Genomic DNA, 72,089 nt, shown 5'->3' with positions numbered 1-72,089 from the left:
TCTGTCATCAACATCTCCTGCCCAATTTGCATTGGTGTATGCACATAAATCAAAATTTTCATCTTTAGGATACCATAAACCAAGATTTGTTGTGCCTTGTAGGTACCAGAAAATCCTTTTTACTGTTGATTCATGATTTTCTTTAGGATTACTCTGAAATCTTGAAACAATATATACTAAATTCATTATATCAGGTATTGTTTATGTCAAATACAGTGAACCTCAAATCAAAGATTTGTATCTTGTCGGATTAATAGGAGTTGAATCATCTTTTAATGACAATTTATCAGTTGTAGTCATAGGAGTACTTACCCGTTTAGAGTTTTCCATACCAAATTTCTTCAGTAGTTCCTTCAAGTATTTTGTTTGACATATGAATATACCTTTATCAGTTTGTGAAATCTGCAATCCTAAGAAGAATTTTAATCATGTTAGCAAAGTCCTTACACAATCCATCTTTACCACCAAAAATGATATCATTAACAAAAACTTCAATGACCAAGATGTCATCATTAGTCACTTTGTAATATAAGTTGTTGTTGGTATTACCTTTAGTATAACCAAGCTTCAAAAGATATGTGTCCAATCTAACATACCAAGCTCTAGGAGCTTGCTTCAATCCATACAAAGCTTTCCTTAATCTGCAAACCATATCTTTATCATTTGTTAATGAAAATCCATCAGGTTCTTCAATGTAAACTTTCTCTTCAAGATCACCATTCAAAAATGCACATTTTGCATCCATCTGATAAACTTTGTAGTTCTTATTAGCTACAAATGCAAGAAATAATCTAACTGCCTTAATTCTAGCTACCGGTGCAAAGGTTTCATTATAATCAATTCCCTCTTTCTATGAATATCCTTTACAAACTAATCTTGCTTTGTTTCTGATTACCTTACCATCTTTATTAAGTTTATTTCTAAATACCCATTTAGTTCCAATTACATTTTTGTCTTTAGGCCGGGGAACTAATGTCCATGTATTGTTCCTTTCAATTTGTTCTAATTCATCTTCCATTGCTTTTATCCAATGTTCATCTTAACACGCTTCAATAACAGATGTTGGTTCAACTTGAGAAATTACGCATACCTTTTCATTTGCCAGTCTTCCTTTTGTCATAACACCTTGATACTTATTCCCAATTATCTGATTTTCTGAGTGATTCAGTCTTACATACCTGGGTTTATTTTGATGTTGTTGTTCTTTAGTCACTGTGGAATTCTTTGATGATGCTAGTGTGACTGAATCCACATTATGTACCAGTGCACTCTATATTGGTTCATTTATGATCATCTCAACTATCGGTTCAAAATCTAGAGACCTTGAATTTCCTCTAAATTGTTCATCTACCTTCACATTAGCCCTCTCAATGATCCTCTGCAATCTTTTATTAAAACATCTATATTCCTTGCTCTTAGATGAATAACCAATAAATATTCCTTCATCACTTCTAGGATCAAATTTACCAACATACTCATCTCTCCTAATATAAAATTTTCTTCCAAATATTCTAAAGTACTTTAGAATAGGAATATTACCAAATCATAGTTCATAAGGGGTCTTATCGGTTTCACCTTTGATGTGATCTCTGTTGAAAGTGTAGATTGTTGTATTTACTGCATCTCTCCAGTACATGTGAGGTAGATTAGCTTCCAATATCATGCTTCTAGCTGCTTCCAGAATAGTTTTGTTCTTCCTTTCCATAATTCCATTCTGCTGAGGTATCTGGGGTGTTGATAGTTGTCTTTTGATTCCATTCACTTCACAGAATGTATTAAATTCCTTAGATGTAAATTCACCTCCTTGATCAGATCTCAAACATTTGATTTTCTTACCAGTTTCATTCTCTACCATTGCCTTGAATAACTTGAATTTTTCAAAAGCTTATGATTTCTCCCTGAGAAAAGTAACCCAACACATTATAGAATAATCATCAATAATTAGCATAAAATATCTATCTCCTTGTATACTTCTTGTTCTTTTCGGACAACCAAAATCAATATGAATTAAATCAAGAACATTATTGGATTTCTCATAAATACTCTTAAAAGTTTTTCTAACTTGCTTTCCCATTTCGAATTCCTTACATATTGGATTATGAGGTTTCACAATCTTAGGTAAATCCCTTACTGCCTTAGTTGAACTAATCTTTACAATGCAATCAAAGTTTACATGACAGAGTCTCTTATGCCATAACCAACTTTCATCAATATGTGAAATCAAGCATGTCTTATCACTATTATTCAAATGAAAGATATTACCTTTAGTCTGATTACCAGTTGCAATCTCCAATCCAGTTATGTTTCTAATTTTTCATTTCCCATTCTTGAATTGTAACCGAAATGCCTTTTCAACTAATTGACCAACACTCAAAAGTGTATGCTTCAATCCTTCAACATAATAAACATTGTTAGTATTGTGCTTACCATCCAAAGATATAGTGCCTTTTCCTTTGATAAAACAATTTTTATCATCGCCAAATCTTACTAGACCTCCATTGTATTCCCAAAAAGATAAGAATTTACTTTTATCACTAGTCATATGATGTGAACATTCACTATCAATGATCCATTAATCTTTCTCTTCAATTTTATCTATCAGGGCCTGCTCTACCAATGGAACAGTAGGTGTCAGTTGATCTTCTATTATTGCAACAAAAACCCATTCATTGTCTGTCAGTTCTTCATTGGAATCATCTGTAACTCCTTCATCAACATAGTAACATGATTTATCTCTATTCTTCTTAAATTTGTATCTCTGATATTTAGGGTTACGCTTATATGTTCTTTTAGCTTCCTCTCTCAATCTTGCATGTCTATCAGGACATCTAGATGCTATGTGACCAACTTTATTGCAATTAAAATATTTAAACGGTGCTTTACCTTCATACTTACTTCCAATTGGACCTTTAGGCATCTTTCTAGCAAATAGTGCTTCAAGTTCTTTCAGTTCTTCATTTTTCCTTCTGATATCTTCAAGTTCTCTTGCATAAAATGTTTTCCAATTAGATGATGATGATGATGATGATGATGATGATGATGATGATGATGATGATGATGATGATGATGATGATGATGATGATGGTGATGCAGATGATGATGCTTTGAAAGCTAAATTAGTTTTTACTGTAGCAATAGGACCAAATTCCTCAAGCTCAAATGTTGAAAGTTTACCAACCAGTGTATCTTTAGAAATTTATGTATTAGGCATTGTTCTCAACTCATTAATAGCAGTTACTTTCATTTTATAAGCCAGTGGAAAAGATCTTAACACTTTAGAAACAATTTCATCTTCACTTAAGGAACCTCCACAACATTGTATTCCCAAAACAATTTCATTAACTCTTTCCATAAAAGGAGAAATTTTTTCATCTTCTTCCATTTTCAAATTTTCATACCTGACCCAGTAACATTCTAGTTTTGCAATCTTGACAGTGGTATCTCCTTCATTCAAAGTCTCCAATTTATCCCAAATATCCTTAGTAGTAGATCAGTCTGATAATCCCATGATTTGTTGATCTGATAATGTGCTCAAAAGTGCTTCTCTTGCTTTGCAATCATTCTCCTGATCCTTGGTCAAATTTGGTGGATTAGGTTGACTTGAAGTAGGACCAACACAGCCATTCTTAGTAACTTCCCATATATCTCTTCCAATGCAATTCAGATGTGTCTCCATTCTGATCTTCCATATACCATAGTTAGTTCCATCAAGTTTCAGACTATCCTTCCTGAAAATGTTAGTTTCCATTGGATCTCCTCAAGTTGTTAGGCTTCTGCAAAAAGAGGACTTAGCTCTAATACCAATTGTTAGGAACCGGAAGGACAACTGAGAGGGGGGTGAATCATTTGTCAATGAATTTTAACCCAATTATAAATTACTTGAACTTAATACTTAATACCAGTAAAGTAATCTTAATACCAGTTAAACAGATTAATAGTGAATGTCAATACCAGTGAAACTCAATGCATGAAACATACAGAGAAAAAATATCCACAACACATAACAAAGCTATTTTTGATGTGGAAACCCTATAAGGGGAAAAACCACTATGGGAAACCTTACCCACAATCAGATGATACTACTATAGATAGTATGTGTATACAAATGGGGTTTGCACATGCAGAAAGGCCAATCGCCTAGAGCACACTACTCAAATTGGAGTTGCAATGACTACAGTAGGATGGTTAAATCCTAGAATATTGTATTGCTTCAAAGTGCATCTGCAATGTTGGAGTCAGTACTGGTTTAAGCTCTGATAAACACCTTCAAACCTTCCTCTAACCTTCAAATGATGTCTTCTTGATTCACTCTATGATATGCTCATATGATCTTCAATATTCGCTCATACCAGATTACAATACCATACCATGACCATTACCACATATTCATCTCACAAATGAGATCCTACATTTATACAAAACCTACAACCAAATACTAAGGTCGGCTCACTAAGAATATTACATTCAAATCAATTACAAAATAAGTCTTGATGCAATACAAGATGTCAACTTCAATACAACAACCAATAATAAATCATCTCCATAACGTAATGTGCTGATCTGGAATAGACAACGTGTACTGGTCCATAACCTAGACCTATCTATCGGTAACAACAAATATGTCAACTTGATTAGACCAATAACCAAAACACTAAAACCAAGTATCCAAACCATGTCTTCGACATAACCAAGTGATCTCTAGATGATAACAAGTCATAATCAGTGCTAGTGAACCATATAACCTGCTGATGAGCATATATCGGTGACTGTGCATAGGTCACTGACCTTGCCGGTGAAGACAATGTGTCGGTTCAACATAACCATATATCTCCAGAAGGATAAGTGTTGACATCAATGAAAAAACTAATGTAACACATCCATAATACCAACACACATGCCTTGGGAAACACCACAAAAGACAATTATTTCATCTCTCACCTCAATTTGGGTAATTCTCAATCGATTTTTCTTATCTTCTACTTTGGTTTTTCCCTCTGCATAACCATTTTCTGGTCTGTGCTACATCCCAACATCACTCTGGAGGAAGATATTATGGGGGATATTCAGTTTGGGTTGAGCCAGACACTATTGATGACTACTTTCACAATGACCTGTGTGTTTGGATGTATGCTAAGGAAGGGGGCATCATCCCATTCATGGAAGCCATGATTGGGTTTAATGAAAACCTCTCCATTCTGTTTGTGAGCAGGTGGAATGATAGGAGAGTTGTTGTGGTGGATATTTCATTTGAAACCAGTGAGGACGTCATTGCTCAGGCCACAAATCTTTCAACTAAGGGAAGGAAGTGGAAGAAAACCAACAGGGTCGTGAATAAGACCAGTATGAAGTGCTTCTACAAAAGGATGAGGAACCTGTCAAGATGTGTGGGGGTTTCAACAGGGAATGCCTTCCCTACCCATGGGACCAGGTGTGCAAAATTATTATGAAATACTTTACTCATGAGGGAAGGTATGGTGTTTTCTATTATTACCATTTCCCAGTGCTCAATCACTTTCGCAACCATGATACTATTTATTTCCCGTTCTTTTTACTACACACCTTAGAGTCTACTGTTAAAGATGTCTGTCATTGCATGAGTCAAGACATCAATTACACCATCCTCCACCAGGGTTTGATGTTTCGGATCTATAACTTCCACAGGGCCCTGTGTCCTCCTAAATCCATCTTTGTTCAACCTGCTCCCTCCATCCAGGGCCCCCCTTGCTGGTTCTAAAAAAGGTCTCAAAAAGACCTCAAAAAATCCTATTACGCCTTGTAAATCCATTGACCATGCCCCTCTCATTTCCCCCAAAATTGGGGAGAAAAACAAAGGCAACCCTTCCACTGCTAAACCCACCTCCAAGAAACCCAAGAAAGATCCTAAAATCCTGTTAGTTGAGTCTAACATGGAGGATGGTGTGACCCCACGAAGATCCCACAGGTTTGTTGGAAAATCCCAGATGAAACAAATTATCGTTAGGAATAACTATGCTAATGAGGAGAAGGAAGATTCTGAGAAGGCTGAAAGTGATAAGGTTGAGGAGGAGATGGAGGTTACAGAAGGCTCAGATTCCTCTAAGTTGGGTACAAAGGCCCCTGACTCTGAGATTATCAAGGAAGATAATAAGACCGCCTCCCCTTATTCTAACACTTCCCCTCACATATATCTAAGGAGGATGGTAGAAATTCTGAGGGCACAAAGACTGTTGTTGAAGGTGGAGAGAATGAGGAGGTGATGTAGTGTACGGGTTGTAATGCTATCTCTGAGGACCTGAATGGTGTGACTAAGAAGCTGGACTATTTGGACTCACATGTCAACAAAATTGGCAAATTCACCATAAAGGTCATGCACTCCTCGGCTACTTCAATGTGTCTATTGCACCAAGAGAAATTGGATCTAGGCGAGCTGGAAGGTGACACCACGAAGGAACTATTTGAGTTCCTTGCTGAAGATTGGACTCGGCTTTTGCTCTCACAACACTTGGGAGATGGAAAACAAGATTAATGGTGGAAGCTCTTCTTTTTTGTTATAGTTTTAATTTTTTGATTGGTTGGATCCCTGTTAAGTTTAAGACTCTTGCTACTTTCCTTAGTTTTTATAGTATGAACAATATGTTGTTTATCTGTTGTTTAACACTAGTACATTCGGGTCAAAATTTCGATGGCAAATCATCGAAATTTCAACACAATTTCATCGCACTACCGATAAAAAAAGTCATCGAAAACTTTGTATTAGAAGTTTTGACTATCCTTGTGGTCATCACAATTCTGACATCACCTCCAACCTTTTTGATGGCTGCCATGGATGCTCATACCCTAAAAGAATACTGTCGCGATCTCAGTCTATCTTCGGAATTCCAACTCCAAAGGGTAAAATTCTGATAGAGGAGTGTCGTTGGATGCATAGCATCCTCATTAGAACTCTTCTGGAAGCTGGTCATGGCCTCCGAGAGAGTTCCAACGAGGATGCTGTGCATCCGACGGCACTCCTCTGTCAAAATTTTACCCTTTGGAGTCGAAATTCCAACGATAGACCGATTTTTTGAAAAAAAAAAAATTTATAGAAAAAGATTGACATTGGTATCTCTCTTCTATCTCTCTTCTCTATCCCTCTCTACTATCTCTCTTCTCTCTCCCCTCTCTAGGTCTCTTTCTCCATCCCTCTCTTCTTCTCTCCCTCTCTACTTCTCTTTCTCTACCCTCTCTAGGTCATTATCTCTTCCTCTCACCCTCTCTCTCTCTCTCACCTCTATAGGTCTCACCTTCCATTCCTTCATTATTACCCATGTTGTCAAGTTGCAAGATATTTCCCAAAGTACTTGGTTGCTAGGGTTCATTTGCTTAAGTGTTGGAGTCAGAGTTAGATGAGACCTGCATGATTAAGCTGTATTAAGTGATCAAGTCACCAAGATCTCAATTGTAAACATGACTAGGTTCTAGGGTTTTAGGGTAGCATAGGTCAAGATTAAGGAAAAAAAGGCCCATAAGACCCCATTTTCATCTAAAACTTGTCTCTTTTGGTCATAGAAGCATTTAAGGAAAAAAAAAATCACACAACCAATGATATGCCTATACCATACATATTTGAGTTAAAATAAAAATTAAAAATTGACAAGGTTTGGAGACCATTGAACAATTTGGGAGATTGCTAATACATACACTCAATTTATAAAGTCTCAATTTGATGTACTTAATCTTCAAGAGGCCTATACAAAAGCATTTTGTAATTGCGAACTAAGATAAATTTCCATTTTTGGCAGTTTTCATCATGGATTATGGTATTAAATTCCGACATTCTATTGTCAAGATAAATTCAGAGAACCATTTGTACTCGAAACAAGGGATAGTGAAAAAATACATTATGTAGGATCTCCTACCCTATCTCATTGAATTCATTCCTACACCAAGTGACTATGAACAAAAGTGTAGGTATTTAACAACAATGACATGGTCCATGGACTAGTGATCCTCCTCTTGATACTCCATCTACAAATGAGAACATCTCTTATACACGTTGCTACTTCAAAATTAAAAGTTGCTTCTTATAGAAGTTTCCATGATTCTTTGCAATAGGATTATATGTCTTCTAGATTCACCCCACTAGGACACATTCCTATCAAGCATCTTTACTTTTTTGAAAAGTAGACCACATTTCAGATCTAGATGACACCATAATGACTTTGATTTCCTCTTGCAAAATATTCCTCCATCATGTATTGCTTCATCGAAGTTCAAATTTGCTTCTTCAAGGGCTCTCAATGATTCTCTATATAGGATTCTTCATGTCTATGAGATCCACTTCATTGGGAGGCCTACTTAAACATTTCACATCTGTTTGTGGACTCTCACCTTTCAAATATTGATGAAACAATTGAGAATATTTGTCTTCTCATTGATGACAATGCCCATCGAGTTACATCGTCTCCCATTGTAAATTCACTTGTTCTATCCCCACCATATCATGCAACATGACACATTCTATTTCACATTAATTAAGGTCTCACACTTCAATGATTGTAGTCCCTAAATCTTCTATGGAACAATCACAACTTAACATCAACATCAAGACACATGAGTCACTTCAAAAACCATACATCTGAATTCCTTTCTACATTCCACTTGAATGGGAATTCAACAATTTGATAACTCAAGATTTCCATATTGTGAAAGGAAGGTGCACCATTTGTTGCAAATGAACCTACTACAACATTCATCATTCAACATTTTGCATTGCTTTTCTCTCTTCTTTGTGGAGGCACCAAATTTAGGGGATGGGGTGGGTCTATATTATCCTTCACATATGTCACTTGGGATGGAGTTTTGTCCTATGGAATTTTTAGTCTCTACTTCGAGAGGGTACACTCTCTTTATAATTTGGGGTTATTTCATATTTTACATAGATACCTAACCTTGTGACCTATTTCTTCTTACCTCAATTGCACTTAAGGGGGTGTACCAATGTACCATTTTATTCACCAAGTGGATATGTTTTATTGTAAGTATGATATTGCATTTGTTTGTTTAGTTTACTTAAGTAATTTCTTTTAACTTGAGATAATGACTTGCACATTCTCCTTCTTTCATAGGATTATGTTTTTTTCCTTATCCTCAAAAATTTGGAAACTTGGATAAAAAATTCCTTGTCTTTTGGTTTTCTATCTCATCCTCATCTTCATCCTCATGGATTAAAAATCTTGGATATCGAGTGAAGATATTGTCTTTTGGTTACAGGCTAGGTTCCAAGCATACTTGGTAACACAATTTTTGAGCTTGTGTTTGTTTATGATTTAACGATTGATGCATCTAGCTTTGCTACACATCTACTTTGAATACAATGAGAGGGTGATTTTGTCTAAGCTAAGAGACCCTGCTATCTAATATCACCCAAGAAAGATACTGATATTTTACCTTGGAAATATAAGCCTTTTGTAAGTATAATTCAATGAATTGTGATAATAACTTAAAACGAAGTGAATTAAAATTTGATTGAGTTCCCCATTGTATTTTACCAAATCACCTAGGAAGATGTTTGTTCCTAACAATTTCCAATTCTCTTTCCAAATGGTTGAAAAAGAAGAGAAAGGAACTAATTAATGTTGGGATAGAATTTAGAAGACCTATGTTTTGTGTCTGAAAGCTACTAGCCTAGAGAGCATGGAAACAATCTGAAGTCATGGGAGAGAGTTTCAGCTCTATCTCTAGAAATTATGTCCAGTACTCTTGTATTGAATTTTTAAATCCTTCTAAGTTTAAATGTTCACGAGGAAACTCTAAAATTTAATAAAATACATAAATGAAAACCAATTTTGTTTTTGTCAGAATACTTTTGAAAATCACATCACCTCAGTAATTGAACTGTAACAATAAGATTGCATACAAAGTGCAGGTTTGCTATGAAACATGTTAAAAGGGTTAAAATGTTTCAATTAATACAAACACTGGAACTATTAAACAACAATAGCTTGTTGGTAATCAAGATTTTGGACTATACCCACATTTTACACCTTTTCATACAGTTACAAAGAATATAGAAAACATGTACGTGGAACTACAGATTCCAACATATGTAAAAATACAACAATCTAAATAAGAATGGGAAGCATGTGGAGAATCGTTAAGACATGCATAAATAAAAGGAAAACAAAAATCTCTCAATGTGTATCACAAACAAATCAAGGAAAAAATCTTTTAGGCAGGGGACCAATATGATCATAAAAATTTCAAAACTTCCAAAGTATAGAGCATTTGAGATTTTACAGAGAATGTGCTAATTCAGCTTTATTCATGATGAGGCATATTCACAACTTTTGCAGTCGCACCATGGTGTTGTTCGTGTTGGCTCTGTTGGACCCTGCAATTAAGATTCAATATACATACATCAACCACATCAAGGTGGAAGCTCATTTGGCCCCTCCCCCCCCCCCCCCTAACATCACTCTAAATTCCTCATTAACATCTAACATTCATTCATTCATTCTTTCATCCATTATTAAAATATAACATTCCTTCATCATCACATAACGTTCATTAACACATAAAATTCATTAACTTTCATTAACACGCAACATTCATCAATAATCATCAACACATATCATTCATGAACATTCATTAGCACATAATTACATTCATTAACACATGAAAATCAATCATTATCAAATAAGGTAGATTACAATCATTTCTTTTTTCTTTTCTTTTTTTTGAAGCTATGTAAAGTCTAAGTGGAGCATCATCTTCTTCATCATTTCCCCCATCTTTGGATGTTCTGCCCTCTTCTCATGCTCTTGATGTATGCCTAGTCCTATACAAAGGACGAGGATGTTGAACCAAAGGGGGGTCCTCTACAATAACAAAGAATTGGGTTAAATTCAAAATATTTTTTATTATTGTTACAAGTATTTCATTAATTTAAAGAACACAACCGTTACACTCTTTACCTGATGGGACCACATCATCTTCCACATCATTTTGTCTAGCCTCAACCTCGACATGTTGAACACCCTCTAGATCCTCTAGAGTTGAAATACGAAACGTTACATTAATCAATACACCAATTGCAATTAAATTTGTTTAAAGGAATAATAGTGGTCCTCTTTACCTAATTGGGGAACATCACGTTCTTGATGTTGTCTACCCAGTTCATGCTCCACTTGGTCACCACCGACTACATGCTCTAAAATATTAACAATAAAGGTTACATTAATTACTACACTAATTTTCAATTTAAGATGTTTAATTGTATTAATAATTACATTAAAAAATTTGAATAGCAAATGAATACCTCCACTACTAGGATGCACATTCGGACCTTCATGTACAAGTTCTATTCCATGTTTATCATGTTGCATTCCAATGTCACGTGCAGTGTTATCATTGCTTGCTTATTTAAAAAAAATATAGTCACTTTATGTTGAAACTTAATATCAAATAGATTATTGGTTAAGTATTCAATTTGAAATAATTTTCATTTAGCTTATTTACCATTGTGATAGATGCATCATAATCTCATGTTTGCTGGTACTCAATTCTCGTAGCCATTCAACCACGGCTATATAGCCTTGCTGGTAGCCAATTCTCTTGTCATCTTCTATGGGCGCTCTATTGAATTCAGAGCCCTGTATTTTTGCTTAGTATTGTGAATTTTGCTTGTATTGTTTGATTAAAAAAAAAAATTTACAATTTATAAATATTTTGATGTGATACTTAATTTACTGATTCTTACAATTCATGTGGCAAGTTTCATATAACCACCAGAGTCGAGTTTGTGTTGCCCATGCTTTTCTTGTCTTGCCTTGGTTGCCTTTGTCGTGTCACTCAATCTATGAAAAGTTTGAAATATGTTAGATTATATAAATATAATGAATAATTAGTACATATTCACATTCTTAATAGTATCACATACCTTCTTCTGGCGTCTGGTGGTGTATTTCCTTTTTTCCTTTCAATTCTCTCCTTTGCATCCAAAATCAGGTCCTTCCACTCCCTCTCTGGAATCATGGGGGGATGCTCATACTTTACGTTCTTCTCTAAATGTGTCCTATATTGGTCCCTCACATACTTTAGATATGTGCCAGCTTTTTCCAGGAGCTTAGTCTTGTCAAATGTGTCATTTCCAAACAACCCTACCATACAGTTTGTGAGTTCATCTTTTAACTTTTTTTCTTGGTCATTCCGCCTTTAAAGCAAAAACAAACCTGTTAGATTTAGACAGAAACTGAAGCTACCTTTGATATAGTTCAAGAAATGGATAAAAGGAAAACTATTCTAGCAATGATATGAAATCAAAATAGTGGATAAGGGTTAGTTCACGTATGATGTTCCACCTTTTACGTGTGGTGGGCCCAAATATATGCAATGTAATGTCATTAAGATTTTTATAAAAAGTATCATTTCCTGCAAAAAGAAACATGGGATCATTAGTCCAAAATGAGTGATTAGTAAGTAAATTACAATTAGACTATATATAATAATAATTTTAAAGTACCTGGAACCTTTTGTATCTTCAAGGGAATCAATTCTTCATCGCTCACCACCAATGTGGCCTGCAACGTTCCTATACTAGCAATACGGGAAGATCTAGGGAATGATGGTATGTTATCACCAGTAGTCGCCTCTGGCACATCCTCATGTGCATCTCCTACCATAGTAAATGAATCCACTATGAAATGCCTCCAAGAAAGAACACTTCAAGGGTAATAAACACATAACGAAGGAGAGAGAAAAAGAGGGATCTACCACCAGTGGGTGGGTCAACATGAGCCGGTGCAATAGATGATGTCTGCATGCTATGTGTTGCCGACATTGCAGTTAGCAATACAGCTAGGGTCGACCTCAGACCCATGTCAGCACCTGAAGAGTAATACATTAAATATATAAAACATTAAAAAAGAAAGTTAATAAGTCCAAAGGAGTGGTTTTAATATATAGAACATGGTCATCACCTAAACTACCCGCAATATCCTGATCATCGCCACCAAGATGATAAGCCCTTATAAATTTTTGTAAAAACAACACATACATATTTTAGTTAATGACATAAAAGAGAAAAAAATATAAACCATTATTGAACTTTTGTTATGATTAAAGCTTTCATTACTGCTTACTTGCAAGTTTTCCATTGTTCACAACAATAGTTGCACCCTCTTTGTTATCTCATCAGTCTGAGGGCTTATGGTTGCCAAATCAACAATCTCTTGGCTAATTTTTCTAATATTCATTTGTACCAATTGTATAGGGTTTGCACTAAGTGCGATGTCATCAGCGCATAACACTATTGAGCACCCCACATCCCTATGGAGGTGTTGAGGTACTACAGGTTCCTTTCCCTTATCCCAAACATCTGTCTGTGACAAGAATATAATTAACACTATCAAGATTACTTCAAAACACTGAAGAAAAGATCATAATGTAACAGTTTGCTTCTATCTAATTTGTACAATTACAGTGAGGTTTACCTGCTCCGTAGAAGTGTCAGGACCTACACCCCTATCTGTGCTATGTGGTGGATCCATGTGGCCCTGTGACAAAAAAAATATATAAAAACGTTAGCGAAATGAAACCAATAGACTTAGCAAAAAAACTTAATAATACAATGGCTTATTGGATTCATTAATTGGAAGTTGGCTTAAATGGTATATATATAGTATGTACCACCCCCATGATAGTAACTTTGTTTGTATCTATACGATTCAAATTGTAATCGATTAGCAGCTCTTCTCCTGCACTTATTGATTTTATCGCACATACAAACACACAATTTCCCTCACGTGCCTCAAATATGCAATTGGGTTGCTTATTAGTTGACCTAGGTCGTGTACTATTTATAAAACCTGCAATATTAGATTATGTATGACTTTCCCCTTGTTTGTTTAATGGGATTAGCCTCCAAGACATAGCCGTCAATAATCACTAAGAATGTACAAGTGGATCATAGCTACCCATACAACAAACACTTACCCCTATCCTCAAATTTTCCCAACGTTTGGTTCCTTATATACACTCATCCAAGGTTATCTACGTCGATCTTGGTGAGGAATCACATCACAACAAAGAAGGCAACATTTAAAAATAGCAAGAGTTTCACTAAACTACCAAAGATCATAAATATTGAAAGAAAGAAAAAATAGTACCAATAATAAGTCAAATAAATGTGTTCAATTCCAATAGCAAATCAAACATAGCCACAATAACTACACAATAGAGAAAACTCACAATAGTGATTAAACTAATTCAAACAAGATAAAATAAAATTGTTGACCCATGCAACAAAGATGAGAGATCATCAATAATTGAAGGAAACTTCACAATCCTTAAAAGTGCACATTACATAACTATACAACTAGAAATTGTGGCTAAATAGAGTGAAGATTCATCACGACTCCAATAATAGTCCCTCATGTGTGCATTTGTGGCATGAACACAAAAACTCCCACATGGCATGGCCATGTACCTAATGGAGAAGACATGCCTAGGCTACATGCCCAAAAAACATGACTATAATATTAGTCCCTCATGCATGCATTTGTGGCCTGCACACTACAAATCCTAACATATCATGGCAATACACCTCATAGAGAAGACACACCTAGGGCCACATTGCACATAGAAACGTGCCTCACAAAGAAGACATGCATAGGGCACATGCCACATAGCAATGTGTCTTATGGAAAAATGTGCATGCATGTCACACACCAAAGCTATAGGTATACATCATGAGGCACATTCATATGTTATCAAACACAACCTATTGTATCTAACATGCGTTCCTCTCTACATGTGTGCAAATATTCCAACACTAATCGCCACTAAGAAGGAATAATATAAAATGCATCTTCAAATATTTGTGTGTGTGTGTGGAATTGTGTCTTTGAACCCAAATCGCTACCATCAGCAACATGTAACCATCACCTACACTATATCAAAACATAAGTATGGTGTGACATCATATCTATTTGCATAATGTCAAAACACATGCAAACATGAAAATCATCATAGCATGACAAAAATCAATCTCCACATGTTGGAACAAAGATATAAATAAGATAATAGGGTAAGAGGAAACCCGTACCAAGAACCACATACCAACTATCAGCAATGCCATCAAGTAAATGTAGGATAGGACACCACTATGAGCCATCCAATGGTCCATTCTATGAGGAGAACTAGGGGATACTATCTTTGAAAGGTGTGGTCAATAGAGATAATCCCTACTAATACCACAATATGTCACCATAGCTTCTTGAGTTTTCCATTCTTCTACTTAACACCACATTTATTGAGTTCCTCAACAGCGAGGTTGGTTCTCAATAGGATGCACAAACATGTAAACACACAAGAATGGTTTCATCATACTTGTACAACAATACAAATTCATTTTTCTAGTTAATTACTTAGTGTAAAAATAACTCCATTACATAACATAGGGCAATAATCACCATAAGTTTTCAAATAAACTGCCCAAACATCAATTGGAGTTACCCTTTCTAAGGTACAAACATAATTTATTTATAACTTCAAAATTAAAATAATCACAATACATCCAAATAAGTTCAATAGTGCATGGAAATAGACAACATGATCCATAATTAAACCCATAAATTATCCTAATTGGATATGCTAATAAAATGGTGTCTCAAATAATAGAGATTATGTTGGACCTATAATAGAGATCTGGACTTTGTTTCATCATACACAAGCATGGTTTCATCATACTTGTATCCAAATACACCATCCATAGATAGGTACTCAGTGCCACAATCTCATGGGTACCCTTTTAGCTGAATTTACCCTATATTTAGGTGAATCTACCCTTGTATCATTCCTTGATCTAGTATGTCATTCCACCAATCAATAATTTTTCCATATTCTTGGGAGAATACACTATCCCTTAGGTGAATATGCCATATCCTTAAATGAATCCTCCTTGTCATCATCCTAAGTCCTCTTTTTGTTAAGTCTTATCCCTTCATCTTTAGGAAAATCCACCTATCCTTATGTGAATCTACTTTCTCTTAGGTGAATCTATTTCACACAAATCATTTATCTTATCCATCTTTCTTACGCAAATGGTGAATTTTTCCTATCCTTAGATGACTACACTCCCATTTAGGTGAATCTATCTAGTTTTAGTCTCCTTCCATTATTTTGTCCAAATTTGTATCCTCTAGTTTACATGAATCTACTTGTTCTTAGGAAAATCAACCCTATCATTCTAAGGAAAATTCACCTTGTCATCATCCTTAATCATCTACCTTTCAAGTGTATAGTCCATCCATTCTTGGGAGAATCTAACAAATTATTGGGAAAATCCACTCCCTCTTAGGTGAATCCACCTTTTCCACCTTCTCATTAATCTATTATTTGTTCTAAGAAGGACACAAAAGTGGATTAAAAACAATAGAGGAGATAGTACTCAAACAAGTACTAAGGAATTGCATTAGTGACATGTCACAAATGTGAGTTATACATGTTCCAAATTGATTGATTCTCATGAAGGAACTAAGTTATCTACAATAAATAGCCACCCAAGAAACCCATTTTCTTTAGGCAAACTATCTTCTTAGTAGTAGCTTAATTCTTGAGACACTTGATTTAGATATGATCTTGTAAATGGTGTTAAACAGAGTAATTAGTCACCAACCAACCACACTCTTCATTTGTATATTTAAGAATTAGTTTGGTCAAACCTTGATTGTAACAAGCATAACCAAATCCTCCATGATAAAGTTAACAACAATATATTATTGCATAACCAAATCTTTGTGGTGGGTGTGTTCAACAAATATATTATTGTGTGAATTGCTTTTGTCCAAAATGTAGGAACTTGATCTACATATCCATGAAGGCATGATTAGGTCTCTATACAACACTATTTTGTTGATGCATATATGTAGTGGTTAGTTGTTTTCTTTTAGTTGTGGATAAACCATTTTGAGTGAATTTCTCATTTACTTGAGCATTTTGCATTTAGAGAACAACTGGATGACCATTCAATAAGGGGTTTAAACTCTTTGAACTTCACAAATGCTTGAGCTTTTCTTGTCAAGCAATGTACCCACATCTTAAAGACATCAAATTATGAAAGATGATAGTCCCAAATCTGTAAATGATTGTCACAACATAGTGAATAAGGGAAATCCATAGATACATTAATGAGTAACCCTAGATCAATACAAAGAGAGCACATGCATGCTAAGGGAGCTTTGAACAAGCTTTTTTCAGGATAATATAATGGTAGTAAAAGAAATCAATAAAGAGCATAAGTTCATCAAGAACAATTCTTAGCCACAAAGATCTAAGGTGATCATAGAGGAGCTGATAATAAGTGAGTTCAAGAAGACACACTCAAGCCTTCATCACATTCCATCCTGAACCCCAACTATAGTTATCCATCCTAAGGGCAAGGAGGAGGGCAAGGATGTTTTATTAGTTGATACCGGTTGGCAAGCTAAGTTGATACTGGGAGCATCGATCAATGGATCTCTGAAACCATTTAGTTCTTTAATTCCATCCCTGCCGAGAAACATCCCCTGCCCAATTCTATGGGGCATACATTAATGGCAAAGGTAGCTCGATTGTAGGGGGCACTTGATAGTTGCTAGAATCACCATAAAAAGAAAATCATTATTCCAATGCAAAGTTTGCCAGCATCCTCCCTATGTGTGCCAAAATAGGAGCTTTGGAACAAGGTATGGACATCCATCAAAGCATAACCAAAGGGGGTTTTTTGTCAGAAATTAGTTGCAAATGCTCCAATAACAAAAATCACAAAATGGGGTAGCATACACATGGCATGTGAACTGTATGACGGAATACCTCAAAGAGATGTCATTTCATGGAATTTTAAGATCGTAGGATATGCACAAAATGGATTAATTCGCAAAAAAAAACTAGTTGCCCTTGATTGCAAAAAAAAATTAGTTGCCCTTCATTGAAAAACAAAGAGTTCCTTTGATTGCAAAAAAAACCTTACCTTGCTTGTGCTGAGATCACTCTGGCTGGGGGGGCAAGGAGGCAAGACGGTCGCCGCTTGCTTTGGTTTGCTTTCAAAATGAAAATGCGTTGTTTTTTTTTTTTAATAAAATGCCCAAGGTCATTGGAATTCTGATGAACATGGGCATAGGTCGTCGGAATTCTGACGAACATGAGCATTTTTTTTTTAAAAACACCAAATTTTCACACAATGCTCCTTGTCCGTTAGAAACCTCCATCGGAATTTGACCCCAAATGTATTAGTGTAAGGTGCTAGTTGGACACAATTGTTATCAATCTTGGGTTATCCAATAGTTGTAGATGGTTTTTATTTTTGATGATTAAGGTAGGGATTGGCTGACTATCGTTTGGCAGTTGTGTGTGTGCTGGTTTAGCTCTCTTTTGAGGCTTGATGTATTTTCTAGGTCAACCCCCTTGTTTTGGCTGCTTTATTATCAAAAACTCTTATCTCTAAAATATTTTTTTAATAACCATTATCTAATCAAATTACTCTTCATGTATTAAGGTGTGTCTTATATTAAAATACATATATCATAAATTCAATAAATATATTTCATTATAATTATGTCGAAGGTGCCCCTTATTTGAAAGGGATGACCTAACTTTCAATGTCAATGATCTATAATGCAAGTCTAGAAAAAGATGCAAGATGATTAGAACAATTTGCAACATCTATTCATTGCTTTTATCATTGCCATTTTTAGTATATTTGTGATTTCCAACAAAAATTCTATGACCATTGTGATACATTTACTAAAGGAACAAGGTGTTACATAGAAGATTCGACATGAAATGATGGTTGTGGATTTTTGCACCTTGTATATGGCTTAATTGACTTCTTGCATGATATACATAAAAATCCCAAACTATGCAAAATTTACATATTTAATGTTACACAAGAAAACTTATAATTATGACACATGAAAAATATGCAAATTATCCAATTGTTCATGGCATAGAATACCTTGCAAGATATGAATTTTAAATTAGAATCTTTTGATTACACAACTAGAAGATATGTGGCTAGTCATAGAGTAATACACAAAATGTTGCCAATGTATTTTAGTTTCATTGTGACTTTGTTCACCTTTACCATTAGATTCACAATAGGAAACTAATCTCTCTATCTCCCACTTGAAATGCATTTATAATCATTTATGTCACTTTAATGTATACTTTCTTCTTAACTATCTTAGACAAGTATTTTAACCTATATTTTTGTGGAATAATAATGATGAATAAAGTGGATCCCCAATAATACCATAGGAAGTGCTCACCAATTGAGCCAAGCCCCCAACCCTATTTATAATTATTTATCTTATTTAGTATGTGAGTTAAAATTTTAGTTTTAATATTTTTAATATGGTTTATTTTGGTTTTAAATATTTTATTTGAAGTATCTCTCTCCCCCCTATTCTCTATCTCTCTCTTAATTTCTCTCCCCCCCTCCTTCCTCTCTCTGTCTCTCCACAATTTTCTCTTTGTCGCTCTCTCCTTATCCCTTGTACCTATCGCTCTATGTCTACTTCTTTCTCCCTTTCTCTTCCCATATATATCTCTATCTCAATCATTTTTTTCCCATATATTTCTATCTCTATCTCCCCCATCTCTAATTCCCCCTAATTATTTCTCGTTGTCTTCATCTATATTTGTTTGTATCTACTACTCCTTATTTGTCTGTCTATTTGTATATCTTTCTCTCCCCTTCTCTATTTATCCTTATATATCTATATCTCTATCATTCTATCTCACCATCTATATCTCCCTCTCCCTCTCCCTTTATATCTCTCTTTTTGTTTCTCTTTATCTCTCAATCTATATCTCCCATGTATCTATCTTTATCTTTCCCTCTACTCTTTGTACATATGTCTCTCTACATATCTTTATATATAACTTCCTATCTCTTTTTTTTTTAATTTCCATCTCTCTCTCACTTTATGTGTGTGTATCTCTTCCATCTCTATCTATTCATATCTTCTCTCTCTCTTTTATCACCCCCTCTCCTCTCCACATCTCTCTCCATCTCCATGATTTATATCTCTATCTTCCTCCTTATCTCTATCTCCTTACCTCTTTTCTCTTGCTCTTCCTCCTTCTATTTCTTCCTATTTCTATCCTTATCACTCCCTCTCTCTATATTGTAAACATAACATGGACATATTGATAATGGAGCCTAATTATCTTCTACATTTAGAGGTTTTATTTGACTTATTTTTGTATCCATGTAAGTGGATGCATAATTCATTTAATGTTATCACTTCTCCAATGAGACCTATGTTGCACAATCAACATCATTTTCTTTATAGCCTATTAATTGACCTCATGTATATTTTTCATATTGAATTAAGCATTTCAATTCATGTATTGCACAAAAATAGATCAAAAATTCTCCTAATCAAAATTATTCAGCATACCCATTGTACACCAAGGTGCGATTGCTAGTTTAAGTTCGAGTGTTGTGTTTTGGAAGCGAGAGAAATTCTGTCTTTCATCAACATAAAAATAATTAACTAATATTAATTAATTTAAGGTTCTACATAGTTGATAAATAGAAATGTTAAAGTATTAATATGTGTGGAAACTGATGCTCTGCAAAATGGGCAAGTGTTAGACTAAAAACCTGGGGTGAATAACACACAAAACACAAGAAGCAAGTGTTAAGGTTAGTATTATTCAACAAAAGACTAATCTAAGCAGGCATATCAAAAGAGACACCAAGAACAAGGTAAAACATTTAACTATGAATATAAATGAAAGAAGGCATCTCCAAATGCCTTCGGCCATACTCTTGGTTCCTTCTCCTTTGTTCCTCTACTCTCCAAGTTCCAAAATAGTGTAGCTCTTAGCAGCTTTTTGCACTATGGATGCTTATGGAGGTTTGAGATTGAAGTATTTGCTCTAAATGTGAATAAAAAGCTAATACTATGCTATTGATACTAAAATGATTTATTTTAACCAAAATGACAAAATATTAGTGATTTATGCTAAAATCTCTCTAAAAATGCCTATAGATTAAATGCATACAAGTTTTCAAGATCTGGATTATGAAGAAATGGGCTCTATTTATAGAAAAAATGGAGCAATGGATGGTTGAGATTGAGTAATCTCAACAAGGGTCAGGATTGAATAATATTCAATCCATGTGAGGGCTTTCAACCCAATCCCAGGATGACAAGTGTCAATATGAGATAGGTTGAGAGAAGAGGGAACAAGCATTAAATGCTTGACATGACCTGGGAGTCAACTTGGGGGTTAAGGTCAAGGTTGGGTTGAGTGAATAAATTCTTTATTCAAAAAATAAAGTTTTTATCCAATAGATAAACTCTTGCGCAAAGGTAAAAGGGATAACCATGGTCAAAGCAATAAATGCTTGAGGAGACACATGAGTGCAAGTTGAATTAACCATAAATGGTCATGTAATAGCCATTAGTGGTTATGGAAGACTTTGGAGGTTAAATTATTGAACACACAAAGCATTAAATGTTTTTCAAAGACTTTGAGGTCTTTGAGAAGTGACTTAAAGTTGCTTAGGAATGTGACAATAATTAGGGGATGGATTAGGTTAATTAGGAAAGACTTAGAAGAATCTAGAAGAGGGTTAGGATTGCAAGTGGATTTGGTGGGTGAGAGAAAATAGGATTTTAATTAAAATAAATTAATTTATTTCAATTTGTGTGTGCAAGTTGCATTTGTAGGAAAATGCAAGTGGTGGGGGGGGGGGGGTTTAATGATTTAATTAAATAAATAGGATTTTATTTATTTAATTGATTGTGAATTTGGTATAATGAATTAATTAAAATTAATTAAATAATTTATTTAATTAATAAGAGAATGTTTGAAAAAGAATTAATTAAATATTAATTTAATTAACCGGTGGCTAGTGGATTCTTAATCAAATAAATAGCAATTATTCATTTAATTAAGCTTGGACAGATTTGTGTGACTACATTTGCCCCTCTTTGAGATGGTGCGGTTTATTGCGTCGTTTCAAAGAAAGAAAAATAGTTGTGAAGAAATACCCCAAAAAATGTTAATTTAATGGGTGGTATGCCCCCTCAAGAGATGGGCTAATTTTTTTTGAAAAATCGGGCGATCTCTCGAAAAAGAATGAAAATTGGCAGGGTGGTAGAAGAGAAGAAATTAGCAATACTGGTGAAATTTAGAAGAAATCGGAAATAAGATGGAGAACTGGGGGGCTCAGGAAGTTCACAGGGACCACGGCGGTGAGCAGAAGAAAATTAGGGTTATGGCGAAGGGTTTATATGGGGAGAAAGGGGTGAAAACAGGGTCATTTGAATCTGCGACCGTAGTGAAACTATAGCTCTAACAGTGACATTTTGAAGGAGCTAACAACAGTGAGGATGCTGGTACCCATTGCAGAGCACTGATTTGGGCAAGTCCGTTGATTTCAGCGGCCAGACGACTATAGATCAGTGGTACACAAATTTGAAAATTTGAATTTCATGCATTTTTGATATGTTTTTTGTTAAGTCCAAGTTGAGTTGGGACAATAGCGCTGAAACTATGTTTTGCCACTTTTGTCCAATTAACTAGCACTTTCGTGCCGCAATGGCGCTATTGGACTGTTGTTTAAGCACTTTTGCCATAGTCTAGCGCTATTGTATGCATGTTTAGGTGCTATTGTTTTTGTAGTGCTATTGTGGGGTCAATTGAGTGCTATTGTCTTGAAGCAGCCCTATTGTAGAGTAGTTGTAATGCGTTTGTAGTTTTAGCGCTTTTGCATAGTTGATTAAGCGCCTTTGTGAGGGGTTGAGTGCTTTTGCTGAGAAGTAGCACTTTTGTTAGCATTTTAGCGCTATTGCTTGCAAGACAAAAGATTCCCTAGTTTGTGTGAACAAAAAATTCCCGATGCCAATGATGGATGGATGGCGATGCGAAGTAGGAGTTGTTTTGAACCATAGCAGTCCGATGAGACTTAGGTCATTAGGATAAATGCTTGTTGAAGTCTAGGCGTGCCATGGTTGCTTACCTGTTGAGACCCGAAAATACTTGATCAAAGTATCTGTTGATAGTCTAGGTTTAAGCTTAAGAAAGTTTGAAACAAAACAACTGATGATGATTGATTGCACGTGTACAAGAGGATCTATGCGTCTTACAGTTGCGTGAGAGACATCCGGCTATACAGGGGCTACGGGATTGGCTGACGGAGGCCGAGATTGATTGCATTGCAGTGACTAGGCTATATGATGTTATGTATATGCTCGTGATTCGGATGAATCATGGTTTGATGACAGCCTTGGCAGAGCGCTGGCATAGTGAGACATGTACGTTTCACTTAGCATAGGGGGAGATGACTGTCACACTGGAGGATGTGTGGTGTATTTTACATATTCCGATTCGGGGGGAGCTAGTCACATATGACAGATCATGGGGGACTGCAGTGGTGCAGAGATTCTTTGATGAGGACGTGTTCATTGAGGATGGCTCGATCACTTGGGAAGACATCGCTGCATTATATGAGCCGTTACCAGCAGTTCTGTCAGACATTGTGGGAGGACTATTGTGCCCAGATAGGTGATCACATGGTCTAGCCGTTGGTTGGGGCCAGGTGATCAAGATGATGATGATAGAGGGGACCCGATTTGCTTGGGGACTGTGCGTGCTAGCGCATCTTTATTAGGAGCTGCATGAGGTGGTATACCCCGGGAGGGGCTCACTAGCAGTGGGAGTGACGCGGCTACATATTTGGGCATGGGAGCACTTACCAGTGACTCCACTGGTGAGTTTGAGATTTTGGGTAGTTGACCACCCTCGATCGTATATCCCAAGGTCTAGCCTACATCATCTGAAACTCTGCTAGTGCCTAATCATATGAAAGTACTAGTCCCCAAGCATACCTCTCTCAAACCACTCTGGCATACTCCCCAAATCCCTTAGGCAGTCCCTGCTACCGCCCGAACTGCCTCATCACTCTGCCTAGCACCTGTCTCTCTACATGATAAGATGTCCTCCCAATGAGGAATCGAGTCATAAAAACATACGGTAGTGCCTCTGCATCATCATCCCAAGGCTTGCAATCTAGATAGGGTCTCCAGATCATAGCATCTAGATCATCCAGTGCTTGCCGCCACCACTCTAACTTCCCCAAGTGGGGCTGACTCATCATACCACTATACATAAACATATAGGGCTGGTCAACTGCCTGAAATCTCAAACTCACCGGTCGAGTCACTGGTAAGTGCTCCCATGCCCAAATGTGCAGCAGTGTCACTCCCACTGCTAGTGAGCCCCTCCCATGGTATACCACCTCATGCAGCTCCTGATAAAGGTGCGCTAGCACGCACAGTCCTCAAGAAAATCGGGTCCCCTCTATCATCATCATCTTGATCACCTGTCCCCAACCAATGGCTAGACCATGTGATCGCCTATCTGGGCACAACAGTCCTCCCACAATGCCTGACAGAACTGCTGGTAACAACTCGTATAATGCAATGATGTCCTCCCAAGAGATCGAGCCATCATCAATGAACACATTCTCATCAAAGAATCTCTGCACCGCTGCAGTCCCCCATGATCTATCATGTGTGACTAGCTCCCCCCGAATCGGAATATACAAGATACACCACACATCCTCCAATGTGACAATCATCTCCCCCTGTGCTAAGTGAAACGTACATGTTTCACTATGCCAGTGCTCTGCCAAGACTATCATCAAACCGTGATTCATCTGAATCATAGGCATATACATAACATCATACAGCCCATTCGCTGCAATGCAATCAATCTCAGCCTCTGTCAGCCGATCTCGTAGCCCCTATGTAGCCGGATGTCTCTCACGCAACTGAAAGACACATAGATCCTCCTGCATAAAAATTAGGAGATGGATTAGGAGACACATGAGTGTAAGTTGAATTAACCATAAATGGTCATGTAAGAGCCATAAGTGGTCATGGAAGACTTTGGAGGTTAAATTGTTGAACACACAAAGCATTAAATGTTTTTCAAAGACTTTGAGGTCTTTGAGAAGTGACTTAAAGTTGCTTAGGAATGTGACAATAATTAGGAGATGGATTAAGTTAATTAGAAAAGGCTTAGAAGAATCTAGAAGGGGGTTAGGATTGCAAGTGGATTTGGTGGGTGAGGGAAAATAGGATTTTAATTAAAATAAATTAATTTATTTCAATTTGTGTGTGCAAGTTGCATTTGTAGGAATGTGCAAGTGGGGGGGTTTAATGATTTAAATAAATGTTAATTTATTTAAAAGAGGAACAAGGGGGATTTAATTAAATAAATAGGATTTTATTTATTTAATTGATTGTGAATTTGGTATAGTGAATTAATTAAAATAAATTGAATAATTTATTTAATTAATAGGAGAATGTTTGAAGAAGAATTAATTAAATACTAATTTAATTAACTAGTGGCTAGTGGATTTTTAATCAAATAAATAGCAATTACTCATTTAATTAAGCTAGACAGATTTGTGTAACTACAATTACCCCTCTTTGAGATAGTGCGGTTTATCACGTCGTTTCAAAGAAAGAAAAATAGGCATGAAGAAATGTGGTGAATAACACACAAAACACAAGAAACAAGTGTTAAGGTTAGTATTATTCAACAAAAGACTAATCTAAGTAGACATATCAAAAGAGACACCAAGAACAAGATAAAACATTTAACTATGAATATAAATGCAAGAAGGCATCTCCAAATGCCTTCTACCATACTCTTGGCTCTTTCTCCTTTGTTCCTCTCCTCTCCAAGTTCCAAACTAGTGTAGCTCTCAACAACTTTTTGCACTATGGATGCTTATGGAGGTTTGAGATTTGAAGTATTGGCTCTAAATGTGAATAAAAAGCTAATACTATGCTATTGATACTAAAATGATTTATTTTAACCAAAATGACAGAAATATTAGTGATCTATGCTAAAAGATCTCTAAAATTGCCTATAGATTAAATGCATACAAGTTTTTAGGATCTAGATTATGAAGAAATGAGCTCTATTTATAAGTAAAATGGAGCAATGGATGGTTGAGATTGAGTAATCTCAACAAGGGTCAGGATTGAATGATATTCAATCCATGTGAGCGCTTTCAACCCAATCCCAAGATGACAAGTGTCAATATGAGATAGGTTGAGAGGAAAGGGAACAAGCATTAAATGCTTGACATGACCTGAGAGTCAACTTGGGGGTTAAGGTCAAGGTTGGGTTGAGTGAATAAATTCTTTATTCAAAGAATAAAGTTTTTATCCAATGGATAAACTCTTGTGCAAAGGTAAAGGGATAACCATGGTCAAAGCAATAAATGCTTGAGGAGACACATGAGTGTAAGTTGAATTAACCATAAATGGTCATGTAAGAGTCATTAGTGGTCATGGAAGACTTTGGAGGTTAAATTGTTGAACACACAAAGCATTAAATGCTTTTCAAAGACTTTGAGGTCTTTGAGAAGTGACTTAAAGTTGCTTAGAAATGTGACAATAATTAGGGGATGGATTAAGTTAATTAGGAAAGGCTTAGAAGAATCTAGAAGGGGGTTAGGATTGCAAGTGGATTTGGTGGGTGAGGGAAAATAAGATTTTAATTAAAATAAATTAATTTATTTCAATTTGTGTGTGCAAGTTGCATTTGTAGGAAAATGTAAGTGGGGGGAGGGGGGGTTTACTTATTTAAATAAATGTTAATTTATTTAAAAGAGGAAAAAGGGGGATTTAATTAAATAAATAGGATTTGAAGTAGCGCTTTTGTTAGGGTTTTAACGCTATTGCTTGCAAGATAAAAGATGCCCCAGTTTGTGTGAACAAAAATTTTTCGATGCCAATGATGGATGGATGGCGATGCGAAGTGGGAGTTGTTTTGAACCATAGTAGCTCGATGAGACTTAGGTCAATAGGATAAATGCTTATTGAAATCTAGATGTGCCATGATTGCTTACCTCTTGAGACCCGAAGATACTTGATCAAAGTATATGTTGATAGTCTAGGTTTAAACTTAAGAAAATTTGAAACAAAACAACTAATGATGATTGATTACACGTGTGCAAGAGGATCTACACGTCTTATAGTTGTATGAGAGACATCTAGCTACACAGGGGCTATGGAATTGGCTAACGGAGGCCAAGATTGATTGTATTGCAGCGACTGGGTTGTATGATGTTATGTATATGCTCGTGATTTGGATGAATCATGGTTTGATGACAGCCTTGGCAGAATGCTGACACAGTAAGACATGTATGTTTCACTTAGCACAGCGGGAGATGATTGTCACACTGGAGGATGTGTGGCGTATCTTGCATATTTCAATTCGGGAGGAGCTGATCACATATGACAGATCATGGGGGACTGCAGCGGTGGAGAGATTCTTTGATGAGGTCATGTTCATTGATGATGGATCGATCACTTGGGAGGACATCACTGCATTATATGAGCCATTACCAACAGTTCTGTCAGGCATTGTGGGAGGACTGTTGTGCCCAGATAGGCGATCACATGGTTTAGCCATTGGTTGGGGGCAGGTGATCAAGATGATGATGATAGAGGGGACCTAATTTGCTTGGGGACCGTGCATGCTAGCGCACCTTTATTAGGAGCTGCATGAGGTGGTATACTTCGGGAGGGGCTCACTAGCAATGGGAGTGATGCTACTACACATTTGGGCATGGTAGCACTTACTAGTGACTCAATCGGTGAGTTTGAGATTTCGGGTAGTTGACCAGCCCTATATCTTTATGTGTAGTGGTATGATGAGTCAGCCCCACCTAGGGAATTTAGAGTGGTGGTGGCGAGCACTGGATGATCTGGATGTCGTGATCTGGAGACCCTATCTGGATTGCGAGCCCTGGGATGATGATGCAGAGGTGCTGCCATATGTTTTTATGACTCGATTCCTCATTGGGAGGACATCTTATCATGTAGAGAGACAGGTGTCAGGCAGAGTGATGAGGTAGTTCGGGCAGCAGCAGGGACTACCTAGGGGATCTGGGGAGTATGCCAGAGTGGTCCAAGAGAGGTATGCTTGGAGGCCAGTACTTCCATATGATCAAGAACTAGTAGAGTTTTGGATGATGCAGGTGAGACCTTGGGATATACGGCCGAGGGTGGTGGATGCACGGGTATCAGATGAGTACACGCAGTACATGGCGACTCATCCGATTCCGTGGATATCAAATCCGGTAGAGCCAATGCTTGATTTTGAGGATTATAGGGGGCAGAGATGCAGGAGGAGAGGAGGTCGAGGACCTACAGTTGTTGAACAAGGGAGAGGGGATGGTGGAGATGGAGGAGGAGGAGATGATGGAGGAGGTGGAGGAGGGGATGGTCGAGGAGGAGGAGGTGGCGGATTTGGTGGGTTGGGCAGTCAGATCCAGCGAAGAGGGAGAGGTGGATTGCCATTGCGGTTATCTCAGGGACCATTGATGTTAGGAGGAGTTTGATTAGGTGGCCGAGGTATGGAGAGGGAGATACTGAGGGATAGAGGGGAGGGAGCCACTGGAGAGGGAGCTACAGGTGATGCACCATGGATACAGGAGAGGGATTAGGTGGAGATATTCGGGATCAGCTGATAGTATTATTGCAGTCTCGACTTGAGGCATCTGAGGTACGGGCTGAGGATTTGGAGGTGGAGGTGGCAGCTAGAGATGTGCAATTTTTTGCACGAGAGTTAGAGCTGATTGTAGTGTTGCTGGAGAGGGATAGTGTAGTGGAGAGGTTAGCTGAGAGTCCAGGTTGGAGTAGGAGCACAGGGTCCTACAGGGGAGGTGATGAGATGGTTTGGATAGGCACAGACTAAGATAGAGTATTGGTGGGGATTATATGAGCAGGTGGTGCCAGCTAGTCAATGGGCATTGAGCTATTCACAGATGCGGTAGACCAGATCAGAGCGATCTTAGAGGATGTAGAGCAGTGGGGGTGTGATGGGTCCTCTTCAGAGAGAGAGATCAGGAGATGTAGGGGGCAGTAGGGGTTTGATGGGTCCTCCACAGGGAGATAGATCAAGAGATGCAGGGGCTAGTGGGGAAGCAGGTGGAGATGGGGGTGCAACATCTAGTCAGAGTGGCATCTGAGAGAGCATTTTGCATGTATTTTGATATTTGTGTCATTTTGGACTGTATCTTAGATGGCTCTTGGCAGTCAATTTTTGTTACATGTCATGGTAAAGTTACCATAAAAGCAGCTCCACAAGGTACCACTTCAATCCCAAAGAAGTATAACCTTGTGGATCAATTAGACAAAATGCCCACATTGATATCCATCTTAGAGCTATTGCGCCTGTCTCCATCCCATAAAACAATCTTGGACCAAGCTCTCCAAGAGGCGTCAGTCCCTGCTAACTTGAATACAGATCAGTTTCAAGCCATGGTTGGAAGTCTCAAAGCATCCCCTTGTCTCACTTTTTCAAAAAGTGACAATTCATCCTTCCAACAGCCGCATAACGCCTCACTCCACATTGAAGGATTTATCAACCAGCATAGGATCAAGCGAGTCTTGATTGATAATGGAGCAGGCCTAAATATTTGTACACTACAGTTAGTCACTGCTTTGGGATATGCAATTGAGTCAGTGGATCCCCATAAGAAGATCACAATCAAAGCTTATGATGATGCTGAGCACTCATCCAAAGGAGCAGTGGTGCTACCAATCCGAGTGGGCCCTTTAGTGAAGCACATCACATGTCAAGTTCTAGATCTTCCTCTGCCATACAATTTGTTGTTGGGAAGACCTTGGATACACGCCATGCAAGCTGTTCCATCCACTTACCATTAGTGTATCAAATTCCCACATAATGGGGTGGAAATTACAATCTTGGGAGATGCAAACCCCTTTGCATGTTTTCATAACATAAATCATCAACTAGAGATTACCATTCCCAGTAATAGAGAAGCCATCTCATCCACCTCATATGTAACTCCAGCCTCTCTTTCCAGTTTGAACATTATTATACCCAAGCAAGAGAAGCTCAAAATGAAAGTAGTAGAGGAAGGTCTTGGGGAATACAATCTCAACCAACTATTTTGTGTTGGACAAATGCCCACTTCCCCCAAAACTCATGGTAAACCACAGCAAGTACTTCATACACCAGCAGTCACACTAGCATGCACTTTGACACCTTTCATCCTTGGAAAGAGTCAAGAAGAAGAGACCCAAGATGAGGACTTAGCAGAATGGATCTATAAAGATCTTATCACCATAGACATCCCACAAGCTAAGCTTCCCATAGATCAATATGGAAAAGGCTTACTCATTATGCAAAGAATGGGTTATGATGGTCAAAGTGCCTTAGGACTTTGTAAGCAAGGTCGACATGAGCCACTGCTGACAAAAATGAAGCCTAAAGATAATATAGGCTTAGGCTTTCAAAAGGAGATCTTCCCTAAACTCAGATTCAAAGGGAAACCCAGCAAACCACTATATCAGTCTATTACAAAAAGGTCACCTTTGGTTATCAAAGTAGCACCACCCATCACTTCACCAATTAAAACATCAACCCCATCAGCAGCAGTAATAACATCATCCTTAGTAGCAGCCACTATATCTGAATTTCTGGCCATGTCAACCAAACTGACAATTCCAGTAGAAGCAACAGAGTTAACACTACCAAAATTTCCTGTATCAGCTTCATGGGTCCCCATAATTCTTCCTGCAGCACCGATCGTCACATCTACAAAGATACATCAATTGATCACACCTGCAGTATTTCATTCAAACACCATTCCAGAATGTTATAGCAATCAGATTCTGGACAGTGACTCAGAAAATGACTCACATGAGTGGGAGTTTGATTCAGTACACCTGAATACTTCAGATGAGGAAGACACATCACTACCTCCACCCCATAAAGACATCCCTGTTTATGGAGAAGCACAGATAAAGACCACTTGGGTTCCTAAATTGGAAACATCTTCCACAAACCCTATGTCACACCCTGTGCCCGATTCTGACAGGGAGAGTACCATCAACGACCTTACCCAAAATGTCTTAACCCTCACTGAAACATCTCATGAACTAAACCTCATCGATGAGGTAATGCCAATTATCCATCCTAACCTCATCGAATGGAACCAACCCAATCCCCCATGTCTTGACCACTTCCAAAATGATGAGGCGATCATTGACTTCTTGGAATTAAGGGATGACATACAAAGCAGGGATCATAAAGCTAGATTCACCATAGAACTTAATAGCGCAACATACTTTGGGGCGGATGCCAAACCTTTCAACTGCAAAAATATAACAACAAAACATGGATCTTCCGGTGAAAACCACACTGCAGCACTGTTTGATCCTACAAAAGTAAAAAGAAAGAGCGAATCCAAGGGTGAAAACCTCTCTGAGGTGCCTGAGGATGAAAGGTTTGACATTCTCCCCTCTAGCACACAGCAAGAATGATCAACAATACTGATCGAGGAAACCAAAGAATGCAACGTGGGGACTCTTGAAACTCCTCACCACATTCATCTGGCATCTCTTTTAACTCCAAAGGAGCAGCCCAAGTTTGTTGAAATCTTCAAGAAGCGCTAGATTAACTTTGCATGGTCATATGCCGACATGCCTGGTCTTGATCCAGACTTAGTCATGCATCACCTCACAGTAGCAGAAGGAGCTAAACCTATCAAGCAGAAGCTTCGCAAGATGCATCCCTAGATTGCAGTACTTGTCAAAGCGGAACTTAAGAAACTTCTGGATGTTGGTTTCATAAGACCAATTGATTGTGCAGATTGGATCTCCAATATTGTGCCTGTAGGTAAACCAAATGGGGGCATCCGTATATGTACTGACTTCAGAGATCTGAACAAAGCATGTCCTAAGGATGACTTCCCCTACCCAACATCGACATCATAGTGGACCTGACAGCAGGACATGCCATGCTCTCGCTCACGGATGGCTTTTCCAGATACAATCAAATAAAGATCACCCCAGAGGATCAGCACAAGATAGCTTTTACATGTCTATGGGGAACATACTGCTGGAATGTAATGCCTTTCGGTCTCAAGAATGTAGGTGCAACCTATCAAAGGGCAATGACCACAATCTTCCATGACATGATGCATACTATAATGGAAGATTATGTGGATGACTTACTGGCAAAATCACTCACAAGAGAGGGTCATCTCGAAATATTGGAGAAAATATTTGATAGACTAGAACAATATCATGTTCGACTGAACCCAAAGAAATGTGTCTTTGGAGTAACCTCCGGGAAACTTCTAGGATACATTGTCTCCAGCAAAGGCATTGAGGTCAACCCAGCAAAGGTCAAAACAATCATGGACATGCCACCTCCAAAGAATATCAATTAGCTAAGGACACTACAAGGGTGGCTACAGTCCATCAGAAGATTCATTGCACAACTGGCAGATAAGTGCCATCCCTTTACCCACCTGCTACACAAGAACATCCGCTTTCAATGGGATACTAGATGCTCAAAGACTATCTCATGAATACACCATTGTTGATTCCACCAGATCTGAGTAAACCTCTCTTGCTATATATTTCAGCTACTGCTATAGCATTGGGAGTGCTCTTGGCTCAACACAATGTAGAAGGGAAAGAGTGTGCTATATACTACATCTCTCGCACACTGGTCGGCTATGAACTCAACTACACACCTATTGAGCGAGCTTTCCTAGCAGTAATCTTGGTAGCAACAAAACTAAGGCACTATCTATTGACACACAAGGTACAGCTCATTGCCAAAATCAATCCACTAAAATACTTACTTAGCAAAGCAGCATTGACTGGCTGCTTGGCCAAATGGGTGATGATTCTAAGTGAATTCGACATTGAGTATGTGGACCGTAAGGCTATCAAAGGGCAACTAATTGCAGATCAGATGGCCGATGCACCACTTATAGGTGATCATCCTCTCATTTCCAATTTTCCAGATGAAGAGCTATTCATGATCACAGAAGCACAACCATGGAAGCTATACTTTGATGGTTCATACAGTAGGCATGGCTCGGGGGTAGGCATTCTCTTTATCACCCCTCAAGGTGATAGCATCCTGAAGTCTTATAGGCTCACATTTCCATGCACAAACAATATAGTAGAATATGAGGCCTTGATCATAGGACTCTAGCTCACCATACAATGGAAATTAAAAGAGTTACAGATATATGGCGACTCTCAATTGGTCATCCGACAAGTCACAAATGAATATCAAACCAAGGATGATAAACTCATGCCATACAAGGAAATGGTGGACAATCTAAAGGCATCATTTACTACTATCACTTTTGAGTAGATACCCAGAGATTAGAATCAAGCTGTTGATGCTATGGCTACTATCGCATCTCTCTTAGATCTTCCACAGAATTCAACACATTATGAGTTCTTGGTAGAACAGCTTTGGATTCCCACTTATGATATCCTTGAGTCTGAGATGATATGTCACCTTACTGGTTCTGAATCCCCATGGTACAGTGAGTTCTACACCTACCTCTATGATCACACACTTCCTCCTGACTAATCAAATAACCAACGTAAGACATTTATTTGCCAAACCTCCCGATATACCATTATTGTTGAAACACTATACTGACGTAGTCTTGATGGTACTCTCCTTTGATGTTTGGAACAGGATGAGATAACAAAGGCCTTCGAAGAGGTACATGAAGGCATTTGTGGAACTCATGCAAGTGGTCCGTCACTAACCAAAAAACTCATGCGCACTGGATACTATTGGCCATCTATGGAAAAAGATTCCTACTACTTTGTCAGAAAGTGCAAGAAATGCTAAGTTCATGGAGACCTGATACATGCACCAGCATAGGAACTGCAACCAATCACAACACCATGGCCTTTTTGTTAATGAGGACTTGATCTTGTGGGTAAAATCCATTCATCTTCATCAAACGACCATAAATTCATTATTAGCGCCACCGAATACTTCACAAAGTGGATCAAAGTTGTTCCACTTACCCAAGTCACCGACAAGCAGATCGCCTCATTCATCCTCAATTACATCATCTACTGGTATGGTGTACCCATGTCCATCATCATAGATAATGGTCTTCCTTTCAAAAATCAGGATGTCCGTGAACTCTGTGAGAAATTTCACATTCAACACCGCTTTTCCACTCCCTATTACCCACAAGGCAATGGTCAGGCCGAGGCATCAAATAAAAACATATTGAGAATCCTCAAGAAAATAGTCAATGATGTCAGTCGTGATTGGCATGTTCAACTGAATCCAGCACTATGGGCATATCGAATTAGCATTTGAACCCCTACAGGCGCAACTCCTTACTCATTGGTTTATGGTGCAGAAGCTATCTTGCCTATTGAGGTCAAGATACCATCTCTATTGGTTTCCTTACATAATCTCATTGATGATGAAGCATACAGAGTCTCACGTCTCCAAGACTTGGAACTACTTGATGAAAAATGACAAGTTGCATACAACCACCTCAAAGCATATCAGCAACGCATGAGTAGAAGCTATAATCATCGAGTTAAACCTCGTACATTTGAGGTAGGTGATCTTGTTCTCTGAGAGAATCCTCACAACCAACCAAACAGAGAACATCAGGGAAAGTTTGAATCAAACTGGCTAGGTCCATATGTTATCACTGTTGTATTTGGGTCCGAGGCATATCAGTTGGCTACTTCATAAGGAGAACCACTAGCAGATCCAATCAACAACATGCACCTCAAAAGGTTTTATACCTAAAACTACACAGGGCATCAGGCTCCCATAACATACTACAAACAAACCAAAAACATTTTGAAAAATGTCCTGAAGAAAATACAAAAACATCAAAATAGTAAAGAAAAATCATGGATCCAAACGGTGAACAACCACTCCGATGGCACCTTGGGTAAGTGCGATGGTGAAAACCTGGCAAACAGGCACCACTCATAAAGGCTATGGCTCCATTGTCTTTCAAAGCTTGTTGCGACCACATTCATTACATGCACACATCTATCCGTCCCAACCATGGTTTGTTATTGATCTGCAATAAAGAGATAGTACTTCATGCATCTTGCATCCCGCTTTTCCATAGTCATATCTAAACTGGGGGCAATACCCTTAACCTATTGATGGAAGTAAATTCTACATTGCTAGTAATTCATTGGGTTCTTCATTCAAAACTATCTCACAAAATACCAAAAACATTCAAAACTATCTCATAAAAATCCAAAAACATTGGAAAACTATCTCACAAAATACCAAAAACATTCAAAACAAACACAAAAACCTAAAACATCAAAAAAACATTGAAAATCAATCAAACACATGGCAACACATTGTACATACTCATCTGAGTAGATGCCAAACAAACATTGCAACATACTCAACAACATGACCCCTTATCAATCAAAAAACCAAACAATCAACAAAAAAAAAACACACATAAATTGTCTTCAACAAGGATGCATCCTTCCTTACCAAACCAAAGACAAAATGACATTTTCTTTGACAAGAAAATTTTGTTTAAAGCTATCAAATACTTGATTGATTTATGGGTTATTTATATCAGGTTCTTATGACATTGTTTGTGTATCTTCTGTGAATTATTTCCGATGAAATTCTGGGGCATGTACTAATGGTGTCTACATGGGAAGTTCACTAAGCTACATGATCACAGGCAACATATAGTCATAGATCATTACGGCTTGCTAACTACAATGTATACCTCGACCATATGAACATGGACCATTATCGAGGATCCATATTCTTTATTCGTTATTCTTTGTATATGTTGTTTGTTTGCAGGTACGAATGCTCTTTCTTTGGTTTCTCCTACCTCATCCAATTAGATAAAGGTTTTATCTCTTACTACGGTATGCACTTGTCTCAGGATATGATCAATTCAAGATCAAGGAGAATGATCCAAGTCATGCATGAAAGGAGATAATCCTTGTCTGTTCCGCAAGCAATACTCTGGTCAACTTGACCCATTATATCAAGTTGTTTGTATTAACTTGCTATATCAAAATCCATGTAAGGAATACTTAGGTCATCTTGAATCATTATGTCAAGGTGCTTGTATTCTCTTCCAACATTTTAAAAGCTCAATGATGAAAATAGAGCACTATGGATCGTCATTTCATCTCATCTGTATATATTGCATTCCGTTGCATATCGCCCATCCATTTACTCATTCATTATTTTTGTGAATAAGGTTAAAATGAATAGCTATGTGAAAATTGAGCTGGTTTTGGATATAATCACGACTGAGTACTCTGATACATCATCAGTGCATCATGCAAGGTGTAAACAACCTTGCATTCATCTATCATGATCATGTCCTCATCATTACATTTAGTTGCATTTGCATCGAGTACATTTCATATCATTTTAGTTGCTTAAATCGCATATAAAATTGCATTATCATTTATTGACATTAGTTTTCTCACATCATTTCATCATTGCATAAATCATAAGGATTAGATTCATTCATATGGTCAAATTGTCCTTAATTGTATTAATCATTTACTATGCATTCATCTAGTATCAGTTACCAATCATTCATTTACCATCCGTTATCATTTATCATTGCATACATTCATTTATCTATCCATTAGTTAAAAGGTGCATTCATTCATACATTTTAGTATGTCTTATTATATTCATTTTCTTTTACGTAGAATTCATTTTGATTGCATTCATTATCCCTTTGTAATTGCATTAAGGTGCAGTTATTCATTTACCATAAGTTGCATTATCATTTTACTTCATCATATTTAGGCATTTAGCATCATAAAAAAACCATTTGTTTTCAACATTGGTTCATACATTATACATATGCATTCATTTAGAAATCATCATATAAACATTTGTACTTCACATTTGTCTATCCATCTCATATTCATTTAAAAGCCATCTAGATGCATTTACATACAAATATATTCATTCATTTCAAAAGCATTACATTAACATCATTGCCATATCATTATCTCATCCTTGTATTAAATACACATACAAGATACTATATATATCACTATATCATTATGCATATATCATCATCATGGCATTACATACATAAGGCAATACATCCAACAAAACTTGCATATATAAACCTGCATCCATATGTTAAAAATCACAATCATAAACTGTACATATAGACATCATATAAGCATACATCATCATAAAAATGCATGTAAAAACAACTCATAAATGCATACATATACAAGTATCCATCTAAGCATAAAGCATAAATCATCATCCTGCATAACATCCATACATATCAACATGCATATCATCACAAAAATATTGGATCTCCTCATATATATATATATCATCTCATTTATTAGAGTATAATGAAGTCCAAAAAATTGACTGCCAAGAGCCATCCAAGATACAGTCCAAAATGACAAAAATATCAAAATGCATGCAAAATGCTCTCTTAGATGCCACTCTGACCAGATGTTGCACCCCCATCTCCACCTGCTCCCCCACTAGTCCCTGCACCACCTAATCTGTCTCCTCGTGGAGGACCCATCAAACCCCCACCAGCCTCTGCATCTCCTAATCTATCTCCCCGAAGAGGACCCATCACACCCCCATTGCTCTGCATCCTCTGAGATCGCTCTGATCTGGTCTACCACATCTGTGAATGGCTCAATGCCCGCTGACTAGCTAGCACCACTTGCTCATATAATCCCCACCAATACTTCAATCTCAAACCTCCATAAGCATCCATAGTGCAAAAAGTTGCTGAGAGCTACACTATTTTGGAACTTGGAGAGGACAGGAACAAAGGAGAAGGAGCCAAGAGTATGGTAGAAGGCATTTGGAGATGCCTTCTTGCATTTATATTCATAGTTAAATGTTTTACCTTGTTCTTGGTGTCTCTTTTGATATGCCTGCTTAGATTAGTCTTTTGTTGAATAATACTAACCTTAACACTTGCTTCTTTTGTTTTGTGTGTTATTCACCACATGTTTTTAGTCTAACTCTTGCCCTTTTTGCAGAGCATCAGAAACATAAATACAAAACATGTTTTTTAGGTAGATACAATTGATTTTTATCAAATGGGTAAGATTTTATAATGTGTGTTTATATATATAGTGATGTCTTTCTATATGTTTACCCACTCAAAATTCTACACTAGATTTACGTCTAATCCAAGGAAACATTCACTAGCTTGTGATGAATTTGGCTACAAATCTTTGCTTCACATTTTCTCTATAATTTGTGCAACTTTGTGCTAGAAATTTAACTATTACTCAATCTTCTATCACACCTTGTTTTTTATTTATTTTGAGAATTGATCATATTAATGAATACAATGGTTAGATTGTCATACAACCTAGTTTCTTGGGAATTATTATTTGATCGAACTATAAAAAATAAAGAATATAAAATATATCTTCATTCAAGATAATACCTTTAAAATGCTTTAGAGAAACATTTAAAGTCTATAAATGTGAATGATTTATCCTTATAACTCAATGACTACAATGAATGCATTGAATCCTTTTAAATGTAATACCACCATGTCTATTAAATATGAGGGTTTGGGCCAACACTTATTGAGATCAAGTAAGATATTTAAAAAATTCATTTACATAAATGGATAATGGAGATTTGTTCTTTCACCCTATATGAAAATAGAAAATGGGATAGGTGTTAGGTACTTACAAGTATGTGTAATATGGTAGGATAGTAGCATGGTGTGAGGTAAAAGTATTTAAGCAAAATTATGTCATTTGTCAATGTCTACGTATTAAAAACTCCTTTAAAACAGACACATAACTAAATGGGAGATCTAGTATGGGTGTATGAATTTGTCATTATATTTTTCCCTTATTTTGAGGGGTATTTGAATCCTACAACAAACTTATATCTCCACTTATATATAAATTACAATAATGCATGTAAATTAAATTCTTAGGCCCTCAAAGGGTATGCCATAGGGTCCATATAAAATAGTAGACGATATGAGGATATTATTGTGCATATACAATTTTTTTGCATATCTTTTGTACAAGATGAATATCTATAGGAACATGCAATCATCTTCATATCTAAATATAAAAATAGCAGTCACATGATATATGCCTCCCCTAAAAATTGGTGGCATCTATATGATGCAAATAATTATTAGAAGAAGAACAAAGTACACAAAAATTAAATGTAATCTAAGAGAATAAGCATATACTCATGTAAATTTAGAAAATAACTATAAATAATGCATCATAAACATGTGGTCTAGATATAAAATCAATAAAGAAGAAGCATTCCTCAACATGTGAAACAAAAATGATGTTGAACTTCCTTTAGCAGCCTAGCAACACACACATGCACACATGTAGATCACTACAATAGGCATATGTACCCCCAATGTGGTATCTACAAGAACGAGTATTGACAAGTCATTTAGTACGTACTTGGTGATAAAATTAAAACACTGGGGCATAAACCTAACATAACTTGATCATGAAGTCATGACAAGGTGCATGCGACTATAAGGAAATTTACATAAAACTTTTGTATAGTGTTGGGAATTTCATACTCCTACAATTTCAGACCTATAAAACCTCCTCTTTAGCTACACAAAAAGATAATTTTGAATTTATGCTATAATGGCATTGAAATATCATTTCTATGGTAAATTATTCTTTATCAATAGTTTTTGGAGTCCCATTTTCTTAGATAGAAGTGCCACACAAGGATGTCTGCATAATACACTAGCATTTGGAAAAAATGTGTGAGTCGAAAAACCACTAGAGCCTTACGTTTCCTAGAATCTTCTAGTATAACACTCCAATAAAAAAGGTCGAGTTCAAAAGATGCTCCTAGACCTTTTAAGTTGGTAAATCTTGACCCATTTTAAAAAGAGGAAGGATAATATCATTAAAGCTCTCTCCCACATAATGTGTTTTTGCAATATTGCTCCCTTTTTTGATTTTACTAGGAGACACAATTTCATAATATCCTAATTGTGCTCTTTCTCATCTTCATCAATTTTGGACACCTTCAAACTAGGACATCCAACACATGTGTATGACACTTTCCACTCTAGCTTTCAAATCCAGGATCCTTTTTGTACCTCTATTTGGAAATTGGCTTACTGTGTCTTTTTTTTTTTTTGATGTTCTATTTATATTCAAATCATTCATTTTGTTATAGTTAACCCTAGATCACATACTCACACTTAACAATCTTAATTCCAAATTAAAAAAAGGGAACAAAATCCAAGTGTTTAGCTCTCCTTTCAAGATTGTAGCTAAACCTATTCATTTTCCAATGTTACAAATGGACCATTGAGATTATTAGATTGTATTAATTCCAATTTTTAGAGACTATATACATCTTTCTTCATACATACTCTTTTTAGGATGGGAATACATCATCCATACACCTTTTTTTCTTCCTAAGGGGAGGAATATTGTTTAGAAATAACATACCTTCTTCTACATCCAATTTTGAGCATCTTCCATTGGTATATATCCTATATTGAGGGGGTTCTCCATGGTCTCTCTTCTTCGCTCTTATGGAGATAATTTTTTATCACATGTGGTTTTTTTCTGTCATATTCTATAGTGAATTTTTCTTGCATTTTCTCTCTTTTGGTGAGGATTTTTGTCCCATTGGGTTTTCTCCTTTCCTTCATTTGTGAGAGATTCTATTTTTTCATTATTCTTCGTAAGTTGCACCTAAGGTCGTGTTGTGTTAAAAAGGGTATTTCTTATCTAGTTTCCCTCTTTGTAGTGTGAACAAGGTAGATTATCTAACTAATTTATAGTTAGTACCTTTTCACACATGTTCACAAGTTAAGGTTACTTGACATGTTAGGAGTCTTTCTAGGGTTCTCTTATGGAAATGTGGTCTTATCCCCTAGTTGTCACATGCCATAAGATTAAGACATTTGTAATAATCCTAGTTAGTCCTATATCTCAACCTTGCCTATATAAGCAAGGTCTTATATATATATGCTGATTCATTGATCATATTGATCTAATATATTTGCATTCATGGTTACAAATTTATGCTCTTTCTTTTATCCTTTGTAGAAGGTTGTTTTAGTTTTGTAGGCAATCATGGGAGCTTGATTCATTAAATAAAAGACAATCCCCATAAAGGGTTTCTATTAGGTTATCTTTAATCTTTATCAGGGATAATTTATTGTATATAATAATAAATTATTTATTATCACATTTTAATAGAATTATTAGTATTTGATAGAATATCAATTTTTTTCTTTTTCTTTCTTATGAGGGTGTTTTGGTTGTAGGTGATATTTGGGAGGTGCAGGAATCAATCATAAACTCCATGATATATCAAAATTTTTAATTTATAATTTTTATCCAAATTTGATATTCAACAAATTTAAATAATCCACCTTACAAAAGAACATACACCATTTCACTCAAAATGTCGAAAACCCTACTTGATTAACTATCAAAATCCAAGTTAATTTTTTTGAGGCATTTTCCTAAGGGCTCCAAATTTTAGGAATAAATAGACATAGAAAATCACATGGATCTATACAACTATATTCATTCATATACCCTACAAAACCATTGTTTTCATTGTTGGTTTATAATATAAGTATGATAGTCAAATTCTAACATGCTTTGGTTTATCCAATGGTTAAAAAAATAGGTATTGACTTTAGTTTATTAGTATACAAATTATTTCTAGCATATTATTCCTACACCAACTTCAACAATTGGTGTCATGTATAACAAGGGATGTTTTTGTAGGGTTCTTAAACCCTTGACCTTATTACTAACTATGGGTTTGTTTTTAGGGGTCATGATGGGGAATGAGTCTTTTAGGCATTGATTGTGGTGCTAGGGAATCTCTTTATTGCAACCACCTAAGGGAGTATATTGCAAATTGTAGCACCTAGTAACATAGGAAAAATAGAGTTCATTACTCTAAACATGCAAACGAGGAATCAAACCTAATCCCACCAATAAGAATGGAGAACAACCAATAGGCCCAACTATAAACCCTTGGGAGAGATAGGCACTTCTGGTTTTGATTGTCTACTTATTGATTTGAATTGATTGGATAGGATAGATGCAAAAAAATAGGCTAAATAGTGCAAAATTCATAAAAAGCTCATCATACACAAACAACTATATAGAACTAATAATTAGAGAACAAACCCAAACCTAGAAAGGGGATGCGAGGAGGAATCTATCATATAATTTTGATCTTAAAATGAATCGACGATGGGGCTAGATGACATAGACCTGACAAGTATTCACATGTAGAATAGGCTCAAACTGAACTTAGGAACCTCCAATCTTATGTCTGGTCAAATTTTAGGTCAAAATACTTAGACTGTGGTGTTAGGCACCCTACTCCTCTTTTTTGTGAACTAGGTCTCACTAGTCCTATCTTTATCTGCACTATGCTCTTGTGTACTTTGACTTAAACTAAAACCGGTTTCCAAGCCTAGATTTGCACAAAAGAGGATGAAAATGGTGTTTGGGTTGTATAGGGGCTTTCCTTAGTCAAAACCAAAGTTGTAATTAACCCTAAAACAATGATGATAAGGAAATAAAAGTCTAAAATAAAATGCTTAATTGAAATGATTATACCTTCAATTGATGATGCAATACTCTTAGGACAAGTCCTCCATGTATTGATGCATTAACATGATAAATCATCATCAAATCCATCATAAATTCATCATGAAAATATAATAGAATGTGCCTCATTGTCTCTTGTTGATTCTTAGATTTAGACCTTCTCTTCAATTGGAATGATAGATCTTCAATTGTAAGAATGAGATAATAGGAGATGATGAAAATAATTAGAGAGTGATGTCTTAAATAGGAATCTCAAAGTAAAATCACATTTTGGCTGACTTAAAATAATCTTTTTTTGCATTGAAGACAAATTCAAAAATGACAACGCTGACATATTATCCTCCTAAAATTTTGGCCAAAAAGAATTGGACATTGTGTGACTCACACAATGTACCAACAAAATAGGCTCTAATTTTTAGGGTTGCAAGATAATAGGCCCTTGATACCAAAATTGTAATTTATATGAAAAATGACAATATTTAAATGGGAAAAAGCTGCAGTGAACTTTAAAATGACATAGGAACCAAATAAGATTAAAATTAAATAAGATAAAGAGCACACTTAAAATAAGGGCCCACATAATGAAGTGGTGACGTATTAATGTAAAATAAAATAATATTAAATTAAATATTATGTTAATGTGCAATAAAAGGTCCAATAATGCATAGAGAAATGAGAAAATTAGAATGATTGCTAGGAGAGTGTGAAATTTTGCTCATTAATTAAAGGAGCTCAATTTACGATGCTACACACCTAAAGTTTTTAATTCCTATAATACCCACCTATTCCTTTCCTGGAAATGTTTATATTTAACATCATATTTTATGTATTTTAAGATATTAGATGATCATGGTTATAATATTGTAATCCATTGAGTGTGTGCACTACTTCATCTATTATATATTGAATAGGTATGCTTCATGTTTGATTTGAAGACGTAGGTATAGGATATTTCTCCACCTGAATTTATAGGTTTGATTTATTTGCCAATTGTGGTTACATTAGAGGTATCACATTGAGCCTTTTCTATATGTTATATCTTATTCTACTTGAATTGAGTATGGGGTATGTATTGTGCAACTCAGAAAGGTGATTCTAGAATCCATTTGTGTTGTGTGCTACCTTTAATTGCATGTTTTAATTTAATGGTTTATTTTTCCATATACATATTTTATGAATTAGTTAGTGTATTTTGACTGGTTAAATGCATTTGCGGGTTTTGAAAAAGAGAAATATCATTAAGTTAATTGTTCAAGAAATTTCTAATTTAATTGGAAGAAATCCATATTTAAATTCAAATTATTTCATTGGGATTATAAAAGTATTGGAGTTGATTTAATTAGTTTTATTTTGAAATTGCAAAAACAATGATTTGAGCATTTTAAATTTTATGAAATACATTTTTGAGAAAAAGGAAATTAAATTAGAAATAATATATAAAATAAATAAATTCAAAATTGGAAAAATGACATAAAGGAAAAGAAACTTAGTTTTATTTTCATTCTTGCACCTTGGGAAAATTAGGCTCTCAAACCCTCTTCTTGAAAACTTTGAAAATTGGTGGACTAAGATTGTTATGGATTGGATGAGATTGGAGATTGCATTGGATTTTAAAGATCAAGAGGTATTTGAATTGTGTTTGGGATTGCACTTCATCTTTTTGGATTAAAATGAAGAATTTTTTATTTTTTTTTCCAAAATCAAAATGAGAGGTAAATCTTGTCCCTCTCTTGAGTTATTGCATCCCTTTGATGTTCAAATGTTGTGCTCACCCTTAAGCTAGCATATAGGTTCTTTTGTAGATTGAAATTTGAAAAAAAAGTAAAAAGATTAGACTTTTAATAGTTCTAAAAAAATCCAATTTAAATCTTGATGATGTTATAATCAAGGTAGCAATTGAACTGCAACCCTTTCATTATTAAAAGTTATTTTACATGACTACTTGCTCTTTGAAATTAATTTATTCCTTGCATCATTTATTTATTTGAGTCCCTATAGCAACATGGACGCTAAAATACAAAGTCAACAAATAATATGTGGCATCCATAATACTGCTATATGTTGCTAGTGCAAATGAGATAAACGAGTTTGTTTGTTGTTTACTACTTTAAGTTTAACAAGTTTTTGTGTGGTCTTTCTTTGCCTAGCTTAATATATTTACTAGGGGAAGCGTACCAATAGCCATTATAACTAACTTCACACACCTACATATTCTAAATGATACATTGAGTTTTGACAATTTTTTGTTGTTGTCTCTGCATGCGACTTAGTTGCTTATAGCTATTGTTTTGGCTTCTAGGTAGTAAAGAAGCACATTGTGGGGTCTGTTAGGTATGCAAGGGTCAAAAAGTACACATTTCAAAGTATCACCAATGCCTGGTTAAAGATGCCCCAATAACCGTGCACTTAAAATTGTCAATACTTATGCACAAATGTCTTAGTAGTCGTGTACTATGGGTATGAACAAAAGTGCACAAATGGGTCACTTATGATCCAAAAATGCTAAAAAATGGGTGGCTATTGGTACATGTGAAATTTATTAATGGATTTTTAGTTTCTTTAAAGATAGTAATTGGGGGTTTGGGTGTACACGGAGTGAACAACTATTGGAACATGAACGGTAACCAGTGCTCTTCCCCTATTCTATCTAATATTTTATCCTACTTAGAAATCATTCATTTCAATAATTAGAGAACCAACAGCAATTTCATGTATTATTATGACTAAAAATGATAAATACTTATCTTATTAACTAATTTTTTATTAAGAAAAAATATATATTAATAACAAAAATAAATGGGTAAAAAGAGGTCTTTAAAAAAAACAAAAAAAAACTTTAAAGAACTAACTCAAATGTGAAAGAAGTAATTTAAATTTGAAAACAATTTAATTTGATATTAAAGTAAATAATATTTTAAATGAGAATCTGTTCAGTATTGAATTAGGGAATTTTACCCTAATTTCGTCCCTCTACTCTTAAAATACAAGAGAAATTCAAACATGGAAACTCCCCCGAAAGCGAAACGTTACTTCGAAGATGCCGCTGAATTCTACTATGATACAATTGCACGGCAGACACGCCCAGTCAATTTTAAAGTCAGTTGTCATAGCCTGCAAAATAATTATAACCATCGAGAAAAATATGGAATCACCCGGACAGCTTTTGGCGCGCGAATACATTTTAGTCTTGCACAGTGGAGGAAATACAAAGGAAAGGAGCAAGGTGGAAACTACCAGGAAAGAGAAATGTCACTTCCAGGAGGCCATTAAAATTTTAAACGCGTCGAGTTAATTTTAATGTCGATCGTCGTAGCCTGCAAAATAATTATAGCCACTCGAGAGCAAAGAGAGAAAAAAGGCAGAAACTCACAGGAAAGAGAAATGTGGCCACTAAATTCTAAAGTCACACACTTGCACGGCAGACGCGTCCACTCAATCTTAATGTCGGTCGCCAAAATAATTATGACCGTTTCAGAGCAAAGACAGGAAAATTTGGAATCACAGCTCTTCTAGATAAACTCGTCGCAAAACTAGACAAATTTAAGTCTTGCACGGTGGAGAAATGTTTAAGTCCTTTGGCGCTCTGGCTTTTCTCTTGCTTGTCAGGGATGGCAGGTTTGCGTGATATTAACGCTATTGTACCTCATTTGTGACCCCATATGTTCCCACTTTATTAGAACAAGCAATGAAAACTTAAGTCATTCAAATTACAGGTATGAGCAAAAGATAAAATTTTGGTGTGGAAAAAGTACCGTGATTATGGTCAGAAAGTGTATGGTAATGACAACAATGTTAACAAATTATTAAGACACACGGCTTACATTTAATCTAAGTCATTGACCTGTTGACCGGGGGCACTTTAAGACGAGCATTTCCCACCCAAACAACAAACAACGAACTGCATTTTTCCCTCCTGAACTCCCTTGCATCCCAGATAGAATGGCCGTCTCTTTACACATACTTTCTCTCTTTCTTATCTTCTTCTTCCACTTTTCTTTTTCGAATCCATTTCTGTCCAACAGGTGTCATCCCAACGAATCCGAAGCGCTGCTTGGCTTCAAAGCTGCCTTCAAATCGTCGGTCTTGATCGACATGGTTCTTAGGTCGTGGGTAAATGGAACAGACTGTTGCACCCAGTGGGAAGGCATATCCTGCGACGACAACACCAACCACGTTGTCTCTGTTGAAATATACTATCTCATCAGGCAAGGTGTGATATCTGATAGCCTGTGCCAACTGCGTTTTCTCAGATCGCTGACAATATTGAAAATTTCAGCGAGTTTTGGTACTGGAGCATCAGGTACTACCATTCCTCCATGTTTGGGAAATCTCTCTTATATTCACTCTTTAGTTTTACCTGGAAATGGCATTAGTGGGATGATTCCCCCTTCCCTTTGTTTGCTCACCCGCCTTTCATTCCTTATACTTTCAAGCAATAACTTGAATGGAAGCATACCTTCCTGCCTTGGGAATCTTCCTTCTTTATTTCACATTCGCCTTGATTCCAACCAACTTAGTGGAAGCATACCGGCTTCTCTGGGTAATCTTTTCTTCTTTGAATTACCTCTTGCTGGGTGACAACCGTACGGCTTCTCTTAGAAGTCGCTCTTTGTTCAGTGTTTTATCTCTTGATAACAATCAACTGAGCGGTAACATTCCAGATTCTTTGGGCAATCTCTCTTTGCTCGGGTATTTGGGTATTGCCAATAACCAACTACGTGGGAGCATTCCCTCTTCACTTGGCAATCTCTTTTTACTCGAGCATTTGGTTATTAACAATAACCAACTAAGTGGGGGCATTCCCTCTTCATTTGTTCGGCTTTCCTCCCTCACTCACTTGTATGCTGATGCCAATCCTTTCAACGAAACCATCTCTTCTTCATCACTTCCAGCTTCTTTACATTATTTGAGCCTGTCGCTAAACCATCACCAGTCGATTTCAGAAACATTCTTTCACAATCTTACAAGCCTAGAGTATTTGTATTTATCCGATTGTGTGCTAAATATCAGCACAACCTGGATTCCACCCTTTCAATTATCTGAGTTATATTTAGTGTCATGTATGATTGACAGTGAATTTCCATCTTGGATTTCCACACAATTTTCACTTGAAAGCTTGGAGTTAAGTAATGCCAGTCTTATAGGCGTAATTCCCTATTGGATACTGGGAACAAATTCTCTGTTGAAACATCTAAATCTTTCAGGAAATCATTTGCAAGGAAGACTATCTTCGAACAATTCAATAATGCACTTAGAAGAGCTAGACTTGTCAGGAAATAGCTTAAGTGGGTACATCCCATCAATGTGGCCTGCTAATATTTCACTATTGCTGTTCAATGATAATTTGTTTAGTGGCAATATTCCTTTAATCCTGGGACAGTTATCTAAACTCTGGTTATTAAATCTTGCAAACAACAATATAACTGGAGTGATCCCTGCTATCTTGTCCAATTGCTCTTCCCTCATGGTCCTGAACTTGGGAAATAATAGTTTGGATGGGGGCTTACCACATGAGTTCAGTAAGCTAAGTAAATTAAGTTCATTAGTTGTTCACAGCAATAAATTGAATGGATTATTTCCATGGTCAATAGAAAATTGTTCAAACTTGCAGGTTCTTGATATTGGGAACAATTTATTTGAAGGTGAAATACCAGCTTTGATTGGAAATCTTTCAAACCTAAGAGTATTGGCGATGAAGAAGAACAAGTTTATAGGCAATATTCCTTCAGAGATAGGCCAATTAAAGAAACTCCAGATCTTGATCCTTTCTTCAAATCATATCTCAGGTTCAATTCCACATACAATCATATCATTGCAAGCAATGACAAGTGAAAGCCAAGATGGTTCTGTATTGAGTATATCTGGGGGTTCATATAAAAAGAAAAAAATATATAAAGATCCATTGGATATAATTTCAAAGGGTAGAGATGAGCACTACAAATATATTCTTTCCACTCTGACATCCATAGATCTCTCAAATAATGAATTGGAGGGAGCAATTGCTTTAGATTTTGGGAATTGGAAGGGGCTGAAGTTTTTGAACCTTTCAATGAACAATTTGAATGGGACCATTCCAAGTAGTTTGGGAGGAATCGGTCAGCTAGAATCATTAGATCTTTCAAGAAATAAATTTTCAGGACAAATCCCTCTAGAGCTTGATTTTCTGCATTCTTTAGGTTTCTTGGATTTATCCAACAACCACCTTTCAGGAAGTATACCACAAGGAAGACATATAACCACATTTAATGAATCCTGCTTTTCCCAGAATCCTAATTTATGGGGCTGTCCCTTGCCCAAAAAATGTTCTTGGCCACAGTTTGTTCTTCCTCCTCCAATTCCAGTTAACAAAGAAAAGCAAAACACTAAAGATTCTTGGTATGGAATAGCACTGGGATTGTCATATGGAGTATCTTTTGGAGGGGTGGTGTCACTGATTCTGATAAAAATAAGTTGGAGAAGGATATGCTTCAATAAAATTGATACAATCCTAAAATTTATGTTTCCGTGGATGAAGAACTTGAGACTATAAAGTGATACATCAGCATTTCATCCAAATGTAAATGTAAGTTTATTTATTTTTAAGTATTAATCATAGTTCAAAATATTAAATGCTTAAATTTAAAAATAAAATAGCATTTATAATTTTAGTCAAATTCTAATTGGATATATTATCAATGCATTATGGGTTGTTTATTGTACTTTTAAATTGAATAAAAAATTCCTTTGATTGTTACTAATATGTAACTTCATGTACAGGTATCTATATTTGCTTGGGATGGTTTCTTGGTGCATCCTCCTTATTGAAGACATGCTAGTATTGGTGGACGCACTATCTTATATAGATGTTAAATGTAGATTATAACTTGAAGATTGTAAATCTTTAATGTATTGCCACATGATTTTGGGAAGGACTTGCATTCAATATTTAAAGCTCATTAAACTCTTAAAATAAATATCATTTTGTTTATATATATATGAAAGAAATGTTTTGAAATACTTGATGCCTGACCAATAATCTAACAAACATTTAGGTGTAAATAATATACAAAATATGAATACTTTTCAGGAAAAAATGTGAAATATTTTTCTTTCTCATTGCAACAGATGGGATGTCTACAAATTTTTTACTTCTTAGTGGTGCACATTCATAGCTTTGCATTTATTGTTGATGCCATTCTATTCATTTTCTTTGTATCCAAAACTATAGAATATTCTTCTAGTTACTTAGATTTTTAAAAGGATTTCTATTGTATACATTTTACTCTTTCAAAGCAATTGTTTATGGTTCGATATATCATAGCCAAATATTAATATGATGTCCAATTTTATCTTTCTTGTCTTTCCAAATGAATTATAGAAAATATTGAGCATGTATTTGAATAAAATATCATTCAAATGTTATAATATCAAAAAACTATGAGTAAAGCCTTGAAATGTGTATATGTAGATCCAAGTTCATCTAGTAATTTTGATGAATTGATAAAATATTCTTGTTATTCAAACTCTATTTCAATATACCAACAAGAGAATTAAAAATAATCAATTAAGTGAGATACAACTATTAAACAAATGAATATATTATAAGATAGAGAAAAAAATACAAAAATAAAGTAAATATGAATTAATAAAACATAGTATTTCCAGTGGTTGTGCTCAAATGGTAAGATAATGTGTTTTCATGTTCTAGATTCAAGCCATGACCCCTCAAAAATATCATTTGAAATTTAGCTCTTAAATAAATGAAATAAAGTATCGTTTCGTTTGTTCTAAGTCAATTGAATAAAACTTAAACGAATAAGTATAATCAACCTGGACTAATTAGTTAAAGTTATAAGAGTTAAGAATTATAGATGTTGAAGTATTGACATGTATGGAAATGTAAATGAAATAAATTATTTTTTCTAGATGTAACTTATTAATGTTAAATAAATAAAGATTATTCAATTTTGTTTCTATAAAACCTTAGAAAATGATGTCTTTTTATCAATGTGACCACTCTAAATTCTACGCTAGATATATGTCTAATCTAAGGAAGAATTCACTAGCTTAGGACTAATTCAAGGTCACATATTCTTCAAAATTATCTTGAAAGTTTAGATAAACTTGTGCTACAAATTTGAATGATACATCATCTTCTACACCACCTTTTCTATAATTTTGGGAATTAATATTATTGATGAAGAACATCCATGTTGGGCTGTCATACAACCTAGATGATGAACCCATTAAAACTTAATAATATAAAAAAACCACTCCTTTTTCATGCAAATGCCTCTAGAATTATTATGGAATAGTACGTTCCATTTAGAGCAATAATTAAAGTGTTTGAATGTAAATGCTTTACCATGATTATAGTTCAATTTCTAGAATGAATGTGTTGAAGTTTTTTAAACAATAGTCCACCTATCTATTACATGTGAGGGTTTGGCTAAATGCTTATTTAGCTCATCTAGGTTTAGTCCAACCCCTTTGATATTTGTAAAAATAAGATTAAGTATTAACATGTCAAAGAAAGTTGAAAACGAAGGTGTAGTATATTAAATCTCATAGTTATCTTATGTGTATGAAAGAAACAAAAGCAACATAGGTAGGACCTAGTTTGTTCAATGCATGATTTATTCTCAATCCCAGCTTTACATTATGCTTTTAGATCATTAGCTTTAGTGATACAATCCTAGATGTTGTGAAAGTTCTTTGGATCAAGGCTCATCAATTCATAATCAATTTTATAGCCTTTGACTTCATCACTTGTGGCACACAATGTTTTCAAAATTTTCCAATCTTCGTGAGAAACTTTACACAATTTTCAATTTGAAACAATATAGATCTTGTGAAACAAAATCTATAAAGACATTTGAGAGCTTTAGTATGTTTAATCATCAGTTTGGATTTTTCCTCATCATTTGTAGGCCTTGGTACTTTTTTCCTCAACATATCTATCTAACTGTAATATGTTGGAATAGGGTTCACTAGCTTAAAGCATGCAAACTGGTAATCTTAGGCCTATTCCACTCTTACATTGGAAGGAAGATGATCCACTTGCTTCAAGATCCTTGGGCACAAGGTAATGTGAAATATAATTGTAAGAAATAATGAACAAACTAGGAGCAAGTAAGCTAAAATGATAGTATTCTGAATGTATAGGAAGAAAACAAATTCAAAACCCAATTTTGTAAAAGTATGCAGAAGTATAGATTGTAAATAACCTACAATCCAAATTTGAGAAAAAAATGCAGGAACTCAGTCATCCAACTCGACCCACTCCTGGGACTCAGTTGCCTAAGACACCTCGGTCCCATTAGTTTTTGCTCTGATGAATTGCAAGCTATAGATGTTTGTTTGATGATTATGCACTTCTTTCCACAACTTCGTCACCTATTCCTGCACATGGAAAAATGAAGAAATTGTTGGGGAGATAGGGTTTTGCCTAAGTCAAACCTCGGTTGAAGAACTAACCTTAAATTTGAATCAAAATGGAATTGAAATTGAAAACATGCTTTTAGGTAGCAAAGACTAGAAACGAGATTGAAATGTTTATACCTTTATAGGCCTTCTTTGTGTTGAAATGCTTTGATGTTGATGTGTAATTGACCTACAAGGTCATGGAGGCCATCACAAATGCATAGATATGTCACAAACTCATAGTTTTCAATGTCTTGGTGCTTGATCTCTTGCTCTTGAAATAGAATTGAGCAGAGCTTTGTCCTTATAATTGATTTATCTCCCAAAATGAGGGAGGATGTCTTTCTTATATACCTCTCCCCAAGCATTTTGGGATGCAAAACACGAAGCAAGATGTCACGAAAAAGGATTTACCACTAAATCAAGTTGATTGTTATGTGATTTGAAATGCTTTGATGTTGATGTGTAATTGACTTACAAGGTCATGGAGGCCATCACAAATGCATAAATATGTCACAAACTCATAGTTTTCAATGTTTGATGCTTGATCTCTTGCTCTTGAAATAGAATTGAGGAGCGCTTCATCCTTATAATTGATTGATCTCCCAAAATGAGGGAGGATGTCTTTTTTATATACCTCTCCCAAGCATTTTGGGATGCAAACCATGAGGAAAGATGTCACGAGAAAGGATTTACCACTAAATCAAGCTGATTGTTATGTGATTTCAATTTGGACCAAACTAAGGGGAGCAAGGTACCCTGGGCACCATTCGGAGCTGAGATCCTAAGAGTGCGTGTGTGTGTGTGTGTGTGTGTGTGTGTGTGTGTGTGTGTGTGTGTGTGTGTCTATATATATACACATACATATATATATACACACACACACACATGTACGTGTATATATATATATATTTGATGTTGTGGAAATGGAGACAAGGCAACAACAATGTTCAATGTTAATAAGTTAGTTTCAACCATAAAACCAAAACAAAGAACTAAAAACCATTCCAAACATATCAAAAGAGATTTCAAAAAGCATGAAAGAAGTTTAACAAAACAAAAAAAAGGAGAAGAGCCTCCCTAAGATGCTTCCATGATGCCTTTTGATGCTTCTCCCTTGTTTCTCCCCTCTTTAAGTCCCAAATGAGTGTAGCTCTCAGCTTTTACCACTACCCATGGATGCCATATGGAGATTCAAGATGGTTGGATGTGATAAACAAATGCTATGCAAGTAGTAATGCTATGAAAAAGATCTATGCTAATACCAATATAGCAACAATACTCTAATGCTTTCTTCTTTGCTTGAGGATAAGGGTTCTATTTATAGAAGAAATGGGGAAATGAAGGGTTAAGATTGAGCAATCTTAACAAGGGTTAAGATTGAAAGATATTCAATCCATGTGAGACTTTCAACATAATCCCATGTTGATAAGTGTCACCATGAGGAGGCTTGAGAGGAGAGATAAGGAGCATTAAATGCTTGAGGGGACATGATGGTTACCCTAGGGGGTTGGGTTAGGGTTAGGTTAATTGATATTCCTTTTATCCAAGGGATAAATGAATCTGCAAGGGTTAAATGGCTACTTTAGTCAAAAAAAAAAAATGCTTTGAAGAGACCCATGAGTCAAAAGGATGGTTAAGTTAGAGGAAAGTCTCTAACCAAAGGTAAAAGGTGAGTTAACCATAAATGGTTATGTAAGAGCCTTTAATGCTTTGGAAGACTTAAGAGGTTAACCATTTGAAGACATACAACCTTTAATAGTTATTGAAGACCTTGGAGGTTTTTGAGAAGTGACTTCCTTTTATTTAGAAATGTGACAATGATTAGGATAGGATTAGGCTAATTAGAAGGAGTTAGAAGAATCTAGAAGGGATTTAGGCATGCAAGTGGATTTTGTAGGAGAATGCAAGTGCGAGGAATTTTGGGATTTTCAATTAAAATAAAATCATTTATTTCAATTAAATGGTGTAATTTGCATTTGGATAGATATTTAAATAAATATTAATTTATTTAAATGTGAATGTGAATTTTGGATTTAAATAAATCTTAATTTATTTACATGAGAAAAAGGAAGATAAAGCATTAAATGCTTGAAGAATTTGAGGGAAACCATTAAAGGCTTAAGAAGATTCTAGAAATAAGCCATTAAGTTTGAAGACTTTAAGGGAAACCATTAAAAGCTTAAGAAGACTCTAGAAGGAAGCCATTAGGTTTGAAGACTTTAAGGGAATCCATTAAAGGTTTCAAGTGGGTGAGGATAAATAGGATTTTAAATAAATAATTTATTTATTTAAAATAGTTGTGCAACTTGCATTTGTAGAAAAATGCAAGTGGGTGGAGGATAAAGGTGATTTAAATAAATGTTAATTTATTTAAATGTGAGAGATGGGATTTTGGGGGATTTAAATAAATTAATTTATTTAAATGTGAGAGAAGATTTAATTAATTAATGGTCTGAATTTGATTAAGTGAATTAAATCAAATAAATTGAATAATTTATTTGATTAATAGGAGAAGAGGGTTAAGATGAATGAATGAATTAATTATTGATTGATGGTTAAATAATCAAATAAATACTAAATATTCATTTAATTAAATGGACAAATTTACGTGACTACAATATATATATATATATATATATATATATATGTATGTATGTATGTATGTATGTATGTATATATGTGTGTATGTACATATATGTGTGTGTGTGTGTGTGTGTGTGTGTCTAGTATACACATACACATACACATACACATACATACACATACATACATATACATACATATACATATATAACACACATTTACACACACACACACACATATATACATACTATGTGTATGTATACACACACATATATATATATATGCATTTACATACATACATACATACATACATATACATACATACAAACATATACATATACATATACACATTCACACACACACATACACATATATGTATATATACATACACACATACATACATACATACATACATACATACATATACATATACATATATCTATGTGTGTGTATGTGTATATATGTATATGTATATACATATACATATGTATATGTATATACATACATCTATATATATATATATATATATATATGTATATAGATATATATATATATGTATATGTATATACATATGCATATACATTATACATATACATATACATTATACATATACATATATATTACACACACACACACATATATATATATATATACATGTATATACATACATCTATATATATACATATATGTATGTATGTATATGTATCTATATATATGTATGTATGTATGTATGTATGTATGTATATGTATATGTATATGTATATGTATATGTATACATACATACATATATATTACATATACATATATATATCTATATATACATATATATACATACATCTATATATATATACATATATGTATGTATGTATATGTATATGTATATGTATATGTATATGTATACATACATATATACATATATGTATAAATGTATATATACATATATACATGTATACATATATGTATATGCATATATACATATATATGTATATGCATATATACATATATATGTATATGCATATATACATATATATATATATATATATATATATATATATATATATACATACTGTAATGGTTTAAAAAGGGTGAAGAAGAAATCATGAGGAAAGCTTTTCTCTCTTCAAGAGAAGGAGTGAAAGTTTCACAAAAGATTCTCCTTAACCTTTTCACGCACATTACATTTAAAAAAGGGTGGAGAATTCACTAGATCCAATCTCAATAGAAAGAGATTGAATGCTAAGTGAATTGATAATGAATTTAGAAAGTGAAAGTAACCCCTCTTTTAGAATGTAATAGGTTGAATTATGCAATCTAAGACCAAGTGTAAATATGACAAAGAAATGGTTGTAACTTGAGATAGAAATGCGGGATGAGGCTATGCACCTAGAATTGGTAGTAAAATATTGAGACGAAGGTCCCCTGCAAATTTGGGAGAAAGTTGTCGGGACCGTGTTGAAAGTGCACACGGTCCTTCAAAAAATCCGTGCGACAAAAAGGGTTTTTCCGCCTCTGAAAATGAAGTCCAAATTTGCAAATACAACTGCGCACCTGCAACCTACACATAGAAAAGAGAGAAAATATTATTGGGATTGGGAGTTTGCCTTTAGGTCAAACCTCGGTTTTGGAATTAACCAAATGATGAAAAATAGTACTTGCAAGTAAATGTAAATGAAAGACTGAAATACAATTCACTTCAAGGGAGGATGCAATTGAAATGTAGATAGAATTGCTTGTGTGGAATTGAATGATGAAAGAGATCTCCTCTTCAATGGTTGAATCCTTGATTTGAATGCAACACCTAGCCTTGAAAGAAGACTTGAGATGCTCAATGCTTGAAAGGATGCTTGGATGCTTAAATGTACTTGAATATTTGAATGCTTGGATGCTCGATCAATTGAATTCTCACTTATGCAAGTGGGATGGTAAAAGTGTCTTATATATTCATCAATTAGGGTTAATTGACTGATTTTTTGTCATAGGCCGACATAGGGAAAGTTTTCCTGCTTCAAGGTTGAAAGGCCTCATGCAAGGGTTGAGTGGAGAGGGCCCAAAATAGGGAAGGTGCAGGGGCACCACGCCCCTGTCTTAGGGGGGAAAGGGGTGCCATGCCCCTATCCTGCCCTTATCTAGGACAAAAAGCAGGGTTTAGGCAGTGCGGGATGCGAGAAAGTGCAGTTTTCGAGGATTGAGCAAGTCTCGGGTCTCTAATCAAGCTTGAGGATTTGATTGCCAATGTGAAGGCCCAAATGTGGTTGAAAATTGCAAGGTCATAATTTTATGACACTACATTTAGCCCCCACTTTAGCGGGAGTATAAGCATATGGCAATAATACTGATAAAGTACAAGGAAACAAGATTGAAAGACTTTCACCACATCAAGGAGGAAAGATACAACAAGCCCCCAGTGGACTAAGGATATTAAAACATCAATTGACAAAGTAAAAGGGAAGATCAAGAGAGAGAACCATGACTGCAAGTTGCAAGGTTCCCCTCACCATGAGTCATGAAAAGCAAAGATACCAAAAATTACAAAGTAAAGCCAAGTTCACTAAGTAACTTTGAGTATCAAGAAGGAAAATATGAGCAGAGTGTATGCCCCCATGTTAAAGTGATCAAGCACGCCTCATCAGGAGCAATTTTTTAAGTTAGGATACACCCAAGAGAGAAATAAGAGAGAGCACGTTATTGCAAGGATTTAGCCCCCAATAAAGGAATAAACCCAAGGCTAATGAACACAAAACACAAAGGACGAGGTAGTTTTGCTTTCCTTGGGGTCAGTATGTTGTATGATAACTCATGTATATCATATGTATATATGTGCATAGAATAATTGTCATTCCCCAAAGGAAGGAAACTAACTTGGAAGAAAGGGAATAGAAGGTATCTTTTGAGTCAACATGAAAGAGACCAAAAGAGGTCTCAACGCTTTGCATCATCCTCAATTAGACATTGATGCTCTGAAAAATGGGAGATGTTAGACAAAACCTGTGGTGTTATAACACATAAGAGAAACAACAAGAAACAAAGGATTGTTAGTGTTAATCAACCAAAGACTAGTCTAAGAAGGCATACCAAGAGAGACACTAAAAACATAATAAAGCATTTGACAATGAAAGAAAATACAATAATGCATCTCCAAATGCCTTCCACCATGCTTGTAGCTCCTCCTCCCCAAGTTCCAAATTAGTGTAGCTCTCAGTAGCTTTTTGCACTATGGATGCCTTATGGAGGTTCAAGATTGAAAAATGATTAATCTAATGCTATGCAAGTGTGAACAAAAGATAATATGGGAGATTATCTAATTAGCTAGTGTTGATTTTAAACCAAAAGAGTGAATATGATTGATTTATGCTAAATGCTCTCTAAAAATGACTATAATGTAAACGCATCTAGTGTTAGGATTATGACTAAGAATGCTAAATGCTTGAGGATGCTTGAGGATGTGAAAATACGGAATGTGAACTCTATTTATAGGTAAAATGTAGCAATGGATGGTTGAGATTGAACAATCTCAACAAGGGTCAGGATTGAATAGTTTAGGATCCATGTGAATACTTTCAACCCAATCCCAGGATGACAAGTGTCAACATGAGATGGGTTGAGAGGAGAGGGAAGAAGCATTAAATGCTTGACATGACCTGAGGGTTACTCTAGGGGGTAAGGTTAATGTTGAGTTGAGTGAATAAATTCATTATCCAAAGAATAATGATTTTATCCATTGGATAAACTCTTGTGCAAGAATTAGTGAGGATAACCATGGTCAAAGCAATAAATGCTTGAGGAGACACATGGGTTACATGAGGGTTGAGTTAGGGGTCAAAGTCCCTAACCATAGGTGCAAGTGGATTTAACCATAAATGGTCATGTAAGAGCCATTAGTGGTTTGGAAGACTTTAGAGGTTAAATTGTTGAACACATAAAGCATTAAATGCTTTTCAAAGACTTTGAAGTCTTTGAGAAGTGACTTCAAGTTGCTTAGGAATGTGACAATAATTAGGGGATGGATTAGGCTAATTAGGAAGGGGTTAGAAGAATCTAGAAGGGGATTTAGGATTGCAAGTGGGTTTGGTGGGTGAGGAAAAATAAGATTTTTATTAAAATAAAATTCATTTATTTCAACAAATAGGTGCAAGTTGCATTTTTAGGAGAATGCAAGTGGGGGGGATTTTAATGATTTAATAAATGTTTTATTTAATTTATTTAAAAGAGGAAAGGGGATTAAATTGAGTAAATAGGAATTATTCATTTAATTGATTGTGAATTTGGTTTAATTGAATTAATTAAAATAGATTGAATAATTTATTTAATTAATAGGAGAATGTTTTGAAGATGAATTAATTAAATATTAATTTAATTAACTAATGGCTAGTGGGTTTTTAATCAAATAAATAGAAAATATTCATTTAATTAAAATGGACAGATTTATGTGACTACATTTGCCCCTCTTTGAGACAGTGCGGTTTATCGCATCGTTTCAAAGAAAGAAAAATAGGTGTGAAGAAATATGCCCCATAAAATGTTAATTTAATGGGTGGTATGCCCACTTGAGAGATGGGCCGAAAATTTTGAAAAATCGGGCGATCTCTTGAAAAAGAACGAGAAGTGGAGGGGAGGTAGAATAGAAGAAATTAGCAATAATGGTGAAAAAATGGAAGAAAACAAAGTGAATACGAAGAAATGGCAAGCCAATGAGTACCCGTAGGTTATGCAAAAGATAAGGTGCAAATGTGGTGTTGTGCTTTTGATTGATACTGTACAATTGATCAAAATTGGTTGGACAATCTGGTGCAATCGGTTTAATTACCCCGGTCAAGTCAAAGCATGACAGTTGATGTCACTTGTTTGCTTGGACAAGATAAAGTCTGTGTAAGTGAATCAAAGTGACCTGTTGGTGACTTAGATGATTGATGTAATTACCCGATGAAGTCAAGGTATAGGAAACAAAATACTTGTTGAGACTTAGACAATTGATGTAATTGTCTGTTGTGATTGTGTTGGATTGATTGAGCAATCGATAGTGTGTGTGTTGTGGGTTGGTTTTGATGAATCATAGCAGCCTTGTTGAGACTAAGGTCATTGTGATAAATGCTTGATGTAGTCTAGGTTTGCCATAATCAATTACCTGTTGAGACCCGAAGATACTTGATCAGAGTACCTGTTGATAGTCTAGGTGTGTGGGAGTCAATGTGCCTGTGTAGATAGAGTAATTGTCTTGATTGGGTTGATGGGACATGATGTAGGGTATGTGATGTTGATTATTGAGATGGGGAGGGTGAGGGGGGATTCAATGTTAGATAGAAGAAATGGAGGACCTATGATTCATTCCTATAGAAGAAGAGGAAAGTAGAGTATCCATTGTCATTACTATGTATGAATGATATGCAGCTATATGAATGTATGGATGGATGGAATGCAACAAAATGCAATATATACAGATGAGATGGAATGACAACCCATAGTGCTTTATTTTTCATCATTGAGCATGATAGTATCAATGTTGGATGAGGCAGTAGGAACCAAGGATGGAGCATTTTACCTGCAAACAAGTAGTATAAATAAAGAATAAAGAATATGGACCCTCCATAATGGTTCATGCTCATATGGTCGAGGTATACACTGTAGTCAGCAAGCCATAGTGATCCATGACTATATTTTGCATAAGATCACGTAGCTTACCTGAACTTCCCACATAGACATCATTAGTACATGCCCCATAACTTCATTGGAATAATTCGCAGAATATAAACAAACAAAATGATACTTAGGAACCATCCCGACCACTCTAATCACTTGTGGATATCCCGGAGTAGCGTAGGAACCAAATATAAATGAATAAATAACCTACAAACCAACCAAGTAGTTGATAGCTTAAACAAAATTTTCTTGTCAAAGAAAAATGTTATCATGTCTTTGAATTGGTAAGGAAGGATGCATCCTTGTTAAGACAGTTTGCGTGTTGATGTTGATTGCTTGGTTGATGTGATAAGTGGTCATTATTTGAGTATTTCACAATGTTTGTTTGGTATTTTCTTAGATGTGTATGTATAGAAGCGTTGCCATGTTTTTTATTTTTTTGATGTTTTTTGATGTTTTTAGATTTTGTGATTGTTTTTGAATGTTTTTGGTATTTTTGTGAGACAATTTTGAATGTTTTTGGTATTTTGTGAGACAATTTTGAATTAAGAACTCAATGAATCACAAGTAATGCAGAATCCACTTCCATTAAATAGGTTAAGAGCATTGCCCCCAGTTTTAGATATGACTATGAAAAAGCAGGATGCAAGACGCATGAAGTACTATCCTTGATTGCAGATCAATAACAAGCCATGGTTTGGACAGATGGATGTGTGGATGTAATGAATGTGATCACAAAAAGTCTAAAAGACAATGGAGCCATAGCCTTTACGAGTGGCGCCTATTTGCCAGGTTTTCACCATTGTACTTACCCAAGGTGCCACCGGAGTGGTTGTTCATCGTTTGGATGCATGATTTTTCTTTATTATTTTGAATTTTTTGTATTTTCTTCAGGACATGTATTCGAATGTTTTTTTTTTGGGTGTTTTTCTGGTATGAATGGGAGCCTGATGCTATGTACAACTTATGTATAAAACCGTTTGAGGTGCATGTTGTTGATTGGATCTGCTAGCGGTTCTCCTTCTGAAGTAGCCAACTGATATGCCCCGGACCCAAATACAATAGTGATAACATATGGACCCAACTAGTCTGATTCAAACTTTCCCTGATGTTCTCTATTTGGTTGGTTATAAGGATTCTCTCGAAGAACAAGATCACCTACCTCAAATGTGCGAGGTCTAACCCGATGACTATAGCTTCTGCTCATTCGCTACTTATAGGCTTTGAGGTGGTTGTATGCAGCTTGTCATTTCTCATCAAGTAGCTCTAAATCTTGGAGACGTGATACTTTGTATGCTTTATCATCAATGAGATTATGCAAGGAAACCCATAGAGATGGTATCTTAACTTCAATAGGAAGGATGACTTCTGCGCCATAGACCAGTGAGTAGGGAGTTGCACCTGTAGGGGTTCGAATGCTAGTTCGATATGCCCATAGTGCTGGATTTAATTGAACATGCCAATCACGACCGACATCATTGATTGTCTTCTGGAGGATTCTTAATATTTTCTTGTTTGATGCTTTAGCCTGACCATTTCCTTGTGGGTAATAGGGAGTGGAAAAGCGGTGTTGGATGTGAAACTTCTCACAGAGCTCACGAACATCCTGATTTTTGAAAGGAAGACCGTTATCTGTGATGATGGACATGGGTACACCATACCGACAGATGATGTAATTAAGGATGAATGAGGCAATCTACTTGCTGGTGACTTGGGTAAGTGGAACAACTTTGATCCACTTTGTGAAGTATTCGGTGGCGGTAATAATGAACTTATGGTGGTTGGATGAAGATGGATGGATCTTACCCACAAGATCAAGGCCCCATTGACAAAAGGGCCATGTTGTTGTGATTGGTTGCAATTCCTGTGCTGGTGCATGTATCAGGTCTCCATGAACTTGGCATTTCTTACATTTTCTGAAAAAATAATAGGAGTATTTTTCCATGGATGGCCAATAGTATCTAGCGTGTATGATCTTCTTTTCTAGTGAAGGACCACTTGCATGAGTCCCACAAATTCCTTCATGTACCTCTTCCAAGGCCTTTGTTATCTCATCCTATTCCAAACATTGAAGGAGAGTACCATCAAGACTTCGTCGGTATAGGGTTTCAATAATGATGGTATATCGAGCGGTTTGGCGAATGAAGGTTTTACGTTGGTTATTCAATTGGTTAGGGGGAAGTGTGTGATCGCATAGATAGGTGTAGAACTCACCATACCATGGGGATTCAAAACTGATAAGGAGACATATCATCTCAGATTTGGGGATATCATAAGTGGAAATCCAAACTTGTTCTACCAAGAACTCGTAGCGTGTTGAATTCTGTGGAAGATCAAGGAGAGATGCGATGGTAGCCATAGCATCAACAACTTGATTTTTATCCCTGGTTATCTGTTCAAAGGTGATAGTAGTAAATGATACCTTTAAACTGTCCACCATTGCCTTGTACAACATGAGTTTGTCATCTTTGGTATGATATTCATCTATTACTTGTCGGATGACCAGTTGGGAGTCGCCATATATTTGTAACTCTTTCAATTTCCATTGTATGGCTAGTCTGAGTCATGTGATCAAGGCCTCATATTCTGCTATGTTGTTTGTACATGGAAATGTAAACCTATAAGACTTCGGGATGCTACCACCTTGAGGTGTGATAAACATAATGCCTACCCCCGAGCCATGTCTAGTGTATGAACCATCAAAGTATAGTTTCCATGGTTGTGCTACTGTGATCATGAATATCTCTTCATCTGGAAAATTGGAAATGAGAGGATGATCGCCTATGAGGGGTGCATCGACCAAATGATTTGCAATAACTTGGCCCTTGATAGCCTACGGTCCACATACTCGATGTCAAATTCACTTAGAATCATTGCCCATTTGGCCAAGCGGCCTGTCAATGCTGCTTTGCTGAGTAAGTACTTTAGTGGATCAATCTTTGCAATGAGTTGTACTTTATGTGTTAATAGATAGTGCCTCAGTTTAGTGGCTACCAAGATTACTGCTAGGCAAGCTCGCTCAATAGGTGTGTAATTGAGTTCATAGCCGACCAGTGTGCGAGAGATGTAGTATATAGCACATTCTTTCCCATCTGCATTGTGTTGAGCCAGTAGCACTCCTAATGCTGTATTAGTTGTTGAAATATAGAGCAATAGAGGCCTACTTGGATCTGGTGGAATCAACAATGGTGTATTCATGAGATAGTCTTTAAGCATCTGGAATGCTTGCTGGCATCTGGTATCCCATTGAAAGTAGATGTTTTTGTGTAATAGGTGTGTAAAGGGGTGACACTTATCTGCTAGTTGTGCAATGAATCTTTAGATGGATTGTAGCCGCCCTTGTAATGTCCTTAGCTGACTGATATTCTTTGGTGGTTGCATGTCCATGATTGCTTTGACCTTTGCAGGATCAACCTCAATGCCTTTTCTTGAGATAATGTATCCTAGAAGCTTCCTTGAGGTTACTCCAAAAACACATTTCTTTGGGTTGAGTCGAACATGATATTGTTCTAGTTTTTCAAAGATTTGCTCTAATATTTCTAGATGACCTTCTCTTGTGAGTTATTTTTCTAGTAAGTCATCAACATAATCTTCCATTATGGTATGCATCATATCATGAAAGATGGTGGTCATTTCTCTTTGATAGGTCGCTCCTGCATTCTTTAGACCAAAAGGCATTACATTCCAATAGTATGTTCCCCATGGGCATGTGAAGGCCATCTTATGTTGATCCTTTGGTGTGATCTTTATCTGGTTGTATCCAGAAAAGCCATCCATGAGAGAGAGCATGGCATGTCCTGCTATTAGGTCCACTATTATGTCGATGTTTGGTAGGGGAAATTCATCTTTAGGACATGCCTTGTTCAGATCTCTGAAGTCAGTACAGATACAGATGCCCCCATTTGGTTTGCCAACAGGTACAATGTTGGATATCTAATCTGCATAATCAATTGGTCTAATAAAACCAACATCCAGGAGTTTCTTAAGTTCTGTTTTGACTAGTACCGCAATCTGGGATGCATCTTGTGAAGTTTCTACTTGATAGGCTTAGCTCCTTCTGCTATGGTGAGGTGATGCATGACTAAATCTAGATCAAGACCAGGCACGTCTGCATATGACCATACAAAGTTGATCTGACGCTTCTGGAAAAATTTGACAAACTTAGGTCGTTCCTCTGGAGTTAAAAGAGATTGCAGATGTATGTGGTGAGGAGTTTCAGGAGTCCCCACGTTGAATTCTTTTGTTTCCTCAATGAGAATAGTTGATCGTTCCTAATTTGTACTGGAGGGGAGGATGTCAAACCTTTCATCCTCAGGTGCCTGAGAGAGGTTTTCATCGTTGGATACGCTCTTTCTTTTTACTTTTGCGGAATCAAATAGTGCCACAGTTTGGTTTTCATTGGAAGATCCATGTTTTACTATTATATTTTTGTAGCTGAAAGGTTTGGCATCCGCCCCAAAGTATGTTGCACTATTAAGTTCAATGGCGAATCTAGCTTTGTGATCCCTGCTTGGTATGTTATCCCGTAGTTCCAAAAAGTCAATGATCACCTCATCGTTTTGGAAATGGTCAAGGCATGGGGGATTAGGTTGGTTCCATTCAATGAGTTCAGGATGGATAATAGGCATTACCTCATCGATTAGGTTAAGTTCATGAGATGTTTCAGTGAGGGTCAAGACATTGTGGTGAAGGTCGTTGATGCTACTCTCCCTATCAGAATCAGGTGTAGGATGTGATGTAGGGTCTGTGGAAGATGTTTCCAGTTCAGGAACCCAAGAGGTTTTAATCTGCGCTTCTCCGTAAATAGGGATTTCTTTGTGAGGTGGAGGGGGTGATGCATCTTCCTTATCTGAAGTATTGAGATGTACTGAATCAAATTCCCACTCATGTGAGTTGATCTTTGAGTTGCTTTCTAGTATCCGATTAGTATACCATACCGGGATATCCTTGGAGTTGAATGCTGCAGGTGTGATTGGCTGATGTACCATTGTAGATGAAATGATCGGTGTTGTAGGAAGGATTATGGGGATAAATGAATCCGATATTGGGAGTATCGGCATTGTTGAATCTACTGCTTCTGATGGAATTGCCAGTGTTGTCGACTGTATGGGGTTCTGATATTGCTAATGGTGCTATTGATGCAATTGCTGCTGTTGATGGGGTTGCTAGTTTTATTGGTGGGATGATTGGTGTTGTGGATGGTATTTTTATTGGTGCTATGGGTATAGTGGGTACTGCTAGTGGGATTATGAGTTTTGCAAGTAGGATTATTAGTATTGTTGGTATTTGGATAGGCGTACTTGGTACTACTGATGCTACTGATGGTATTGTGGGTGTTGTAGATATAAACAATTGATTTGATATGAATAGTTTATATAAGACTGATGTTGATATGAGACTGATATGAGATTGATATAGAGATGTGATATGATAATGCCCCCCTCAGGAGATTGTTTGTGTACTAAAGGCATGAATGATCTCTTGAAAGAAGAAGAAAGCTATTTGAAAGATAGAATAGTGAATAGTTGATGACATGCATGGGTTTGACAAGATTGATTAGATTGCATGTTCAATTCACGTCGGGTTCACCAAATGATGCTCTGCAAAATGAGAGATGTTAGACAAAACCTGTGGTGTTATAACACACAAGAGAAACAACAAGAAACAAATGATTGCTAGTGTTAATCAACCAAAGACCAGTCTAAGCAGACATACCAAGAGAGACACTAAAAACATAATAAAGCATTTGACAATGAAAGAAAATACAATAAGGTATCTCCAAATGCCTTCCACCATGCTTGTAGCTCCTCCTCCCTTGTTCCTCTCCTCTCCAAGTTCCAAATTAGTGTAGCTCTCAGCAGCTTTTTGCACTATGGATGCCTTATGGAGGTTCAAGATTGAAAAATGATTAATCTAATGCTATGAAAGTGTGAACAAAAGCTAATATGGGAGATTATCTAATTAGCTAGTGTTGATTTTAAACCAAAAGAGTGAATATGATTGATTTATGCTAAATGCTCTCTAAAAATGACTATAATGTAAATGCATCTAGTTTCAGGATTATGGCTAAGAATGCTAAATGCTTGAGGATGCTTGAGGATTTGAAATGAGGAATGTGAGCTTTATTTATAGGTAAAATGGAGCAATGGATGGTTGAGATTGAGTAATCTCAACAAGGGTTAGGATTGAATGGTTTAAGATCCATGTGAAGACTTTCAACCCAATCCCAGGATGACAAGTGTCAACATGAGATGGGTTGAGAGGAGAGGAAAGAAGCATTAAATGCTTGACATTATCTAAGGTTTACTCTAGGGGGTAAGGTTAATGTTGAGTTGAGTGAATAAATTCATTATCCAAAGAATAATGTTTTTATCAAATAGATAAACTCTTGTTCAAGAGTTAGTGAGGATAACCATGGTCAAAGCAATAAATGCTTGAGGAGACACATGGGTTACATGAGGGTTGACTTAGGGGTCAAAGTCCCTAACCATAGGTGCAAGTGGATTTAACCATAAATGGTCATGTAAGAGCCATTAGTGGTTTGGAAGACTTTAGAGGTTAAATTGTTGAACACATAAAGCATTAAATGTTTTTCAAAGACTTTGAAGTCTTTGAGAAGTGACTTCAAGTTGCTTAGGAATGTGACAATAATTAGGGGATGGATTAGGCTAATTAGGAAGGGGTTAGAAGAATCTAGAAGAGGATTTAGGATTGCAGGTGGGTTTGGTGGGTGAGGGAAAATAGGATTTTTATTAAAATAAAATTCATTTATTTCAACAAATAGGTGCAAGTTGCATTTTTAGGAGAATGCAAGTGGGGGGGATTTTAATGATTTAAATAAATATTTTATTTAATTTATTTAAAAGAGGAAATGGGATTAAATTGAATAAATAAGATTTATTCATTTAATTGATTGTGAATTTGGTTTAATTGAATTAATTAAAATAAATTGACTAATTTATTTAATTAATAGGAGAATGTTTTGAAGATGAATTAATAAAATTTTAATTTAATTAACTTATGGCTAGTGGATTTTTAATCAAATAAATAGCAAATATTCATTTAGTTAAAATGGACAGATTTATGTGACTACAAACATTACTAGGAAACATAGAAGAAATGGGATACACATAGAAGAATGAGCACAAAAGAGCAAGAAAAGAGAGAGAGAGAGATAGAGAATCTACAGTGCTAATGAAGCTAATCTAGCATGTCATCCACCTCCCGATCTTGTTGATCACTAGTTTGGGAAGGCGGGAAACACGCTAGAGGAGTGACATCGAGCACAACATATGGAGCTATCACTAGATCCAAACAAGGACTATGCTCATGTGCTAAGTTACTTTGTTCGTTTCTAGGAGCTAGGATTGAGGCTTTTGAAAATTCTGCAGGTAAATGTTTGTCCACATAAACATATTCATAGTCACTTTCAGAAGCATTAGGAGTTGTATTGCCATCATGAACAACATTTTCACCTATTTCAAGTACTAAAAACACATATAATCATATAGATCTTTACAACTATATTGATTCATATACCCTACAACATCATTATTGTAATTGTTTCTATGTAGTAAGTATGATGGTTAAAAAAAATAGTGGCAGATTTTTAGTTTTTTAGTATACAATTTATCGGTAGCACATTATTCGTACACCAACTTTCAACAATGGGAATCATGGCTAATAAGAGATGTTTTTGTAAGGTTCTTAGACCCTTGACCTTATTAGTGACTAAGGGCTTGTTTCAGGGGGGCAACAAGTCTTTTAGGCATTGATTGCAATGCTAGGAAATATTTTTATTGAAACCTACCTAATAGGGTATATTGTAATTAGTAGCACCTGAAGAACCAACACCTACATTTTTCATTGCATGTACTACACATCTACTCCTTTATTAGAGATATTTATATTTAGCACCATATTTTATGTATTTTAAGATATATTACATGATCATATTTCCATCTTTATTTGATGTTTGTAATATTGTAACCCATTGGGTGTGTATGCATTGGTTCATTTGCTATATATTGAATTTGGTGCACTTGACATTTTCTTTGAGGGTGTAGGTATATGATATTTCTCCACCTAAATTGGTAGGTTTGAGTTATTACCCAATGGCGGTTAGTTCAAAGATATCACATTGATCATTTTCTAAATGCCATCTCTTATTGTACTTGAATTGAGTATGAGGTATGTACTATGTGACCCTATATAAATTCACATCAAAATTAAAGGTGATTCTAGAATCTATTTTTGTTGTGTGTTACATCTAATTGCATGTTTTCATTTAATGGTCATTTTTTCCATAAACATTTTTTATGAATTAGTTAGTGTGTAGTTAAATGGTTTTGTGAGTTCAAGAAAAGAGAAATATCATTAAGTTGCTTTGATTTTAATCAAATATAATTCATATTTAAATTGTATTTATTTCATTGGAATACATAATGAGTTAGGCATTTTAAATTTTATGAAATATATTTTTGAGAAAAAGAAAATTAAATTAGAAATAAAAATAAATTAAAAAATTGAAAATTGGAAAAATGGCATAAAGGAAAAGAAAGTTAATTTTACTTTCATTCTTGCATTTTAGGAGAATTGGGTTGTCAAACCCTCTTGAAAATTTTGAAAATTGGTGGATTGTAATTGTTATAGATTGGATGAGCCTAGAGATTGCATTGTGTTTGGGATTCCACTTCACCTTTTTAGATAGAATTGAAGAAATCATGATTTTAGCAAAATTGAAATGAGGTAAATCTTGTCCATGTCTTAATTTTTTGCATCCCTTTGGTGTTTGAATGGTATGCTCACCCTTAAGGTAGCATGGGTTCTTTTGTAGATTGATATTTGAAAAAAAGAAAATAATAAAAGATTAGATTAGATTAGATTTAAAATGGTTTTAAAAGTTTCCATTTTAAATTTTGGTGGATGGTATAATTTAGATTTTAAGTGGATAGGACCCAGTAGTTGAACGTATTCCAATTGTTCTGATAGAATTTTTTGATTTAATACACATACTTGTTGATTTAATGTCCAATTGTTTTTACAACATTGGAACAATAGTTGTGACTTTAAAGTTGTTATTGCTGATGATGACTACCAATAACTGAATAAAATATACCATTAGTTGTAAAAAGCAACCAATCATGTGATACCACATCAGCTGCACAAGTATTGGGACCCCTTTTCCACGACTATTGGTCTCACTTTTTTAGGGGGTTGTTTTGGACACCTTGACAAAAAGCATGCTGATGTGGTATCATAATTGATGATGTGGCTCTAAAACCTTGGTTATAAGCAAGGGACTTGCCAAGTAAGTTGTTGTAAAAAATTGGGAGTGATTTGAAATTTCAACGTAGAATTTTGAGAAGCACGAAGTTAGGGTGCACAACTTCTGGATCCTCTTCCTTATTATTCTTAACAACCAACTACAACCCTTTCATTATTAAAAGTTATTTGAAATGAATATATGCCTTGTATGGTTTAGTTATTTGATACCCTATAGCATTATCAAGACCACAGTACAGGATTAACAATTAATATGTGGACACCCACAATACTTCTATATGTTGCTAGTGCAAACAAAACAAGTGAGTTTATTTGTTGTTTACCTCTTCAGATTTGACTCATTTTTTTATTGGAGTTTCTTTGCTTAGCTTAATCTTCTTTACTATTCTATATAATGATTCATTCTTTTTAAACATCATTCACTTCAATGATTAAACAACAAATAGCAATTTTATGTATTATTTAGATGAAAAATGATAAATATTTATCGTGTTTTCTTAACTAATTTCTTTTCTTAAAAAATACATATATTAATAATAAAAAGAATGTGTAAAACGATGCCTTTCAAAACAAAAAATCTTGAAAGAGACAATTTAACTTTGAATACAACTTAAATATTTTTACTAACTAAATTGATTTTTAGTATTAAAGTAGATAAATAAAATATTTTAAAAAATGATGATAAAATAAATTTGGGAGGTGATGCATTGAGAATCTGTTCAGTATTCCTTGGACTCAAAGAATCTAATTTTTATTAGAATGAGAGGGTTTCACGCGGATTTCATATACCTACAAAGTGGCCGACATATTTTCTCTATATAGTTTCTCTGCAGACTTTTACCCTGATTTCGTACATCACGAACCTCCTAGAAATACAACAATACAAGAGAAATTGTAAGGTGGAAACTTGAAGGAGGCCACTAAATTCTACTATGACACAATTGCATGACAAACACGTCCACTCAATTTTAAAGTCAGTCGTCATAGCCTGCAAAATAATTATAGTCATTCAAAGCAAAGACAGAAAAATTATGGAATCGCCCTTAAGAGCTTTTGGCACGGTGGATAAAATACAAGAGGATTAGCAAGGTGGAAACTTCCAGGAAAGAGAAATCTCACTTCCAATAGGCCACTAAATTATTAACATGTCCACTCAATTTTAATGTCAGTCATTGTAGCATTTACTTCTACAACTTTCTCTTGCTTGTCAGCGATAGCAAGTTTGCGTGATACTCACGCTATCGTACCTCTCTCATTTCTACCTCTCTTCTGATCACATAATACATCACTTCCGTGTTTCACATTGGGGTAGGTCCATCAACAACAGGGAAAAAAATTTAAAGGACAAACTATCAAAGGCTAAAGGTTTTTTTGTGCTTACCTTGTCACTTACAATAAGGTTGCATGCAAGAAGCAAAATAAAGATAAGCTTACTAAACAAAAATAAAAATGGATGATTGAGAAAAAAATCCATGTGTAAGATGTTGATGCATAACATCATCTTGCATGCTTTCTAAAGTTGTGTTATTGATCATTCAAGTAAGTTGCTCACTCTCATAAAGGGAACACCTTTTAATGTAAGTAAACACTAAGAATATATTATTATTCCCTATACTCAAATATAAACATTACAAGTTTTATACAAGGACACAAAGCATCAAGTTCCTGCCATTAGTATGATTAGTTGAAAGTAAATAAAAATAGAGATAAAGATAGAGGAAGAGGAAGTTGGAGAGAAATACATAGAGAGATAGAGAAATGTAGAGGAAAAGATAAAAATAGAAAGAGAGAGAGATAAGGAGATAGATAGATAGATAGAGAGGAAGAGGTAGAGGGAGAGATAAAGGTAGAGAGATAGAAAAAAAGAGAGATAGATGAGTATGATGCTCTACAAAAAAGATTAGAAAATCTGTTTGATGGCAACACACACAAGAGCACAAGAAACAAACGTTAGTGTTAGCAACAAAAGATTATCCTAAATAGGCATATCAAGAGAGATATTAAGAATGAAATAGAAAGCATATAAACCTAGAATAAAATACCTAATCAAGATGCTCATAGTTTCTCCTCCCTTGTTCCTCTCCTCTCCAAGTTCCACATGAGTGTAGCTCTCAGCTTTTAACACTAGCCATGGATGCCATATGGAGATTCAAGATTGTTGAAAATGATAAATAAATGCTATGCAAGTGTAGATAGTGATGCTATGAAAAAACTCTATGCTAATACCAGTATAACAACAATACTCTAATGCTTCCTTCTTTGCTTGAGGAGAAGGGTTCTATTTATAGAAGAAATGGGGAAATGAAGGGTTAAGATTGAGCAATCTTAACAAGGGTTAGGATTGAAAGATATTCAATCCATGTGAGACTTTCAACCCAATCCCATGTTGACAAGTGTCACCATGAGGAGGCTTGAGAGGAGAGATAAGGAGCATTAAATGCTTGAGGGGACATGACGGTTACCCTGGGGGGTTGGGTTAGGGCTAGGTTAATGGATATTCCTTTTATCCAAGGGATAAATGAATGTGCAAGGGTTAAATGGTTACCTTAGTCAAAGAAATAAATGCTTTGAAGAGACCCATGAGTCAAAAGGATGGTTAAATTAGAGGAAAGTCTCTAACCAAAGGTAAAAGGTGAGTTAACCATAAATGGTTATGTAAGAGCCTTTAATGGTTTGGAAGACTTTAGAGGTTAACCATTTGAAGACTTGAAGCCTTAATTGTCTTTCAAAGACTTT

General features: G+C 35.6%; 1 protein-coding gene across 2 annotated transcripts; it reads left to right on the top strand.

The window, feature by feature from the left end:
- Window positions 1-46,288: 46,288 nt before the first annotated feature.
- LOC131071094 (receptor-like protein EIX1) lies at window positions 46,289-49,440 on the top strand. Of its 2 annotated transcripts, none has more exons than XM_059214153.1 (2): window positions 46,289-46,746; window positions 49,203-49,440. In XM_059214153.1, the coding sequence occupies exons 1-2, from the start codon at window positions 46,386-46,388 to the stop codon at window positions 49,259-49,261; spliced, it is 420 nt and encodes a 139-aa protein (XP_059070136.1). In that variant the 5' UTR covers window positions 46,289-46,385; the 3' UTR covers window positions 49,262-49,440. The 2 variants fall into 2 exon arrangements, with proteins under 2 accessions (XP_059070136.1, XP_057862779.2); XM_058006796.2 differs by having other exon boundaries at window positions 46,289-49,008.
- The last annotated feature ends 22,649 nt before the right edge of the window (window positions 49,441-72,089 follow it).

Source organism: Cryptomeria japonica, chromosome 11 (assembly GCF_030272615.1).
Source record: "Cryptomeria japonica chromosome 11, Sugi_1.0, whole genome shotgun sequence".
Lineage (NCBI taxonomy): Eukaryota > Viridiplantae > Streptophyta > Pinopsida > Cupressales > Cupressaceae > Cryptomeria > Cryptomeria japonica.
This window is presented reverse-complemented; position numbering and strand designations above follow the sequence as displayed.

What these genes read in the sequence shown, in the direction of transcription:
- LOC131071094 (XM_058006796.2), top strand. Translation starts at nt 46,891, where the DNA reads ATGGAAGCATACCTTCCTGCCTTGGGAATCTTCCTTCTTTATTTCACA.